The following is a 72,089-nucleotide window of genomic DNA, read 5'->3' as shown; positions in this document are numbered from 1 at the left end:
CATTCAGCAAGTTCGATACTTCTTTGACATAATGATGATGGGTGACCCACCTAGTGATGTACTTGGTCAAATGACACCCAGTTCTATTAGCTTCTACAATTTTTTCTTCACCTCACTTTCTTCGATAGTAGACTACCCATATAACCCAATGTTAGCTAATGGGAAGTATAGTAATAGTTGGATCTAATGCTCCAATTCTTTCTTGGGTGGTATCACTTTATGCTTTTTGAATACATCCCTATGTTCATGTAGCAACTCTTCCAATTGTTGTTTTTGTTTCTTTTAATGACCCTTTAGGGATTCTTTTTCTGTCACTGAGTATTCTACAAAATGATTCTCTTAAAAATAGCAAAACACAAATAGTACTAGAATTAATCAATTCCTTGACTTGGTTTGAACTTACCATTGAAATTTTCAACTTGCCTTTGTGTGCATTGATAGTGAACGATTTTCCATCCATAACTAGATGGTACTGGTTGGTTCTCCGCATGAAGATTTTGTTGATGCACATCAACAATTCAAAGTTTCGCAAGCCATTATGGGTGTATTCCCATCCCCAGCTCCATCTATATGAGTATCTTGTGACTTTTCCATCATCATCCTTCATGAAATCAAAAGAAGCAAGAAAGATGTTCCTTCTTTCCTCCAAAGGAAAAAAAAAAAAAAAAGAAGAAGAAAAAACTCGTCTCTATTTTAAAAGGTGCCATGGTATGTTTATCTTTTATTATGAAAAATGGTGAATACCCATTTTATGATGTTTCTCTTCAAAAAAATATTTTTGGATGTAATAAAAAAATATATTTAAAGCCCCTTTTATCCTTTAAAAGTTGTATAAGTTCTTCTTGTGTCCACTATTTTTTGTCACCAAATAATATAAGAAGAAAAGACAAAATTCCTATTTCAAAGTTATTAAAAGGGGAAAATATGGTACTTATAGTTGATATATATTCAAATCCCTTTTGATTTTGAAGTTCAATTTGAAAATGTATATAAAGTGCATGTTCCCGAGGTAGCACAAGTATGAAATTTCCTCTATGTGCCTCCCTTCTACTATTATAAACATTCAAAGGATGTCCATTAACACGGGGGCTTGTACTTGTTGGGTGTGGAGCATAATTATCTTCTGTATTCAAAGGTATCGCCACATTGGATCCCAGTTCGAAATGGGGGTGGAAACGTCGCCCGTAAAATATTCGCTGCAGGGGGGCAGCTATGACCTTTCGGAGCCCCCCCTGGCAGGGGGTTTCAGGGGCAGTTCCCCCAAAGCTAAAAATAGATGTAAAATTGCCTTGTAAAAGTATAGTAATTTCTAGTCAATTTGGGCCGTTCATTAGGTGGATGATCTGACGATAGAACTTATGTTTAGTTTAGGGTTTTTTGCCCTAGAAGGCAACCCCTCTCTTTGTATGAGGGCATTGTATTGAGTCTATGTAATAGATGTGTATTCTCTGAGCGAGAAACGGAGAGGTGAGACTGTGAGAGAAGACAGAGGATATTACAGCAGATCTGCTGTAGGTTGTGTCTCTTCATTTTGCTGGATAATAGAAAGGAAGGACTGGCTATTCAGGGTGGACGTAGCCCAAACTGGGTGAACCACGTATATCTGTGTCTCTCTTGTTTTATGCATTTTTTTTGTTTATATTTCTGCAATATTTTATGTGTTCCATTGCTCCGTAATATATAATTTTCTTACAACTGGTATCAAAGCCGAAGGTCTATTTGGCTGATAAACTCACAGGAAAGAAGGGTTCCTTGTTCGAGTGGGAGCAATGGCGGAAGATGGTAAGTTTAGGGTCGAGAAATTTAACGGCCAAAACTTCTCGCTATGGAAGATGCAGATGGAATATTATCTGTATTAGAAAGATCTGTACCTACCATTGAGCGGAAAAACAAAGAAGCCGACGGCTATGACAGATGAAGAATGGAACCTTCTCAATAGAAAGGCACTCGGAACCATACGGTTGTGCCTCACTGCATCAGTTTCCTTCAACATTTCGAAGGAAACAACGACAGAGGGTTTGATTCAGGCATTTTCGAAACTATATGAAAAACCCTAAGCCTCAAACAAGGTATTTCTTATGAAACGGTTATTTAATATGAAGATGTCGGAAGGTGGATCTGTTGCAGATCATTTAAATGATTTTAATAAAGTTACAAGTCAGTTAAGTTCTATAGGGGTAAAATTTGAAGATGAAGTTAGAGCTCTGTTATTCTTGTGCTCATTGCTAAAAAGTTGGAATGGTTTAGTAATGGCCATTAGTAACTCTGTCTCTGGATCTAGTACTTTAAAGTTTGATGATGTTGTCGGTGCTAGCCTTAGTGAGGAAATGTGATGGAAAAGCTTCGGTGAGACATTGGGTAATGCTTTTAGTGCAGAGTCTAGGGGAAGAAAAATGGAAAGAGGAAAGAGCTCAAGATATCGCAGTAAATCAAGGAAAGGCAGATCCAAGTCCAGATCGGAGATAGCGTGCTGGAAATGCGGAAAGAAAGGACACCTAAAGAAAGACTGTAGATCTCAGAAGGGAAAAGAAGGAGATGCACAACAAGAAAACAATCATGAAGAAAATGTGACAGGCGAGGTGTTACAAGATGCTTTGATTCTTTCTTTCGAAAATATTACTGATTCCTAGGTGGTAGATTTATGGTCCTCATTCCATGCCACACCTGATAAGAAATACTTTCATGACTATGTTTAAGGAGATTTTGGACAAGTTCGTTTGGGTGATGATAAACCCTATAAAATTGTTGGAATGGGTAAGGTTCTTGTAAAACAGCAAAATGGAAACCAATGGCTACTAAAGGAGGTAAGGCATGTTCCAGATCTAAAGAAAAATTTGATTTCAACAGGGCAGTTAGGCGGTGAAGGTTGTGTGACAACTTTCACATATAAAGCTTGGAAGGTCACCAAAGGAGCCCTGATAATAGAAAAAGGCGAAAAGGTTGGTACATTGTATTTATGCAATGGTATTTCTAACTATGTTAATGCTTTAACTTCCAAAGGAGCAGATGTAGCATTATGGCATCATAGGCTCGGACACATGAGTGAAAAGGGGATGAAGATTCTTCACTCAAGGAATTTGTTGCCGGGTTTGAAGAATGTTGATTTGGACTTCTATGAGAATTGCATTTATGGAAAACAAAAGAGAGTCAGATTTCTCAGAGTTGTGAAAGAAAAGAAGAGCAAAAAATTAGAGCTTGTGCATACAGATGTATGGGGACCTGCTCAGGTATCATCTCTCAGTGGCTCTCGTTATTATGTTACTTTCATTGATGATGCAACTAGAAAAACTTGGATTTATTGTATTAAGAATAAATCTGATGTATTTGATACTTTTAAGAAATGGAAAGCTTTGGTTGAGATTGACACAGGAAAGAAATTGAAGTGTCTCAGATTAGACAATGGAGGTGAATATTGCGGAAAAGAGTTTGATAGGTACTGTTTAGAGCATGGAATTCGCAGAGAGAAGACAGTTCCAAGAACACCACAAGAAAATGGTGTGTCAGAAAGGATGAAAAGAACAATCATGGAGCGTGCAAAGTGCATGAGATTGCATGTCGGATTGCCTTTACAGTTTTGGGAAGATGTTGTAGATACTATTGTTTATCTAATAAACAAAGGGCCTTCAAGTTCCTTGGATGGTGGTGTTCTAGAGGAAGCATGGACAAGTAAAAAGGTAAACTACTCCTTTTTAAAGCCTTTTGGTTGTGAGGCCTTTGTCCATATTGATAAAGAAAATAGAACAAAGCTTGAGGCAAATTCAAAGAAATGTACCTTTATTGGATATGGTGTTAATGATTTTGGTTATCGCTTATATGATTACGAAAATCACAAAATCATTAGGAGTAGAGATGTAATATTCAATGAAAAGGTCTTGTATAAGAATCAATTGCAGGAAAAGAAACAGGAAAAAGAAAACAAGGAATACGCAATTCTTGATGAAATCACTGAAAAAGTAAAGGTGCCTGAAAATAATAATAATCAACAACCACAACAACATCAACCACCACAACAACAACAGGCACCCCAAACACCTGAAAATGGTGTTAGAAGATCTACTAGGATAATTAGACCCCCTGAACAATACTCTCCTTCATTATATTATTCATTGTTGACTGATTATGGTGAATCTGAATGTTATGAAGAAGCAATTCAGGTTGAAAGCAGGAAGAAGTGGGAGCTAGCCATGGAAGAAGAGATGGACTCCTTAATGCATAACCAGACTTGGGACTTAGTCAGGTTGCCTATAGGTAAAACTAGATTGCATAATAAATGGGTTTACAGGCTGAAGGAAGAAGATTGAGGAAGACAAAGGTACAAAGCTATACTTGTGGTGAAGAGGTTTGCACAGAAGAAAGGTATTGATTTTGATGAAATATTTTCTCCTGTTGTTAAAATGACTTCAATCAGAACTATTCTAAGTCTAGTAGTAGTTGAAGATTTGCATCTTGAGTAGTTAGATGTAAAGACAACCTTTCTCTATGGGGGTTTGGAGGAAGAGATATATATGTAGCAACCACAAGGATATGAGGTAAAAGGGAAGGAGAAACTAGTGTGCAGGTTGAAGAAGAGCTTGTATGGCTTAAAACAGGCTCCAAGGCAGTGGTATCTAAAATTTGACAAGTTTATGTTTGAACAAGGTTATACTAGATGTCACTCTGATCATTGTGTTTATCTGAAAACGCAAAATGATGGTAGCTATATTATATTGTTATTGTATGTATATGACATGATTGTTGCAGGGTCTAACATGCAAGAAATAAATGTGCTCAAAAGGAAATTGGCAAATTCATTTGCAATGAAGGATTTGGGAGCTGCAAAACAAATCCTTGGTATGAGAATAACTAGAGACAGGAAAAATCGCAAATTAACATTGTCTCAGAATGAGTACATACAAAAGGTGTTGAAAAGATTTAATATGCACAATGCAAAACCAGTTAGTACACCTTTTGCTAGCCATTTCAAACTTAATAAGGAAATGTGCCCAAAGACCTAAGAAGACATGGATTATATGTCTAAAGTTCCATATGCATCAACAGTTGGAAGCTTAATGTATGCAATGGTGTGCACAAGGCCTGATATTGCACATGTAGTGGGAGTTGTAAGAAGGTACATGAACAATCCAGGAAAGGAACATTGGATGGCAGTGAAATGGATTCTCGGATATTTGAAAGGTACCACAAATCAAGCATTATGCTTTGGTGGTTCAAACATTTCTCTATAGGGATATGTTGATGCAGATATGGCAAGTGACAGAGATAACAGGAGCAGCACTACAGGATATGTATTTACTGTAGTTGGAATAACTGTCAGTTGGGTTTCAAAAATACAAAGTGTTGTTGCACTTTCAACAACAGAAGCAGAGTATGTTGCTGCTACAGAGGCTAGTAGAGAAATGATTTGGTTACAAAGGTTTATGGGTGAATTGGGTAAGAAGCATGATATGGGCACGTTATATAGTGATAGCCAAAGTTCCATTCATCTTGCAAAGAACTCAACATTTCATTCCAGGACTAAACACATACAACTCAAGTACCATTTCATACAATCAGTGTTGGAAGATGGAGAGTTGAAGCTGGAAAAGATACACACTAGCCAGAATCTTGCAGATATGCTAACAAAAGTTGTAACCAGGGAGAAACTGAGAATATGCTCAGTTTCAATTGGTCTTCAAGTATGATGAAGAAGATGAGAAACAGCCAGGTCCAAAGAGGAGTCATTTTCCAGCAAATGAAGTAGCGATGGAGTTGCTATAATCAGTCTCCAAGTGGGAGATTGTTGGGTGTGGAGCCTGATTATCTTCTGTATTCAAAGGTATCGCCACATTGGACCCCAGTTCGAAATGGGGGCGGCAATGCCGCCCGTAAAATATTCACTGCAGGGGCGGTCCAGGGGGGTGGCTACAACCTTTGGGAGCCCCCTCTTAGCGGGGGGTTTTCGGGGGCAGTACCCCCGAAGCTAAAAACAGATGTAAAATTGCCTTGTAAAAGTATAGTAATTTCTAGTCAATCTGGGCCGTTCATTAGGCGGATGATCTGATGGTATAACTCATGTTTAGTTTAGGGTTTTTTCCCTAGAAGGCAACCCCTCTCTTTGTATGAGGGCATTGTATTAAGTCTGTGTAATAGATGTGTATTCTCTGAGCGAGAAATAGAGAGGTGAGACTATGAGAGAAAACAAAGGATATTACAGTGGATCTACTGTAGGTTGTGTCTCTTCATTTTGCTGGATAATAGAAAGGAAGGATTCGTTGTTCGTGGTGGACATAGCCCAAACTGAGTGAACAATGTATATCTATGTCTCTCTTGTTTTATGTGTTTTCTGTGTTTATATTTCTGCAATATTTTATGTGTTCTATTGCTCCGTAATATATAATTTTCTAACAGTACTTATGCAACACTCATTACAAGTCCCACCACTATTCAAGGTATTTATATTCAAACTATATGGACACTATATTATTGAGACACATGAGCATTATGTGGGTCTTTATATGATATGCTCTAGCTACCCATGATCCATATGGGATAATCACCTTTAAATGTTTTTTTTAAAAAGAGGATAGAAACATACATAATTTCAGGGTCATGTGAAAACATCCAAGTCAAAGTATGAAGCCACTGAAAGGGGTGCTTGTCGTCGAATGAAATGAGAGACAACACTGTATATGAAGAGAATATTATTTATAATCGCCATACATATGGGATCTGTAAACTAATATGGGACATTGCAGGAATCTATCATTCCAAACCCACTCTATTAGAGGTAGAAAAGATGGAAATGAGTCCAATGTATTTCCTAACTAGAGAGATAACTACCTGAAAGCCTAAAAAGTAATAGACAAATATCTCTATGTTCCACCTGCTCCAAAACCCAATCAATGAAAAGAAGATAATGTGGTTTGAATAATGAAAAAACATGAGTGGTTGATGACAAGAAGCTTCACAAGTGTGCTAGCATTGAGACTATAAGGTAAAATTACACTATTCCACGACCCTTTTTCAATGGCTACTGACAAAAGGTTTCCTTAGGAGTGCATCATTTTGGTGGTGAAATAGTTGATGTTTGAATTTGAGAAATGAACTATGAATGATATGATAACTCCATGGGCCTAATATTTTGAGTGATTGCATGTATGAAAGCATGGCACACGTGCATGCATGATGTCTCCCACGAATATTTTGGTCTCGTTCATATCCAGACAATGGTAATACCAGCTACCCAAATAAGATAGAGGTAGAAATAGTGGTTTCCCTTTTGAGATGAAAGATGGTCAAGGGTGAAGGACCTATATAGCATAAATATCATTGGAATGTATCAAGGATAGGTGGAATTGTTGAAAAAGAAACTAGAAACATGTTAGGGTGTTGAAACATTCAAGTTCATGCAATTTACTAATTTCATGGTTTTAAAAATAACTATTATGATTTCCTTATTATGATCCAATGAGGACAAATACATTGGATTTATTACCAAATGAAATCGTGCATGTCAATTTCAAGAGAAAGATCGCACTCTATTTTTTTGGGAATTGCATGAAACAAAATCAGAGTGGGTACATGTGTAGGCTTTTCCCCATGCAATATCTCATGAATATTTTACAAAGAAGGCTAACATAACTTTTGCATTGGGTATCATGGTACCCCACTCTATTTGACTAACCCTAATATGACATTAGAATTGATATAGCCTTAAGGATGATACTTTATTCTTTCAGTACCTCGGATTGAGGATCTAGATAATTGAATGTTACTATTAGTAGATGTGATGGATGTATTTATTTCTAGTCGATGTTATGGTGATGATAGTTGTGGTGGATGTGTATGTTTTCTAGTTGATGTTATGATGATAATAGCAATGATGGATGTGTTTATGAGTATGTCTAATCTTGCAATGGATTCATTATGTTGCCTATTTACATTAGTTCTAGTTCACATTGAACAACGATGTTGATGACTATGTCATGTTTATTATTTAACATATGCTATTATGTCAATGAGTAACATTTTGAAACATTAGTACTAATGATTATCAAGTATGGCAGGAGGCCACTAGATGAACTCGCATGTGATGACTCAACGACATCTCATTGATGGAATTGAATAATTTATCTTTGAAATTTTAAAGTTCAGTTTGAATTTTTGATGTAAATTCTAATGACATGTTAGTGGTTGTAAGCACAGGTTAGTTTCTTGATTGAATGACTCACACATGGGTGATGGGGCTATATAGATAGATGGAACTTCATGGGAGGGGTGGGACAATGCCCTTGATTCCACCCACTAACACTCCCATAGTGACCTAGGCTGGAAGGTGTTGGGATACCTTTTCTTTGAAAATCAAGATGTTGTTGGGGTAGACCTCGGATTGGGCCACTTAGACGGATTTTACTGGGAGGCACACATCAAGGCAGATTCCCTACTCCCCAACATCATTAGTCTCACCATAGAAGGTGACATAGGAGAGGATATTGGTCTTTAGAGTCATACATAGTTTTTCCCCTTGTAGTCACTGAATGCTTGAAGGGCAAGTGGTGTGGCATCCTTAGAAATTATAGGGAAGTTCTTGAAGGGCACAACTGACTTGGAACCCTTGGCATCAAGAATAAATTGATTGGAGTAGCACCCTTCAAACTTCAAAGAGAAGTTCTAGAAGGGTATGACTAACTTGGCATACTGGAAACCATGAAGAAACTACTGATATATAGTTAAGATATGATAATCATACTAATTCACATAATGTGGTAAACAAAGTTTTAAAACCAAGTTATCTAATCAAGAATAAAACTTGGGATAAATGGAGAATAGGAAGAAAAAAATACAATGGACCACTTGAAAATTCTACCCTCCCCTTAATTGGAAAATTTTAGGTAGATAATGTGCATAAGTGTTTTAATAGGAAAAAGTGGGGAAGAGGGACATAGAGTTAATTAGAAAAATTAATCCTAAAATAGTTTAACCTCATTAAGGAAAGAGGGTGATACGAACTTAAACAGGATCACAAAATATTAGAGATATAACCATAAATACATAAATGCAGCATAAATAACTCTTCATTTCATTAATATTAGAATACTGAAATATGCTTACAAACAGAATGGAAATAAACTTGCTTGGGCGATGGTAGCTTATCTCTGAGAAGAGTGGCGGCTACATGTCTATGAATTGTGTTACGATGAGGCTCCAATGCCTATTTATTATTGAAAAACAATGGAAAACCCTAAACATCCAGAAACCTAACCCTAGGAGATGAAGGGCCAAAACTATGGAATACCTTGTTTTGAAGATCTTGAAGAATAAGATAAAATCGAAAAGGAAAACTTGTTTCTGGCTTTTTTGGTCTCTCAATTTTCCCTAGAAATGTAACTTAGGGCTTCAAAATGACTCCGGAAGTTTAAGACCTGAAAAAATGCCAAAAATAGTAAATTGTGCTACAATTACGGAAACTGAAAAACTGAAAGAGACATTGTTGGGGGTCCAAGTGGAATAGGAGGGTGACTACCAATATCCACCTAGACCAGAGGGGGTGAATAAAAATAAATATTAATAAATTAAATTAGAGAAAATTCAAAGAACCTCCATGTGGCAAGAGCCAACACAAGAATCTCCATCTGAGAGGAAATTTGAGTTAAATTAGGAGGTGGTTGATCCAAGTGGATATTGGTGGCCATCGATCTATTCCACTTGGACCCCCAACACTATCTCTTTCAATTTTTTAGTTTCCTTAACTGTAGCACAACTTACTATTTTTGGCAGTTTTTTTGGGTCGTGAACTTCTGGAGCCGTTTTGAGGCCCTAAACAACATTTTTAAGGAAAATTGAGAGACTAAAAAGATCCCGAATTAGCTTGCCAATTCGTTTTCAGCCTCCTCTTTGAGATATTCGAAATGAGGTATTATGATAACCCAACAAAGATAGTTTTCCAAAGTTACGACCCCGGGAAGTTGATGTACCAATTTACCCAAACGGGGCCCACAGTTTTGGTGCTTTATCTCGTAGGGTTAGTTTTTTGGATGTTTAGGGTTTTCCATTGTTTCTCATTAATAAATAGGCCTTTGAGTCTCATTGTAGCACAATTCAGAGGCATATAGCCGCCACATCTCTTCTCAGAGGTAAGCTACCATCGCTCGAGCTAGTTTATTTCCATTCTATTTGTAAGCATATTTAAGTATTCGTGGTGGTGTATTTAGATGACATCTTGATCTTCAACCAAATTTTGGAAGAGCACCTCCACCATATTCGACAAGTCCTTCAAACCCTACGACAACAAAAGTTGTGTGCCAATTTGGAGAAATACACTTTTGGCATGACCTAGGTTCAATATCTAGGGTACATCATCGATAAGAAAGGTGTGCATGTGGACCTAGCCAAGATACAAGTAATTCAGGATTGGCTAGCCCCAACCACTCTAACAGAGCTCTGCAGCTTTCTTGGTCTTGCCAATTTCTACCAGAGGTTCATGTTGGGGTCTCTCATATCACTTGGTCTTCAAGTCAAGTCACCAAGGGCAGAGTGAAAGAAAAGTTTTTTTGATCCGAAACCCAACAAAATGAATTTTCTGAGTTGAAGCATTGCCTCTGCTCTGCACCAGTGGTCACATTACCAGACCTACAGCAACCATTTGATATTGAGACAAATTCCTCTGACTATGCTATTGGTGCAGTTTTTACTCAACAGGGGCATCCGGTGGCTTACCACAGTGAGACACCTTCAGAGACACTCTGAAGGTATCCCACTTATGACAAGGAAATGTATTCCAATGTGTAGGCATGTTGTCAATGGAAGAATTACATTATGGGGAAGGAAGCAATCATCCACACATACCACCCACCGATGTAGTTCATACAAACACAAGGGAAGTTGTAAAACGATCGCCATCAGAAATGGTCCACATACCTGCAACAATTCCATTTGAACATTAAGTATGTTGTAGATCTTTTATTTTTGATAAGTTAGCCATTAGTTGAAAAAATCAAAATGCCATAGAAAAATGATAAGTTAGGATATGGACCAAAAACAAAATTGAAAATAAAAATGTTAGGATTTATTATTATTTCAGATCCATATCATAAAAAATTATAGGGTAGTTTCTCTAAAAAGGGAAGGCAAATGATAAAATGTTAGATAAGTAATAAAATAAAATATTTCTTTAGAAAATAAAAATTAAGGCTACTAGTTCAAACGCGCCTTTGAAATTCGTTGTTTAGTTTAAAAATAGTGCTTAAATTCCTTAATCAGGGTTTAATTATTGTTTAAAACTTGATCGCTTTGCAAATAGTCATAACATATGATTTTTTCATATGGGCACAAGCAAAAAAATGTCAAATCAACACCAAATAACCATTGAGCACTTTTCAATGGATACAATTCACCCCACCCAGATCAACGATGGAGGAAGCTTTTCAGCCCCCCTTCGGTCGCTTCCCGTTAACACGGGGTGGGGGGGTCCGAAAAGTAGTTTTCATGGATGCCCTCTTTTGATACATGGCACTCCCGTAGAATTTTGGCCCCCCAAAGTGCAAAACTGTAAACCACCTCAACCCCCCCCACCCCCCCCAAGTGGTTTCCTCTTTTCCAACCATTGACCTCATTCTTGCTCCATATCATCCACCCGTTATCTCTCACCCATTCACAACCCACCACATCATTAATCCGTTATCTCTCACCCATTCATAAATCGCTACGTCACAAAGCTATTACGCCATACACTCCTATATTGTTGCCAACCTTAATTAACCGTTCACCCTCCCATTAGACATTAATCTTGCTCCTCTACAATAAATTGTCTATGGTTAAATTTAAACGGAAAATTAAGCCCAATTTATCTTATAAATATCCCATGGCTATAATCTTTATCGCCTTTCTGCTTCCATCCAATCACCAAAATTTTTATTTTCTCTGTGTATATATTCCCTGTCATCCGTCTTTTAGCTAAAACAGTTTCTGAATTCCTCCCCTTGCAGCAATATGGCTCCCAAAGTTAAAACACAAAAAACTGTTGAACAAGGGAATCCATCTATAGCCTTGCTTGACTTGGATCACCTCCCCTTTATGGACTCCCTGTTCAAAGTCATTGACTGTGAATGAAAATTCGATTTCCACGAATTACATTTATGGTTAAAATAGAAATATGTAGATAAAGAAGATTCCATTCGTTTCTAGGAAACAATTTTTCCCTTGTACTCCTTTCCCAAGACTCATCACTTCCCTGATTTGATCACTTGGTGTCAAGCCAAGTATGATCTTGTGCAAAGAACAGAGATGACTCAGGATGGAAAAATCTTGATCGTCATTACTGCTCAGAGTATAAACAAAATTCTAATGATACCTTCATCTGAATCCCTCAGCCATTTCTCACTAGCAGCTCTCATAGACCTTTATAATAAACTCACCTTCCCACAAAGAGCCCTTATTTTTGAACTTTTTCTGCGAGAAGATGTTGAATTACCTAAGAAAAACCCACCTTATTTATCTTTTATGTTCCCTGAAGCCATTAGACATATCATCTCCCTACTATCATATCTCCTGGGCTATGAAAATGATCAACTTATTGATGAATCCATCCTTGGATTCTTTTCCATTTTCAATAAAGAATATCAACCTGCTTTCATCTATAATTATAGCCAATATTTTGTTGATAATATACATGAACAATTTATGAATTTCACCACACAAGGTGTGTTCAGATATAGCTCTGTCATAATACATTTGATTTTGTTTGAATAGGGAGATTCAATTCCCATTCAGCTTAACAGGCAAGATGAGCAAGGAGTGAATCAATCAATGATTCACTGGACAGAGTTAGTGAAAGAAGCATCATCAAAGTTTACATTCTCTTAGTTCATAGATTCTTTTGTACATCCAGTTCTTCAATTACTCAATAGCTAGGCAAAGCCCAAAATTGGAGAAGAGATTAAGAAGACATTACACTTATCAGAACAGACCAAGATTGGTGACTAGTATCTATACTAGAACTACACTGAAATTAGAATATATGGCAGTGAGGTAGCTCCATACAAATTGCCTAAGTATGTGACAATGAGGATATTCTCACCAGAATACATTAGGCAGATGATAAATATGGATGAAGTCCATTTTGTCTGAGGTAAGAAAAAGTCACAGTTCAAACTCAAGGCCAAGGTAGGAACATTCATCTATAATACTAAGTCTGCAGGTACAGAGGTAGACAGATTATTAAAGAGAATGAATCTCCAACCAAGCTTCACCTAGTTGTATGATATTTTTGGGATCATTTTAGCCCTCACAATTCAGTTGAAGGCAACACCTTAAACCATACTCCCAGGCCAGAATTGGAGACGTTTATGAACCAAGAGCAATGGTCTGAAAGGACTCTCTTAGAAGCAAATGAACAGGTTATAACCACTCCACAGGTAAATACTCCAATCACTCAAAGTACTCAACACAAAAGAGCCAGAGAGGAAACTCAGTCAGCTACAGAATCAGTTAAAGAGTACTATATACTACAAAAGAAATTGAACATCGGATTGTCAATGTCATCAGGGAGCAAGCCACCACAAATAATTGATCTTGGAGATTTAGAAGATGTTTCATCAGTAGGGACCACTGATCCCAAACCTCCTTCTACTTCTTCAACTCCTTCTTCAACTGAACCTATGGAGATTATTCAGTCAACTGAGACCAGCTCAACAGAAGATACTAATATCTTCTCAACATTTTTGGAAATCAAACAAAAAAATGAAAGTCTTAAATCACAAGTATACAATTAGTTTTGGAAACAAACATCCACTTCTTAGCACAGACTTCTCTCTGCCTTTGACAGTGAAAGAGGAAGGATGAAAATGGCATTTTTGCAAGCTCAAATTCCATTTCCCAAATCCACAGCAGATTACAAGAAGACCATATTTTCATTTGATGTAAACCAAATACATCCTATTGATCAAATGGATTTGCATAGGCAATCAAGTGAAATGTTATTTTCAACAATGACTACAACTGCCATGTCTCTTTCCAAGCTCAGAACTGCCTTGTCAAATGTGCAGTCACAGCTTAAGATTGAAAAATTGTCATCTTTAGCTAAATATAACAAATTAAATTCTTTAGAAGATATTATTTTCAAAATTGGATATGATCCCCAAGACTATAAAGAAATTGAATAAATACTCTAGAAGAAGAATATAGAGATAACAACTTTGAAGAAACAGTTGAAACTGCCTTCAACTGAGGATCCACAAACCAAAGAGATGGCAGAAAATGAACAGCACAAGGAGGAGATGTTGAAGCTCATTATTGAGCAAAACATACAGATCAAGAAAACAGAAGAGAAAATAGAATAACTACTCAAGGAAAAAGAGGTAGCATATCTTGCTATGACCTTAGTGATAGCAATTCCCATAGCAAGTATAGAGCCAAGATCATCTCCTATTGACATTGCTTCATCTTTAGCAAAAATTGAAACAAAAATGATATCACATGATTTATAGGCACAAAAACAATAGAATGAAAAGCTACTCCAGAATTTCCAAGCCCTGGAGTCACAGAAGGTAAAGAATGATACTTTGTATGTAGAGGAAATGCAAAAATTGCACAAGTTAGAACTCAAGGTCAAACAATTAGAGAGTAAGACTCTAATGGCAGATACTTTGGCCCGGGCCAAAGTGGACATCTGGTTAGATATTAGCCACTCCATAACAAAAGTATGGCCATCCATACAAATTATTTTTGAGCAGCAAGAATTGATTGCTAGATGCAGGACAAAGATAGATAGTCAGAGGGCAACATTGGGCACAAAACCCAAAGAAGCAGCAAGGATGATCAAAGTACTAAACTCTAAGACTAGGCAACAGTTACAAGAGATAAATATTCCAGATAGGACATCTACTATTTTGGAGATTAAGAAAGTCCTAATGAAGAAGAAGCTATTGACTTAGTTGAAAAGAAAGTGTGAAGCTTTGAACATTGCAGTGAAAAGGTTTAATTCTAAATTCAGTACTTTGAAAAAGTTAGTGACATCAAATGATCAGCTAGTAAAATTGGATGATTACTGTGAAAGATTATATACTATTACAGCAGACATCAGTCAATTTGCAGGGATAGAAAGATAGATTATTGACAAAGAGTTTTTGGAAGCTTTGAGCCCTGATCTCACAATCAAATATGAAGTTGGACATATTTTTCTCACTAAACACAATTTTGAAAGATATACCGAAGTTGATTAGATATTTAGAAGAATGGTAAATTTGGAGATACCAAGTGAGCAAAGGTGGGATCAATTGTGTGAAACAATTGATTAACATTCCATCCCAACAAGAAGACAACACAACAATTTTTGAAGGAATAGTCATGGACAACTTCCTACCTAATAGGGACACATCATTCAATAGTTTTCCTTTCCTATTTTCTTTTAGGCTATTTTTGCAATCAATTTAGGATATTTTTTTCACTATCCAAACTAGTATAAATAACTCTCTTCTACAAGTTATTAAAGGTGGTACCTTTCCATAAGCAATTTGTAAAGCATTGATGTACAAGCTCTTTCTAGATCACTGATAATAAAGCAAAGGATTCTGAATTTGATATCATAAAGTCTCGTTTTCTTATGCAAATATTTCATGTGTTCCAATCATTCTGTTAATTCTACATATGTTTAAGTTTTATAGAGATATTGGGTGAGAATAAATGTGTTACAATTATTCTTAAAATTCCTTCTGAAGTTATTATTATAAAGAGATTGAGATATTGGACTGTTTGTCTGAAAGGCTCCCTCTAAATCATAAAATTGTCAGTATCTTATGTAATTTTAAGCATATTTTGTTTAACTTTTGAACATTGGTCAAAGGTTTTCCCACTTATGATGATTTATCTTTCTATCTGAAATTTAAAGTAATCATATCTCCTTACTATTCCTTCTGCACATCTTATCAACTTAAATCATTGTGTGAATTTAAATAGCAACCCTTTGGTTATTGATTAGAATTATCTAAAAGGGTTAAATATATCATCCTTATAATTTGTTTTATGTATTGGTCCTCCATAAGAAACAAAACCCCAAAACAAATATCTTAGATGCTCTGGCATGATCAATTGACCATTATCATCTCAGAGGTACAACATCAATATGGTGTCGTTGCCAAGGACTCGAATTTGCTTAGTTTTCCTGGGACAATAATATAAATCATATTCCTTTAAAGGTGACTAAAGGACTAGATAGGTAAAAATTCTTCCCCCAGCGACTCCACTATGCCAATCTGGCACCTTTTAAGCACACTAGATCCCATTCTGATTTTGACACGGTTAGTCCTATGTTAGACCTAGAAAAACTTGTGAGAAGGGCCAATTCCAAAAGAAGACTTCAACCATCTTCTTCTTCTTCAGCCCTGCAGTCTGAAGATATATTATCATCAGATCCCTTAGGGAACATTCCATCCAATCCAGATTGGACACAATTATCACCTAGGGTTTCTGAACTTTTAGGTAAGGGAGTTGATTTTAAATCAGCCTTCCTTATTCACTCACTTGAAACATGTCAAGAACCCTCACTACCATTAGAATCACCTAAATTTGAGGTTGAATTGGGTGTTCATTTACTTGAATTCAAACCTACAGACTTCATATCCCCCACTACTTATTCATTCCTTTCTACTTTTGAACAACCTGAAGGGACCTTCTTTATATACTCAAACCTGCTCTTTGAAACAAAAGAGGATATTTAGTCATAGGTCTAGAAGTTAGTTATAAATACTCCCTTAAAGTCATTTGGGATATCTCCTCCTTCTTCATCTCCTCCTTCTTCACCTCCACACAGATATACACCTTCTTTATCACCATCTTCCTCTTTTTCTTCTTCATCATCTACACAAACACCTCATACACCATCTTCTACTATGGCATTCCAACCCATTGTACATGCTAGATATGCAGCTTTAGTTTTGCCTCAAAACCTCGATGCATTCCCTCCTGGATATTTAAAACACCTTCCTAGGTATAATGGAGAAACTAGTTCCTCAGCTGAGGACCATCTTCAATCATTTCTTGATTTTGCAGATAATATGAACATAGAACAAGAAAATGTTTATATGAGGTTGTTTGTCCAATCTCTTGAGGGAAATGTTAGAACCTGGTTTAGGCAGTTACCTACAAATTCCATTAGGTCATGGGAGGAGTTAAAAAATATATTAAAAAACCAATGGGGTGTGAAGAAAGACCCTCTTTACTTTTTAACTGAGTTTGAAGAACTAAAACGAAACTTTGGTGAACCTGTAGCTGATTTTATTAAAAGGTTCAACAAACTTTACCATAAGATGCCCCCTGATTGCAAACCCCCTATAGCAGCAGCAAAATCTAGGTTTTCAAAAGCCTTTGAAGATGATTTTGTTGTAATGTTGAGAGAAAGAACTTCTAGGACTCTTGAAGACATGCAAACTAATGCTATAGAAGTGGAAGCAAATAGGGCTGCCTCAGCCACCTTGAAAGCCAAAGAGGAAAAGGCCCAAAGAAAGCTTAAATCTAGTCAAGAGGCCTCTACTTCTTCAAAAACTAAAACTGAAGATTCCAAAATTGATGATATCACTTCACTTCTTAGAAATATATCCAATAGAATTTCCAATATTGAAACTCAACCCAAAACAGTTCAACAGACAGTCACTCGACCTCAAAATCAGAATCAAGGTCAATACAAAAGAACTCCACAATTGCAGATTCTTCAAAGGCCTAGTAATGATCAACAGGTTCCAACTCCTTTATTGATCGATGATCAACAACTTGATGACAATACCATGACTATCACTGAAGACATTAACAATATGGATACCTCTTCTGGTCAGACCACTATTGTTCCTCTTTCACAGAATAAACAAGTTCAAGAAGATCAAGAATCCTCACAGATTTCCAAGTACCATGCCTTCTCTGAATTTCTAATTGTTGAGCTAAACAAAAGATATGATCTCAGACCTAGACCTGGCCCTGAAAGACCTCTTAAGGAACCTCCAACAATTCAACCTCATACCAAAGCTGTTGAGACTCAGATAACTACTATTTGACCATTAAATCAGTCAACTAATACAGCTCAAATTGATAAAACTGCCTTAACTACATTTAATGTTGAAAAGGAGTTAGAAAGAGTTAAGATCCCTATACCACTTTCAGAACTTTCAAAAAACCCTGGATATAAAAATCAAGTTTCCAAATGGATACAAAACACCTCTATTGATGCTGAAAGTGATGTTATTAGCCTTCAGGATGAAAAACCAGTAGTTATCTTTGGTCCTAGCTCAGATATGATAGATGAAATAGTACCCCTTTCTATGTGACACTAAAGACAAATGATTCCATGTTATACAATTGTATGCTTGATTCTAGAGAATCACATAATCTCATGCCAAAAACCATCATGGATCATTTAAATCTTGACATAACTAGATCCTATCATGATTTATACACCTTTGATTCCAAGAGGGTACCTTGTCTAGGATTGATTAAGGATTTAGTAGTCACTCTTGCCCAAATCCCAGTAAAAAGCATAGTATTAGATATAGTTGTCACTGACATCCCTCCCAAATTTGGAATGCTCCTTTCAAGGTCTTGTTGTGCCAAATTAGGGGGAACTCTTCAGATGGACATGTCTTATGCCACTATTCCAGTTTATGGGGGAGAACAACTTAGGTTGTATAGAGAAGTTAGATTTGTGCACACTGTATGAAAAACAAATCAACCAAAGAACCACCCCATCTATGCAATTGATCAATATTTTAGCTACTTTCAACTCTCTTTAGATCAAATACATGAATCTCAAGTAAAAATTGAAGATGTAGTTGAAAACCCTATATCAAATCAAACTGATGTGTGGAAGCTATTCTTTGATGGTTCTTGTACAAAGGATGGAGTAGGGGCTGGGGTAGTATTAATCTCACCAGAAAAAGAAAACATTACATAATCATGTAAAGTTGATTTTCAAGTTACCAACAATGTAGCAGAATATGAGGCATTCTTTCTAGGACTACAGTTAGCCAAGAGTTTAAAGGTACACAACTTGAGTGTTTTCACTAACTCCGAACACATTGCCAGACAGGTTAGGAATCTTCACCAAACAAAGCATCGTAGGCTTAGGTCTTATCGAAATGAGATTTGGGATTCCATTGAAAATTTATTTAATGCCTTCAACATAACTTATGTCCCTAGAAATGAAAACATACATGCAAATTATTTGGTTGTCTTTGCAAGCTCATTTAAGATTCTTGATCAAACACAAGTGTTATACCAAATCTAGGTCAAATACAGGCCATCCATACCAGATAACCAAAAGCATTGGCAGGTGTTTGAGGATGATGAACAACTAAAATCTTTCCTTCAAGTTGTAGGTGAATTTTCTCTTCTACAAATTGATGAAGACAATCTTGACATGAGTAATCCTCAAGCTAATGATGATCCAAAACTAAACTCCAAGATTGTAGATCATGACATCATACAATTATCAAACAACTTCATTCCTAAAGGGTTAATTCCTTTAGAGAAACTATTTGATTATAATGATGTCCCTCGAATCCCTCCATCCATTTCTCCTAAAGATGACATCGAAGAAATCAATATCAGAACCCAATAACAAGTGCAAAATATTAAATCTCTACATCTTTAGCCCCATAAGTTAAAAATTAATATCTTAGGTTACTTAAAAAATACAAAGATGTTTTTTCTTGGTCTTATGCTAATCTTAAAACCTATGACACATCCCTCATTGAACATAAGATCCCATTAAAAACTAAAGCTAAACCCTACCAGCAAAAACTCAAAAGAATTAGCCCAGTTGTTATACCAACTATTGAGAAAGATATTAGGAAAATGTTAGATGCACAGATTATTCTTCCACTAAGATATTCTATTTGGATTTCCAACCTAGTACCTGTCAGGAAAAAGAATGGTGAAATTAGACTCTATGTTGATTTTATAAACTTAAATAAAGCATCACTAAAGGATAACTATCCCTTACCTAAAATGGATCAGTTACTTCAACATGTTTATGGAGCTAACATACTTTCTATGTTAGATGGTTTTTCTAGTTATAATCAAATTATGGTTGACAAGGCGAATAGGGAAAACACTACCTTCACAACACCCTGGGGTATTTTTATGTATGCTAGGTTGCCTTTTGGTTTGACAAATGCAGGAGATACATTCCGAAGAGCTATGGATATAGATTTTGTAGGCCAGGTAAATAAATTTCTTGTTATTTATCTTGATGACCTTACAGTCTTTTCTAATTCTGATCAAAAGCATTTAAAGCACTTGATGAAGGTTTTTGAAAGATGTAGGAAATTCAAAATATCGTTGAATCCAAAGAAGTCTTTATTTGCTATCACAGAAGGGAAATTGCTTGGCCATATAATTTCTAAAAATGGAGTAGTCATTGATCCAAACAAAGTATCAACCATTCAGACATTATCATTACCAAGAAATAAGAAGGAAGTTCAAGATTTTCTTGGTAAAATCAACTTTTTAAGAAGATTCATACCCAATTATGTTGAAATTGTCAAAGATATAACTGATATGCTTAAGAAGGGTCATGAGGTTAAATGGACTATCTCTTCCAAACATGCATTTGATCAAATTAAGAAAGCTATTTCTGAAGCCCCAACCTTGGCCAGTCCTGATTATACCAAACCATTTAGCATCTTTTCCTTTGCCTCTGAAACAACCCTTGTTGTTGTCTTACTACAAAAGAATGAAGATTCCCATGACCAACCTATAGCCTTTTTCAACAAAGTCATGAGAGATGTTGAGCTCAAATATGACATAATTGAGAAGTAGGCTTATGCCCTAGTCCAGTCTTTGAAATCTTTTAGGATGTATGTTTTACATTCAACCATCATAGCCTATGTCCCCAACAGTGTTGTTAAAACTGTTCTCACTCAACTAGATATTGATGGGAGGAGAGGTAGATGGATCACCCAAATTTTGGAGTATGATCTAACTATCAAAACCACAAAGCTAGTAAAGGGTCAAGGATTAGCTAAGCTTCTAGTTGAGTCCAACTGTAAAGTGTTAGGCATCAACTCTGTTTTGGAAATACCAGGGGAGAATCCACAAGAACCTTCTGTCTATGCAGAAGGGGAGAATCCACAAGAACCTTACCAAAATTTAAATGAGGAGAATCCACAAGAACCTTCCTTGCATCATGAAGAAAATAATCCACAAGAACCTTCAAATCAAACCACTTCTGTACATACTGATGAGAAATTTCTATTATCAAATTGGTATCAAGATATTGTAAATTTCTAGATTCATTTTGAATGTCCCGCATCATTTTGCAAAAGTTGATGTAAAACTCTCAAATTGAAAGCAGTCAAATATTGTATCATAAATGAAAATTTGTACTAGAAAGACCCTCTCAATATCTTGTTATTATGTTCAATAATGGTTTGCTGTAGATTCTCCATTTGTTTTTCCAGCCTTTGTCGATCCTCCTGTATGTTGCCGAATTGGGTTTTGTTCCAACTTTTAAGAACCTGTTTGAGGTTTTTCAATTTTTGTTGAAATTGAAACATTTTGGCCCCTTCTGGAGGTCTATAGGCTTTCCAGGCGTCCTCCACAATCTGCCGGAATTTTGCATTAGTGAGCCAAAAAGCTTCGAAGCGGAAGGGTCGGTTGCATCTTACACCCGGCCTCGACCAGTGAAGCACAATGGGCCAATGATCTGATCCTCCGTGTGGTAATATTGAAGCATTGAAATCTCCGCCCAAGTGGATTGCATTATCTGAAAGGAGGAATCGGTCAAGTCGAGAGGCGATGTGATGACCCCGCTGCGCTTGTTGGTCCAGGTGAAGATCCCATTGGAAGTAGGAATATCCATTAAATGATTGTCCTGAATAAAGTCTCTGAACCCTTTGCTGTCACTTTCCAATCGTGATCTTCCCCCTGTTTTCTCCTCTAGCGATTGAATGATGTTGAAGTCTCCACCGCTTATCCAGAGCGGGAATTGTCTGTTCTCATTCAAACTGGACAGTGTATTTAGCAAATCCAATTTGTGTTGATTATTTTGCGGGAAGTAGACATTGGTCAAATGGCCATGGATCTGAGTTCCTATAAGATGGAAGGAAGCTTGTATGAGAAAGTGCGCAGCATGGAAGTCGTAGAGATTAAGGACTTGTGGATTCCATAATATTGCTAATCCACCCGATGCTCCTGAAGCTCCGACTGACATTAAATTACTGTCGGCCCAGATCTTGTTTCTAACCTTGTCCATAGCTATTGTGCTTTTTTTGGTTTCTTGAAGAAAAACTAGCGAGGGTTTTTCTTGCTGAATCAAGTTCTTGATCATCCTAATTTTTGAGGGACTGTTGAGTCCTCTTACATTCCATGAGACTAGCTTCATCGTAAATGTGATGCAGGTTTGTAGAACTTAGTCAGCTTAGGGAATCTCCCTGATTCCATAAGCATTTCCCCTACTGCAATGGTTCTTTGCAGGTCCGTCTTGCGCCCTCTCTTTTTGTTGTCTTTGAGGATCTTCTTTGCATCCCATGGACTTCCGCCTTGTATACCCAGATGTTTGTTGTGTTGAACTTTGGTTAAGACTCCTTCCAGTCTCTCGATTTGCCATGGAGGAATAGAATTGTATTCTTTTTGCTTGCAAGCTGTTTCAAGTTTTAAGATGTCTATGCCTTCTATGATAATGTTCTCTGGATCCTGATCCATGCTGCTGGGAGCATTCTGTTCCTCCTCCTCGGCCAAGGTATGTAGACTTAGAGCTATTGCTGCATCCATGTCCATGTCAGATTCTAGTTGCTTGGGATCCATGTGAGCTTTCCCCTTTCCGACCAAAGGGGCGCTGGGATTTGAATCCTCCTTAGGGTTATCTTCCGGGAGAGATTGGGAGGAGTGCCCTGAGATGGATTTAGCTGCAGATTTATCGGCATGGGGAACCAGGGAGGAAGAGGGCTGAGAGTTGGAGTGCAGAGGCTCGCTGCTGTGAGGATCCTGGTTTGCAAGAGGCGATAACTTGTTCTTTGCATCAAATCTAAAGGGGATCTCAGGGGTTCCCTGATGCTTTTTGGAATGTCTACGACGGTTGGGTATTGAGATGAAGCCTTCTGAATCTGTTTGAGGTTCTGAAGGATGGGCTTTGGAGAATTGATTTAGAGGGCAATCCCTAAAAAGATGCCCATGGGCATGACACTTACGGCAACGAAAAGGAATATGCTCATAATCAAGAGTTTGTTCCCATTCAAAATCTTCGTGAAGGAGACTTACCGAGTCTGCCAAAGTCTTGGCCAGGTGCATTTTGACGCAGATCCAGGCATATGAGGTAAACTTGCGTTTCTTTGTCTCCTCCGCTACTTTGATGAAGGTTCCTAATCTGTTGCCAATGTCGGCGAGCGTTTCCTCCTTCCAATATTCCACTGGGAGTCCGTACATTCTGATCCAAACCGGAGCCCAGCGGAAGTCTTCTTTGTTCGGGTCAAATCGAGGCTTCCATTCTGTAAGGTAAAGTCCAGAAGAGTTGAAAAAATAAGGGCCGCCTTCGAATACCCTGGTCTTGTCTTCCAGGCAGTTAAATATGGCTGTGAAGAAGCCCTTTGGTCCTAGTTGCAGTGTTACTTGTCCCTTTGGTTTCCATTTGGATTCTATCCAACCATTCGGGGCGCGTTCTGTCGGCCAGAAGCCCAAGAATTTGCCTATCAGAGCGTGGTCCTGCATGTACTGTATTTCTTCATTGATCCGGTGACTGGGCAATTCAATCTTGATGCGCTCTGTCGATTTGGGAATGCAGGTAGCCGAAGTCGCCTTTGGCTGTGACGCAGAGACGTTTGGAGCCTGTTCTGTTTCCGAATCCGTGGCGGCCGACTTGTCTGCAGGGATTTCGTGTTCACTAGTTTTCGAGCTTTCTTTCTCGCGGTTGGTTTCAGGAGGAGACAGCGGCTTACGCTTTGCTATTCCGCTGGAGGTGTCATTCGAAGGAGGGGGGCAAAGCCCTCCCCTCCTGCAGGTGCAGCCATAGAGGTGTCTCAACCGTAGACTGGCAGCTTGTCGTGCATTGACAGGGTTGAACAGGTAGGGTTCAGAGATGGCGGCAGGAGCCTGTGCATCCGTAGGGTTGCAGAGCTCTAGGTCAGGAAAAATCGTAAAGCTCCAGCTTCTAAATCATTTATTGATCAATTCACATTGAAATCAATGCATTAAAAATTGAATAGAAATAGATATTAACAATTAGAATATTAGTGTTATTGTAAGTTTTGAAAATAAAAATGCACTAACTAGAGTAGTAGCACATTTTTGTAAAAATGGTCAGTTAAACACTAACAGTTGGAGTATTAGCGTCAAATGCAAAAATTCAATTTTTTATGTCCAAAGCAAAGTGCTAATGGAGCACATGTCAACAAAGGAGCAATAATCTATCAAATGAGCATTGACTTAGCAGATGTCAGCGAAAAACTCTATTTTACTTTGTTTTTTCCTATAAAAGGAAGTAACTTCGGACACGGTTTCCGAACAACTGGAAACAAATTTTCCAAATCTGAAAGAGGCTTTTGTCGACAACATGCCCATTAACAAAAACCTCTCTCAGTTTTTACACAGGTGTCACAGTTTGAGAGATTCGAATGAATTTTTGAGGCTTATTTTTCAGGATTTTGCAATTCAGTTTTTTCCTATTTTTTCCACTATTTTAAAAATCAGTGTCAGAACAATTGGGGATGAATTTTTGAAAACCCAAAGAGATTTTTGTCGGGAATGCACCCATTAACAAAAACCTCTCTCAGATTTTACACAACTATCACAGTTTAAGAGTTTCAAATGGATCTTTGAAGCCTATTTTTCAAGAATTCGCCAGAATCAATTGGTTCTATTTTTAGAAAAAACACCCAATCAGTTGGAGAGCCACCTCATCAATTTGACTTGAGGTCAGATCTTATTTCCTTGATTATTTGATTTAGTGAGTTATAGATAGATGAAGAAGTTTGAGATCCATTATTTTTTGATCTTGAACAATTTGTAAGTAGTCTATAAAGGCTATCATTTTGTAATGAACAAGGGTTGGGCTTTCTTATCATAAACTTATTGTGCTCTGTGTATATTTCTGAAAAGTTTAATAAAGGAAGACTAATTTTGCAATAGAGATTCTTGTGTTGAGAGATTTTGGATATGTGTTTTCGTGATTTTGTTTTCCTTCTATGTTGTCATATGCATGTTCTTCCATGACTGATAAGAGTAAATAAACAGAAATCATATTTACTACGTTTTGTTTATATGATCAGTGTTTCACAAATTTCTAACTTATGCTTTGTAGAATTCATCCGTGTGGTGCTCTTATAAGTAAACCACTGCCTCCTTATTCTGCATTCCATTTCAACAGTTTTAAGTTTCAAAGTATCTCAGCTACCCTACCTCTGTGAAGGTTTTAGTTTGCTCCCTTGTTAAGCCAATGGAAATCTATCAAACCCTACCACATTTTTTAAACCCTATTACAACAGATCTAGTCATTGTGTTAAGTACATAACCAATCATTTTGATTGAGTTATAGAATGGATCCCTCTTCGAATTGAAAGGACTAGCTTTCAATTCAAGAGATTGGTTAGAGGTTATCTCAATTATTTCATTCCATAGCCAAGGAAATTTCTGAGTGATAACACAACCAATGTCACTAACATCAAGGTACATAGAGGGCTTGGTGCTCTTGATTAAATACAAGTTTCATACCCTAGTACATGACAAAATCCAATGGAAACATTGCAATCCTGTCAATCCTGAAATCCTAAAAAACTGATAAGTGCGCTGGATTTTGAGTGAGATTTAAAATTCTACTTTCTCCATGTGAAATCCAATGAGGTTGAAACCACTCTCAAACGTCCTAAGTCATTTCATGGTAATGTTAAAAATTTAAATAAAATGATGAAAATAAAAGATAAATGAGAATGTCACTTTTACTTTAAAAATTTAACATTACCATGAATTACATATCAATACTTGAGCCATAAGCTTGAAAACTAGGTTGTCCCACTCAAAAACTCTTGTTTCTTTGAAAAAAATATGCATTTGGAACATGTTTGCGAAGAAAGCCAGGGAGTGAATTTTTTTTTGCAGGTGCACTCCCACAAGGAGCGAATTTCAGGAGTGTGCTTCCGGATCACTCCCACTCGGAGTGCCCTTCGGGAGCGGATTCCGGGGGGGGGGGGGCACTCCCCTGCAGCCTTGCTCATGAATATACTACTCCTTCAGGCCTTATTGTGTTAGAATATTTTAAACAGCGCATATTGGGTGTGATTGCACAGAAGTATCAAACTTCAGTTCAGAATGGCACAAACAATCTCTCCCTAAGGTTTACAATCAAACTGTAACATACTTATTGGCAAAAACATTGAAGTGCTCTTGGTTAAAGATCTGGTGTACACAAAAGGATATTTTCGATGCCTTCAGATGTCAGATGTAGTGAACAACATGAAGGAGTGTTGACATTCAACAGGTGTCTCTTGTTGTCAATTAACACAGCCTCAAAATTACCTCCATCATTTAGGTCATATTGGACAATTTGGTAAAGAAACTCGATGGCAGATCTACAACATAACCATGTACAGAAAGGAGAGCATTCCTCCATAACTATTTGTAGAGCAATGATGTTTTTGTTTCCTGAACACGAGGTTTCAGAAATCAATAGTCTTCCCTTGGAGATGAATTATATTGCAGTTTGAAACACCTTCAACCAATACCTGAAAATGAAGAAATTGTGGTAGCCTTTAAGGGAGCTTCATGAACAAATCCAGATTATATTGCATGTAGGGTTTTTAAAACACTGCTTATAGAAATTGTATATACAAGAATACATGAGCTTAGTAGCATGTATGGAGTTTTGGAAGGCAATGTTGTCTGAGCTCGTAATCAATTGAAATCATGATGGGCGCTTAGCATTGATGGCACTTGCCCTGTTGCAGAACATATTGGCTGATAGTTGCTCAGTCATGGCCAAGGGATGTCATCTGCAGAGTATTTTGCAAGAATATATGCCGTTGATGTTGATACAGGCAAAGCCACAGCTACATAGGAAGCAAGGCCAAAGGACTGCTATGATATCAATGTTGTTTTGGAGATAATGTTAGGTCAAGAATTTTGCGAGAAGGTCAATTAATATTCATCAGATGCTAGAGAGAAGGTCTTTGTTTAAAAGGCTATCAGTTCATGTGCAGTTTTTTCAGAGATATATACCAAGCAGTTATGCATTGTAGGTATCCAAACTTATGCAACAAAACATGATGCCTAAAATACTGCAAGATTTGTTGATCACTGTAGTCCATTTCTTCTAGTATTCCTTTCAGATCCACCAACAGTGTTGATGTGACACGGGAGTTGTTTAAGGTTGCAGAGATTCATGATTCAGTTGATGTGGCTGAGGATTATCCCTCTGTTTATGTTGGGGAAAATTTTAAAGATATGTTGGAAGCAGTTGTTTTGTTGATGCAGTTGTTGCCTTTAGTTGATGAACAGAGGAGAAGATTGCTGCAGGTATGATAGATTTATGGTTTGCTCAGCATAGATACAAAGAATTAACCCAGTATTGTGTAAGCATGCTTTAAGAACAGAATTTCCATGCAAATCAATGTGCATTTGTGCAATACAATTTGGAGTATTAGCATCTGTTCTTAATAATGTGCATAGGCATAGATTTTGTTTCCTTTCCATCATAACAAGATTTGAAGAGCTCCGTATACATAGGTAAAACCACAGAGCTTCTGAACTGACGAAGCATGTTATGCATGTGTGTTGTTGATTGGCATTTCCCAAAGCAGAATACTATTCGGTTTGACATTGACAGAGCCAAAGGGCTGCAGTTTGTTTGTCCTTCATAATTGGGGAAACAGAACTAGATATATAGTTTTGGGACTTTGTTCCACCAGAAAACAAGAGACAACTCAAGAATGTATGTGGATAGAACCAAGCAGGTGTATCAATGGCTAAATACCTTCAGGTGGCAACTTGGTTGAGCACAATGCAGCCATGTAGATAAGTATTTATTTATGAATGTAAATTTATTGAGTAATGATTACATTTTAGAGTTGAAAACTCTTGCAAATAACATAAATATTACGTGATAAAGATTATAACAAATCTTATTCTACATGGCTAATTAGGAACAACTGAAGAACAAAGAAATGCAATGAGTCCCTGGAAGAGTTTTGACCTTACTTGGGTATATAATGCAGGACAGCACATAAATAAGGGGGAGGGGAATGTAATACCCCTGGCTTGACCTCCAAATGATCTTGTAAATGTAAATACGATACTTAACCTAGCAAGTTGTTGTATGTTAATTAAGCTGGTGATCAGAATTCTATTGAGGACTGTGTACCTCTATGTGTATAAATGTGTTAGGCCAGTGAGCAAGTGTACTGATGTGTTTTAAGTCTAGGGCACCTGTGTGGTCAAGCCAGAGAGCACATGTGCTAAAAAGCCAGCAAGTATAGCAGATATGATGTAATGCCCTCTTCCAATTAAATTTCCCAAGGGAGGGCAAATTAGCCTATCCAACCCCGTAGGCTATAGTCATTTATAAAGGGGGAAACCAATTATACAATGTTATTGGGTTAAATTTAGGTAAATTAGGGTAATTGGAGGAAAACTTGTGAAAGAATCCAACTTTGGGACAAAATGGAGGGAAACTTGTTAGCCCCTCAAATTAAAATTAAGAGGAGAGGCCCCAAAGGGAATCTATAAAAAGGAGAGGAGAATCATTTCTCATCATGGTTTGTGGATATTTTTTATTTGTGAGCTGAAGCTCTTGGATGGTTTTAAGACCCCTTATCTCTAATTGATTTTGGTGGTCAAAGATTCCACCTCAGCATCATTTATCTGTTTGTGGCAATCAAGGGTTTTTGAGGGAGGAAAATTCTACGGTATCAAGTTTCTGTGGCTATTTGGGAAGCTAAAGGCTACTTTGTGGCAGTGTAATCCTGTTAAGGCATTTGACGAGGGTAGCGAGGGTCTGCAAGTAACAAGACAGCCCTGAAACCCCAATTCTAGGGCATGTGGCTAACCTAAGGGAGATCTCCTGCAGCAATGAGGTTATTTGAGGATATATTTTGGCAGCAGAATCCCCTAAGACCTTGGTCTGAGACAGCAGCCCTATGGCAACGCATTGACCTGAGGCTCTATTGGGCAGCAAACGGCGTTCCCGAGGTAGTGTAGGGTTTCTGAAGGGTCAATTCCTGTGGCAGCAAGGGTGACTGGCACTGTTTGGGCAGAAAGTTATCATCTAAGCCAGCAGCCGTCCTCAAGTGCTTACCTGTGGCAGCGGAAAGGTTTTGAGGCCATTTGTAACAGCAGTTTACTGTCTGCGGCAATTCTGTGGTAAGCCCTAGTTTGTAGCGTGAACTATGGCAACATTGGAGGCAACGGATCCCTACTGGAGATCAACTTGTAATAGTGGACCCTGGCTTCGGGGTTATTGAAGACAGCAGATTCTTTCGGATGGTCTGAGGGCTCTTGCTGAGGTATTTCTGTGGCAACGGCACCCTATTGAGGATCAATTGTTGCCACAGATCTCTACTGAGGTGGTAGATTCTCTTTTGCAATCTGGACTGGACAATGAGATTCATTAGGGCACCCTAAATAGCAGTAAGGTGCAACTGAGCAGTAAATATCTTGCTAGGTGGTTTCCTGAGAAAGCCAGGAATCTGATGGTCTTGTAAGTTGGTTATCGTGTATTATAACAGTACATGTACAGTGTGGGTTGATATCTTATACTACTAATAAAGGTTGTCATTATTTATTGATGAATACTATACCGCAAGATTGGCTGGTGTAACATGCACTAGAAGTACAATTATAGATTGGTAACCTGTTATGTAACTATTGAAGATCAACTACTTGTTTACATTGTTGTGCATTCAATATCACCTCTGTTTAAAAATATTGTGATGCAAGCTTAGATACAATTGTGCCATGTGCTCTTTCCATCCCTAAGGAAAAATATTTACTAAGGGATATTACATATGATATGTAAGCATGCTGAGAATAATAAGATAACACCATGGATGTAAACCAAGGGACGAAAAGAGTATGGGAGGCTAGGACTCCACGAGAGTGAAATGTAAGGAGGCGAAACCAAAGCATGGTTCCTGGGTCAAATAACTTCATGAGATGATATTAAAATATATTATGATTATAATATAATAATATTATATTAATCTATAAATAAAGGTAAAGGGAAGTGAATGAGGATACATTATTATTTAACGTTCATTTCCATCAAAGACTACCAAGCGATCATTGTGGTTCTGGTCTTGGGGAGAACCAGAGGACCTATAGCTATTGTACCTAAGGACCCTAGGTGGGTCAGTGTATAAGTGCACTTATCCTTGGGCTGTCTTGAGGAAGGTTGGACCCTTAGAGAAATAACGGTAGAGACATTTGTCCATGTATGGGCCTGGAGGGTACCTAGAGACCCACAAGGGCAACTAGAACTCCTAAAAGCCACAGGGCTCTGAGACATTCCTGCCTAGCTAGAGATGGAAAACCTGGAAGGGTGGTGGCACAGCCCAATGTACTGCAGGTGCAGAGAAGGGGTTGCACTACATTGAGTTTTGTGAGCTGATGGGGCATATGAGACTATGGTTGGAGAATGCTAGGGTTTGGTAAGTTGGCCTGATTATGTTGATACTAGTTATGTAAGTTGTCATTGTGGAGTCATGGCCCTAACTCGGGAGTATTTGTTGCTAAGAGGGCTGGAGCAACACAATCTATGGATTGGTGGTACATCCAAGGTCTACAGCCAATCTACAAATTTTATCAAATAAGTGGTCAACATTTTTTAGGTTGTTTATGGTTTATAACCCTCACACCTTTTATTATGTTATTTTGGTTATGTTATATACACAGTTTTAAAAATTGGTCGGAATGAATCGAAAACCAATCAAACCAGCCAGTTCATTAGGCAAGTGGGTCGAACCAGGGAAAAAACCCAGTTGAAGGGTTGACTTCGCCGAAAAATCACAAAACCCGGTCAAACCAGCCGGTTTATGATGGAATTGGTCAGTTTATGGTCAAACCAGTTGGTTTCGTCATAAATCGGTTGTTTCATTGCCAAGGCCGCGGCGGACGGTGACGAACCCACACAGATTCTTTTTGGAAGCTTCCTGGGTGTTTTGGAGGGAAAGTAAGGGTTGTTTCCCTCCAAAAGCACCCTCTCCAAGCCTTTAAAAGGAGCTCACACACCTCCTTTGCCTCACACATCTCGTTTGGAGTTTTTGTGAATTTCATTGGGAGCTTGGAGAGTGTTGAATTTTTGTTGGAGTAGTGGAACAACAGAGAGTTTGAGCTAAGTACTAGCCACCATGCCTCCAAAAGCCAAGGACACTGCATGGACTCATTGTGATATGATTGATGGCAAAATGATTGGCAAATATTGCCAAAAATCTATTGAAGGAGGGGGTATTAACAGGTTCAAGCAACATTTGGCTGGGATAGGAGGCTATTTAAAGCCATGTGGAGCACCAAATGAAGTAATAGGGCATATTAGGGTAGAATACCTTCAGAGGTTTGAGACTCAAGTCAGTGAACCAGCAGAGAAGTTTGTGACTCAAGCAATTGCAAAGTTTGGGAGTCAAGACTCAACCAACTAAGTTTGATCATGATGAGAAGTTTCAACTTTCAAAGGTTTAAAGTGATAATGTTGATTACTATTATCATATATGTAGACTTGTAGTAGGCCAGTGACCCCATAGCTTGTAGGCTTTGTTTTTGGACTCTAGAGGCCATTTAGAGCCTCATTGATTATATATTTTGTTGCTGATATGTATTGCACTTGGTGCCATTTTCATATTTTCAACTTTACATGGTATATATATGAGCAAACTTTGCATATTTTGTGTCTATTGGTTTGGGATCATGGTTTTAAATCTTAAAAACAGTTTTTTTCATTAAAAACTAATTATTTCATGTGTTTTTTTGAAACCGGTTCATTGAGATCTAACCAGTCCCGGTTTGACCAGTTCCGGTTTGTAACCCGTTTTATTAGGTGGACAGGTCCAGTCACCGGTTCCGGTTTTTAAAACAATGGTTTTATATACATGTCGTGATGCTTTTATGGTATCAGTTTGGTTGTGAGTGGCATCGCCCCAGCTGAGTGGCTGGGAGATGTTACAAGCTGAAAGGGGGAATTTGCTGATTATCCTGTGGATACCCAGGCTTCACATTGTAAGTCCCCAGGGGGAAGTGAAGCACACTTGCATTTAAGGACATACTGAAGTTGTGTTGGAGTTCTGAGGTAGCCAGCAAGAAGACTTATTTCAGGGAGAATGTCCACGGCTTTAACAAGAAAATGATAGAGAGAAGGTACTGATAAGTGAAAAGTTAAGAACTCAAAAACACTGCAGACCTGTAGCATTACAACAGCATCTGCACTCATGGGTTGACCTAAAAATTACCTTAAACCAGCATTTTCTGAAAGGAGGTGACGTGGACAGCCGATTCTGTTTTTTCAAGAGAAAAATCCAGCCTAAGGAAGGAGCCCTAAACAGCATATTTATGGAGAGCCACTGCTGTAAGCTGCCCGCCCTTGTCACCTGAAATTTGTACGTTGAAAAGTCTGCTGGAAAAATATTGTATCATCATTCTCTGAAGGAGTCTGCAGTATTCACAATTCTGAGGTGCCTTTAGTAATGGACATCATTAAACCCCGTGCAAACTTGGCCTTAACAGCAAATAGGAGAAGAATTAGGGCACTGGTGGAATGTTACATTAGAGCAGGTGTAAAGAGAAGTTATCCCAGAACTGTCTAGTCTGTGGTCTGCACCTGTGGAGTACCTCATGCCTGAAATCAAAGCAGAAGAGCCCTGGCCCAGTGATGTTCGCAGCATTTTTCACCTCTCTGTGGCAGCCTGCACCCCTAAAATTAGGGTAGACCATGTTTCCTTAGAAAATTTGGCCTAAACAGCAGGCCAGAGTTACACAACAGTCTGATCACTCAGAGGGCCGAAATTAACAAGTCAAAATGTGTGACAAGTGGGTGTATATATAAGATGCCTAGCACTGGCCTAAACTCATAATCAGAGCCAACCTGTTGTTCTTTAGAAAGGGTAATTTGCAAAAGAATGGTATGCAGGGCCGACCTTTGAATTTGAAGGCATGAGGTTTCTTTTGTACATACGGAGATCCAATTTAAAGTTAATTTGGGGGCTGAGAATCAGGGTGATTACTGCTTGTTAATTGGAAGAACTTTGGGGCTGAAGCATGCATATTGTTTCTTGTGCGCCCATGCTTCAGGGCTGCATTTGAAACTTTGATGTACAGTCCACCATATGAAGGAAGAGGTTGTGGTTTCTTCTTGCACAAGTTGAGGTTTGGACTTGCATAGATTGCACCCTTTTGGAGAACCTTTGAAAGCCATTGGTGTATCTGCAAATTTAAGTATTTCTTGAATATAAGAAACTTATCATGTTTGGGGGGCTTCTCCATTTGATTACTGTGTAGGTGGCTTGAATAGCCCACATATGGAGGAAGACTAGTAGGGTCTTGCTTTTGGAATCAGAATACCTTTGTAGGAAGATTTGGGGTTGTACACCTGCCTTAGCAGCAGGCGGTGGATGAACAGATTTGAAGACTTTCTTTTGAAGGGGTTGCCTGATTGACAGACCTTTTGAAGGTTTCTTGCTGCCTTTGTCAAAGAAAGGGACCACTGCTGGGTGCCTTATTTGCACAATTAGGAAGCAGATATACCCCTTGGTAGTAACTTGAAGCTAAAGTGTGAGCTGGGAAGCCTTTGTACCCACCTTGGAGACCACTTGGCAGCTTGTGTGCCGACATTGGAGCTTGCTTAGGAGCTGAATCAGAACTCCCACTAGCATTATCATATGCTATACAACCTACAGGCTACAGGTGATTAATAATTTACCTATGCAACTATACAGCCTACCGATTAATAAGTAATCTAACTAAAAGCCTGAATAGAATTTTCACTGCTTAGGGTTTCAGACAGACAGCCAACATGTTATTTTCTTGGGATGCGATGTGTGGGGGCTAGCTGGCTGGCATAGGATCCATTTCAGCAACATTGTATCTGCTTCCAGGCATGAAGGATTTGTTTACATGGCAGATCTGTATGTGTACAAAACATGGATCTGTGGATCCAGCCTCAAGCCCCTGCTGATTCAGTAACACAGGCTGCAACCTTTATGCTGACTCCACACTATATCCTTTAGCCAGAAAACTGGAGCAACATTTGCAAAAGCTCAAACCAATATCCAAAAATTTAATTAAGAGCCCAATCTGCAACTACTTGAGCAAACCAAGATCAAAATAAGCAGAAAACTTAGATCATGGAAACTTATACTGGCACATCTCAAAGCCAATCTCCTCATGAAGTGATTATTACCTATGGCATTAATTGAGGGCCAGCAGATGAACACTAGAATGAAAAGGAATCAAGCAACAAACTTTATTTCATCAAAATCAGGTATTGTAACATCCAGCCTCATCATGGATTTGTACTCATCAGGCACAGTTGCTCCTCCCTGAACACACAGTTCCACTACAGCAGGTGCCATGCCATAATATTTTCTCAATTTGTTCTCTAGAGGAGGTCCATTAGGATCACGGATGTGCCATACATATTTTGGTGGAATCAAATCATCAAATGTGGCTTCCTGCCAGCCATGTTGTCCATCACGCAATTGATGCTTGTGAGCTTGACATATCCTGGCTCTGTGCCCCTTTGGACCCACTTGAACTTCTGGGCAATATGCACATGTTTTTACTGCATATTTTTCCATAAGTTTCCTGGCCCCTGACTTCATGTCCTCCCATGCTTGAAGAGCTTGTTGGGCCATTCTTTGGATTTCCTCTGCAGTTGATAATGGCCTCTCATCTCTCTTTTGTTGTTTCTTTGAATCCCAGAAATCGCAAGACTCAAAATCCTCATCAACGTCCAAAGAATTTGAATCTTTTGGAGGAGAGCATTTTTCAAAATCCACAATTTTGCCTGCTACCATGTATACAGGATAGGCCCTTCTCTTTGTTGGGTAATCTGGAAGATCTAGGCCTGCTTGGATGCAAAGCTCTACGATGGCTGGTAACCTATCAACCATAAGCCTTTCCTTATGAGTCACAGCTCTTCCTATTCTGTCATAGAGATGGAAACTTTCGACTGTGACAAGGATATCATCAACAGTTCCCTTTCTCCACACATGCTTCTTACTAGAGCAACTCATGGGGCCTTCACATGTCTTCAGTTGATGCCCCTGAGAGCCAATGTGCACTTCCGAGCAGTTCCTACAGAAAAATCGGAATAAATTTATTTCAAGACATATTACAGTATACAACAAGGTAATTAACAAACACTGCAAAATCTGGAAATAAATTTATGCAGCAGTTTTATGGTATCTTTAAGGACAACACAAGAAAATAGATGAAGCATCAACATATCTGCTGTACTGAGAAAATGGCATTGAGGTGTTAGCAAAGTTACCAGGATTTACACGGAAACTTAATGAGGCCAAAGAGTAAGAATTGACTCAAACCTGGAAATAATTCAGTAGTTGACTCCAAAAATTAGAAGAATACACTAAATATTAGAAAAAGAACTAGAAGATATTTTCCCTTAGTATCAAAGTTTACAATTTCCATATAATGCAAATTGTCAATAATAACTCGTTTCAAAATACATAGACGATACTACAAACTATAAAACGCCACAGCTTCTGAACTGTTGAGTGGTGGTTGCCTGTTATGAAATTGGGCCAGAAACACAAACGAATGAGTTTTAACTTTTGTCTTATTTTCCTGTCTTTTATAAGAGCCAACGAAGTCTGGCTCGTGAATCTAACTTGCTTTTGACTTGAAATTTTGAATCCTACTAGTGAGTCAAAATTGTAAGTGCGACTCTGGGCAGATGAAGATTTAGAAGAGCTGACTCGAAAATCCTCAAAGAGCAAGCCAAACTCAAGAGATGACTGAGACTCAGAACTTAGAAGTGTCTGGTAACTATTGATGTGATACATTACATTTTTCCTTATGCACATTCGTGCATAGGCCAGCAAGGTTAAGCTCAGTGTTTTAAGACTGGCCTAACTGGAACTGGATCTGGAACCAGCCAGTTAGGCAGCTTGACCCTCATTACCAATGGACTGACCCCTTGAACTGGCCAGTTAAGTACAGAACCAGTTAGACCAGCTGATTCAACTGGTTTCGATCTGAACTGGCCTGGACCCACCCGCAAGTTAAAAATGGAAAAATGAACAACAAAATAGCTAAAACAACCTAAAACCCTGACACCAGCCCACATGCCCAAACACTAAAACAACCTTATATATGGACCCCCCCACACTCTATTTCCCTCACACCTATCTCATTAAACATTTGTGAGTAATTGTAAGAATCTGGTGTTTGCAGGGCCGTGGTTATTCATAGTGAGATTGGTGCTGATTTGGCATTGTTTGTGGGCTGTTTGCAGTGGATTTGCCATTTTCTAAATTCACATGATACATACATGAGCAAACGTTGCATATATTGTGTCTAAAGGTTTGGATTTACACTGACATACATGAATATGTATTTATTTTTCTTAAATTTTTCATATTTATCTATTATTTTTTAGTAAACACCAGCACGTTTGGACCAGATACCAACTCTAGGCCGACTAGAAACTCGACCAGTGATGGTTTTTAAAACATCGATTAAGCTGAGATCAACCGTTTGGTGAAGCTCTTCGAACAATGGGGTTGAGCTCCCTGTACCATAACCAGAGACCAAGGAACAGCAGATGTCGGGAGGAGGGGGATTCCTGAAGCAGGCACCCTAATAACAGAGGTCTCCTACATGGTGATACACTGGGGGAACGGGCAGAAGGAACACTGAACCAAGTGGTCAATCTGTGGCACGGAGACAGGAAGTACAAAATCTTGATGACTGACCCACCTCCCAAGCTTGGGAAGAAAATCCAGCAGACCAGTGGGCTGTGAACATGGGCATAGATCTAGGGCTATTTCACCAGAAACAGGAAACGGAAATAGAAACTGTACTGAAAGATTTTGGAGGGTAAGAAACGTTAACCCCCATTCCCTGGTATATAATACATGCAAAATTTAATATTTATTAGTAATGCCCTACTGTGGTGTCAAGATGAAATGGGAAGAGGTCTCCTGGTCAAGTTTCTGATAACATTGATCTGGAACAGAGATGTTGTGGCAGGGTGGCGTGTTGATCTACCCAACCAACATAGAAAAATTATGTCCAGTGCAAATGATAGGTCATAATTTACAGTACAGCTACTGGTTAAAATTATTTAATGATCTTGGACTTCAGTAACATTTTTGTTTTTCTTGTTTTTTGAATTTCTCTATGGTTTCTTCAAAGGCCAGTTCTGTTTATGTACGTTAGACCCTGCCCATCAGTAGTTTAGAATTGGGTATGAAGATTTACAACTATAATATGTTAACATTTCGAAAATCTACTAGAAACAAAAAATGGCGTAGAAGTCTACCTGCATGCTTGCACAGGGATGGCATCTACAAGCTTGGCAACACCTTCATAAAGAGCATTTCTTGCTTGATAAACCTCGTGGGCAACTGGCACCAATCTCCGAACAAGCAACCCATTTTCAGGTCGCTGTAGAACTCTTTCGGTGACATCCCGGTTCATTTCCCTCACCTTCCTTGCCCTGCCAATGAGGTCCTTGATTGGTGTTACAAGTGGCTTCCTCTTCCTTTTGGGTAATGGCTTGGGAATATCAACATATGGAGTTGAATCCACCATAGATTTGGATTGAGTTTCAGATATCAGTGACCGCACATTTGCATTGAAACTGTCCGATTGAGACGAGATCCTTCTGTTAAAACTTTGGGAAAACACAGTAGGACTTGACTCCCTGAGAGTAGCTTCTGAATCTAGTTTGACAAGAGCTTGAACAATCAGAAAACTCGGACTGCCACAGAAGACACCTGCAAGACTACTTCTTGCTAGCATGCTGGGATTTTGAGAGACATTTCTCGGACTGCCATGGAAGACACCTGCAAGACTACTTCTTGCTAACATACTGGGATTTTGAGAGAGATTCCTCGGACTGCAATGGAAGACACCTGCAAGACTTCTTCTTGCTAGCATGCTGGAATTTTGAGAGATATTTTATCAGTGTGTTGCAATATGCTTCTGTAATACAGCCCCAACACACTCGAACTTGTGATTATTTATAAGCACGGCAAGGGAACAATCGTTAAAGTTACATTTAACATTTCGATTATGACATTTTTTTTTCAATTGTTTAATGCATGTGGACATAATGGGACAAGGGTCCATTTCTCTACTCCGCTCAGTAATGTATCTATTTTATCCTTCTTTGTAAAACTGCTCATATTTTTGAACTGCACAGAAGATTTTCAAGCTTAAGGTGCGAACCCTTTTGGGCAGAGCTTTGAAAAGAATAGTGGATACTGTACTTTTAAATTAAAAATAATGTAGAGTAATAATAATTTATTTATTTTCAAGCTTAAGGTGTGAACCCTTTTGGGCAGAGCTTTGAAAAGAATAGTGGATACTGTCCTATTAAATTAAAAATAATGTAGAGTAATAATAATTTATTTTTTTCATTTAAATATAATTTGATTTTATTAAGGTGAAATGGTGAGATTATATTTTGTATATATACTCAAAAGTATATTTTTAGAAAATATTTGTTTTGTGAGCAAAAACATTACATTTAGAGAGAACTAAAGTAGTCCCTAATTAAAAAAGATAAATAGATACATCTCTTGAATCTAAAGGAGAGAATTAGAAAACAAAATTTTAGAGATCATGAGAGAAAAGGGGGAACATCACTCTCTCATATTTACATATATACTCCAAGAAAATAAAAAGGATCTCAAAAATCATCTGATTTATCATAAGGATATGAAACAGCTATAAATATTGCATCAAATAGAAATAACAAAAAGATCTAGTTGTGATAGTTGTGTAAAATCTGATATTGAAACTCTTAAACTGTGATAGTTGTGTAAAATCTGAGAGAGGTTTTTGTTAATGGGTGCATTCCCGACAAAAATCTCTTTGGGTTTTCAAAAATTCATCCCCAATTGTTCTAACACTGATTTTTAAAATAGTGGAAAAAATAGGAAAAAACTGAATTGCAAAATCCTGAAAAATAAGCCTCAAAAATTCATTCGAATCTCTCAAACTGTGACACCTGTGTAAAAACTGAGAGAGGCTTTTGTTAATGGGCATGTTGTCGACAAAAGCCTCTTTCAGATTTGGAAAATTTGTTTCCAGTTGTTCGGAAACCGTGTCCGAAGTTACTTCCTTTTATAGGAAAAAACAAAGTAAAATAGAGTTTTTTGCTGACATCTGCTAAGTCAATGCTCATTTGATAGATTATTGCTCCTTTGTTGACATGTGCTCCATTAGCACTTTGCTTTGGACATAAAAAATTGAATTTTTGCATTTGACGCTAATACTCCAACTGTTAGTGTTTAACTGACCATTTTTACAAAAATGTGCTACTACTCTAGTTAGTGCATTTTTATTTTCAAAACTTACAATAACACTAATATTCTAATTGTTAATATCTATTTCTATTCAATTTTTAATGCATTGATTTCAATGTGAATTGATCAATAAATGATTTAGAAGCTGGAGCTTTACGATTTTTCCTGACCTAGAGCTCTGCAACCCTACGGATGCACAGGCTCCTGCCGCCATCTCTGAACCCTACCTGTTCAACCCTGTCAATGCACGACAAGCTGCCAGTCTACGGTTGAGACACCTCTATGGCTGCACCTGCAGGAGGGGAGGGCTTTGCCCCCCTCCTTCGAATGACACCTCCAGCGGAATAGCAAAGCGTAAGCCGCCGCCTCCTCCTGAAACCAACCGCGAGAAAGAAAGCTCGAAAACTAGTGAACACGAAATCCCTGCAGACAAGTCGGCCGCCACGGATTCGGAAACAGAACAGGCTCCAAACGTCTCTGCGTCACAGCCAAAGGCGACTTCGGCTACCTGCATTCCCAAATCGACAGAGCGCATCAAGATTGAATTGCCCAGTCACCGGATCAATGAAGAAATACAGTACATGCAGGACCACGCTCTGATAGGCAAATTCTTGGGCTTCTGGCCGACAGAACGCGCCCTGAATGGTTGGATAGAATCCAAATGGAAACCAAAGGGACAAGTAACACTGCAACTAGGACCAAAGGGCTTCTTCACAGCCATATTTAACTGCCTGGAAGACAAGACCAGGGTATTCGAAGGCGGCCCTTATTTTTTCAACTCTTCTGGACTTTACCTTACAGAATGGAAGCCTCGATTTGACCCGAACAAAGAAGACTTCAGCTGGGCTCCGGTTTGGATCAGAATGTACGGACTCCCAGTGGAATATTGGAAGGAGGAAACGCTCGCCGACATTGGCAACAGATTAGGAACCTTCATCAAAGTAGCGGAGGAGACAAAGAAACGCAAGTTTACCTCATATGCCCAGATCTGCGTCAAAATGCACCTGGCCAAGACTTTGGCAGACTCGGTAAGTCTCCTTCACGAAGATTTTGAATGGGAACAAACTCTTGATTATGAGCATATTCCTTTTCGTTGCCGTAAGTGTCATGCCCATGGGCATCTTTTTAGGGATTGCCCTCTAAATCAATTCTCCAAAGCCCATCCTTCAGAACCTCAAACAGATTCAGAAGGCTTCATCTCAATACCCAACCGCCGTAGACATTCCAAAAAGCATCAGGGAACCCCTGAGATCCCCTTCAGATTTGATGCAAAGAACAAGTTCTCGCCTCTTGCCAACCAGGATCCTCACAGCAGCGAGCCTCTGCACTCCAACTCTCAGCCCTCTTCCTCCCTGGCTCCCCATGCAGATAAATCTGCGGCTAAATCCATCTCAGGGCACTCCTCCCAATCTCTCCCGGAAGATAACCCTAAGGAGGATTCAAATCCCAGCGCCCCTTTGGTCGGAAAGGGGAAAGCTCACATGGATCCCAAGCAACTAGAATCTGACATGGACATGGATGCAGCAATAGCTCTAAGTCTACATACCTTGGCCGAGGAGGAGGAACAGAATGCTCCCAGCAGCATGGATCAGGATCCGGAGAACATTATCATAGAAGGCATAGACATCTTAAAACTTGAAACAGCTTGCAAGCAAAAAGAATACAATTCTATTCCTCCATGGCAAATCGAGAGACTGGAAGGAGTCTTAACCAAAGTTCAACACAACAAACATCTGGGTATACAAGGCGGAAGTCCATGGGATGCAAAGAAGATCCTCAAAGACAACAAAAAGAGAGGGCGCAAGACGGACCTGCAAAGAACCATTGCAGTAGGGGAAATGCTTATGGAATCAGGGAGATTCCCTAAGCTGACTAAGTTCTACAAACCTGCATCACATTTACCATGAAGCTAGTCTCATGGAATGTAAGAGGACTCAACAGTCCCTCAAAAATTAGGATGATCAAGAACTTGATTCAGCAAGAAAAACCCTCGCTAGTTTTTCTTCAAGAAACCAAAAAAAGCACAATAGCTATGGACAAGGTTAGAAACAAGATCTGGGCCGGCAGTAATTTAATGTCAGTCGGAGCTTCAGGAGCATCGGGTGGATTAGCAATATTATGGAATCCACAAGTCCTTAATCTCTACGACTTCCATGCTGCGCACTTTCTCATACAAGCTTCCTTCCATCTTATAGGAACTCAGATCCATGGCCATTTGACCAATGTCTACTTCCCGCAAAATAATCAACACAAATTGGATTTGTTAAATACACTGTCCAGTTTGAATGAGAATAGACAATTCCCGCTCTGGATAAGCGGTGGAGACTTCAACATCATTCAATCGCTAGAGGAGAAAACAGGGGGAAGATCACGATTGGAAAGTGACAGCAAAGGGTTCAGAGACTTTATTCAGGACAATCATTTAATGGATATTCCTACTTCCAATGGGATCTTCACCTGGACCAACAAGCGCAGCGGGGTCAATCACATCGCCTCTCGACTTGACCGATTCCTCCTTTCAGATAATGCAATCCACTTGGGCGGAGATTTCAATGCTTCAATATTACCACACGGAGGATCAGATCATTGGCCCATTGTGCTTCACTGGTCGAGGCCGGGTGTAAGATGCAACCGACCCTTCCGCTTCGAAGCTTTTTGGCTCACTAATGCAAAATTCCGGCAGATTGTGGAGGACGCCTGGAAAGCCTATAGACCTCCAGAAGGGGCCAAAATGTTTCAATTTCAACAAAAATTGAAAAACCTCAAACAGGTTCTTAAAAGTTGGAACAAAACCCAATTCGGCAACATACAGGAGGATCGACAAAGGCTGGAAAAACAAATGGAGAATCTACAGCAAACCATTATTGAAGAAGGCCGTACAGAGGAGCAGTCACAGCAAGAGCAGATCCTTTGGCATAAATTAGAAGAACGAAGAAAGCAAGAAGAAATTCTATGGCAACAGAAATCTCGAATCAATTGGCTAAAAGAAGGTGAAAAAAACACAAAATTTTTTCATAGAACAGCTGTTCAGAGGCGCATGCATAATAACATCACCTTCATCAACAATCCGCAGGGCGAAAGGGTAGAAAGCCATGAAGACATGGAAAAAGAATTAACACATTACTTTCAAGATATTCTCAAAGAGCCAGAAGGAAACAAAGATGCAGAAATTAAAGCCATCACTCAGCACATTCCTCGAATCATAACTGAGGAGCATAACAACAAATTACTCCAGCATACATCCCTGAAAGAAATTGAGGAAGCAATGAACCAGCTCAAGGATGGCAAAGCACCGGGGCCGGACGGCTTCACGGCAAACTTCTACCACGCATTCTGGGATTTAATTAAAGTAGAAGTTTGGGAGCTGGTGGAAGAATCGCGAAGCATGCACTGGATCCTTCCAGCTCTCAATACTACCTTCATAGCGCTAGTTCCAAAATGTGCAGAACCAAGCAAGCCTGAAAGCTTTAGACCTATTGCATTATGTAACGTCATATATAAGCTTATATCTAAAGTCATTGCAAACCGGCTTAAACCTCTGTTGCCCTTGCTCATCTCTCCGGAACAAACAGGTTACGTCGAGGGAAGGCAAATTATGGACGGGATCATCCTATCAAATGAAGTGATTCACTCCCTCAAGATTCTCAAAAAGCCAGGTATGCTTCTCAAGTTAGATTTATCAAAAGCTTTTGACAAGCTTAGTTGGAACTATATTCAAAAAATGCTCATCGCTTTTGGCTTCAGTCATACTTGGACAAGATGGGTCTTTAATTTAATTTCCTCCCCAAGCTTCTCTGTACTGTTAAATGGTTCTCCTTCACAACCCTTTCGGCCTTCAAGGGGCATTAGGCAAGGGGACCCATTGTCGCCTTTTCTCTTTGTTCTCATGGCGGAGGGGCTTGGCAGATTGTTGAAGGCGGCCATCTCCACTCAAATGCTAAAAGGAATCTCGGTTCATGGCTCTCCTCCTCACTCCCATCAACAATTTGTTGACGACACTTTGCTATTTGGCCACCCATCCTCAAAGGAAGCCTCGGTTTTTAAATCCCTGCTTTCCATCTTCTCAAAAGCTTCTGGAACCTCCATCAACTCTTCGAAATCCCATCTATATTTCTTTAACACCCCCCTCTCCACTCAAAGAAATATCGCTAGAATTATGCAGTTTACCATCTCTAAACTCCCGTCAACTTATCTAGGGGCCCCCCTTGCTGCGGCTGCAATCAATCATTCCTCCTGGCAGTCACTTCTTGACAAATTTGAATCCAAACTCTCACTCTGGACATTTCGAGCTCTTAACACAGCCAGTAGGCTTGTCCTGATCAAGTCGGTTCTCCAAGCCTTGCCTTTATACCTCTTTTCCCTGTTAGCTGCACCTAAATGGGTCCTTAAATCAATCCGCAACCTACAGCGAAATTTTCTCTGGGGTTCGTCGGGCCTCAACAGAAAGTGGGCACTGGTAAAATGGTCTGATGTATGCAAGCCCAAATCTGAGGGGGGACTGGGACTTAGAGACCCGTTGCATAGCAATGACATTATGGGGGCCCGCATGTGGTGGAACTGGATCACTAAGCCAAATGCCCTATGGGCCAAATTGTGGCAGGCCAAGTACGCCCCAGGCAGCCAATGGAATGATCTAATTAGAATCAATTCTACTATTCAAGGTTCTCCCATATGGAACGCCGCCAAACCCCACAGTAAATTCATTCAAGAACATTGCTTTTGGGAGGTGCACTCTGGAAACTCAGCCAGATTTTGGGAGGACTCGTGGCAGCAGCTCCCCCCACTGACTACAGTTTTTCATAAGCCTCTCTGGCAAGAGCAGATGCAACAAGCAGGACTCACACAAGTCAATCAGTTTTGGCAGCACTCTGATAACACTGACTTCAGAACCTGGAAGAAGGCCAGTCTTTGGCAAGATAATTGGCAAAGCGAAACTTATGAGGAAATAGAGGAAGAACTCTCATACAGGAAAATCAGGTACTCCACTCAACAGGACCGACTCAGATGGGGACATAAACACAAAGGCACATTCACTACTCAAGAAGCCCATCAGCTCAGATATAATGGAAACCAACCAATCAAGGACCCGATTTGGGAAAAGATCTGGAGACCAGAAATATGGCCCAAAATATCCACCTTCCTATGGCTGCTTAGTAAACGAAGAATATTAACCTGGGACAACCTGATAAAGCGAGGTTTTGTGGGGCCATCAAGATGTCCGAACTGCAATATTGCCTCAGAAACGATAGGACATCTCATGGAGTCCTGCTCGTTAGCTAAGCTAATATGGGGGAAAGTAGAGAGCTGCCACATGAGAACAGATGCCAGGACAGAAGATATAGCTGAAAACTTAAGGAAATGGAATCCCTCTCCCTACAAAAGTCAGCTTCTCAATCACTTGTGGAGACTCCTACCAGGTTTCATATATTGGATTCTCTGGAAAGAACGAAACCACAGAATCTTCAATAACTCTTCCCGGCCCATGGAAGCCTTATGGTTCATTCTCACCAATCAGTTGCAAGAAACTTTGGCCCTTAAATCATGGTCAGACACGGATTTGCCAGATACTCCATTAGAAGGCAAGATCCTGAAGGCTTGGAACATAAATCTCTCAACGCTCCAGAAAGAAGGTATCAGACCCACTATCAGCAGCTCCTCTCCCTCTAGCTGGTCCCCCCCTGAGTTTGCGTCCTACAAGATGAATTTCGATGGGGCAGCCAAAGGAAATCCCGGGCTGGCAGGTTATGGAGGACTCTTCCGAAATCACACAGGGGAAATAATCCAAATATTCTATGGTTCTTTAGGTAAAGATACCAATAATGTGGCCGAACTAGAAGCTTTATGGAGAGGACTATGCATTGCAGAACAGCACAACTACTTCCCTTTGGAAATAGAAGGGGATTCATTAATCCTAATCAACGCCGCCCAAAGACTCCAAGCCGGTACGCCGGCGGCCAAGGTTGCCGCGAGTTGGAGATTATTAAGCAGATTAGAATCAATGGAGGAGAAGCTTCACACCACACAGAGTATAGAGTTCAAACATGTAAGAAGAACAGCGAACAAGGTGGCAGACAGATTAGCCAACAAAGGAGCCTCTCAAGCCATTTCCTATTTTGCTGGCTCACTGGACAATTCCGAAGATGACAAGCTCAATTATGACTGTATCTCTCTGGCGAAGAAGGATCTCATCGCCCCGGATGCGGGTGATTAAGAGCAGCGAGAATGACACGGGCCATCACGTGGCCGGGTGTCACGACCACAATCAAGGGTGGTACCACGCGTTAAGGCAGTTTAATGGAGTTAAGAGCGGAGACGAGACGGCATTAATGCCTGTCCTCTCGGCTCGAGGGAGGCAGATGGGCAGTAGGGTGATGGAGAAGTTTAAGCGGGGGAGGATGGCTGGTTCGAGGGAGTATGGTGAGTCTGGTAGGGAGACCCTCCTCTGCGCAAGCCGCAAGGTGAATGCAGAGCCGAGGGGGGAAACGGAAGATTGTCAGCACGTCGTCTGTGAGACTGCTCCCCATCGTTGGAGGGTGAACTGGAGTTATATGCTGAATGTCCTGTTGCTAATTCTTGTTGTTCGAGAGGTGAATTTGCTCTGTCATTGGGCTCGAGGGGCGGATTCAGGAAATTGGGGTGGGTTCTGGAAGTGGGCTCTGGAAGCCTGCTCTTGGAGCTGGTCCTCAAGTCTGGTTCTTGGCGCTAATTCTTGGAGCTCAGGCGCGTTAAGGCAGTGGACTCCTGAGGCCAGAGACAGAGCGTGGTGGTGGAATTCGCTCTTGCTACTGGGAGTTGCGTTAGTCCTGGTGAATGCTCACAGTATTGACATTGAAAGGCAATTAAGTATGCCGAGGGATAGGCCACGAATGGGTAGCCGGAGGGGAGGAATTCAAGGTCGAGCTCCGCCGAGAGAAGACCATCACTCCCCTTCTTCTTCAATAGAAGTCACCTCGCAGCCCTGTTGGTTTCAGGATAGTAATGACGAAGTTGGAGGGCAGAAGGAAAGCAGCCCTATTGATGGAGATAGCCAGAGAGAGCTTCCCATGCTCAGGTATCGTCTCCCCTGTCCGCATGTCAACTCCTCTCTGATTGTGACAATTGCTGTGGAACCTGGCATTGAGCCTCAGTTGAATAGGCAGCATTCCAGTGGGGACGACTCCCCTGTCGCTTGCCTTCCCGTGGGTGAAGAAATTGGATGGGCTCAGCCCGAGCGCGTTCCAGGGATGGGTTGGTCGGTTCCGTGTCACGCGGGTGGGCTGAGATTGGAACGCCCTGGCCCCAATCTGGACCCAGAAGCTGGCCCCTCGGTTCGTGCGGTTACTCCTCTGCCTGGTCCGAGTAAGGGTAAGCAGAGAATGGAAGGCTCTGACCCCAATTTGGATCCTGGAGCTGGTCCCTTGGTGCGTGCAGCTAATCCTCTGCCCGGTCCGAGTAAACTTGCCCGAAATGACAGTCCTCATAAGATCATTCAGCTCTCGGATTCGGAGAATACGCTCCACTTCGGATGCAGAATTGCAGAGGAGCTCCAGTCTACTGATGAAGAATGAATTTGTCATGGTAATTTCTGTTTTGTATGGGATTTTCAGGGGCAATTCGGTCATATTGTCCATATGTCGGCTTTATAGTCCAAATGTCGCTTGTAAATGTCCAAGTGTCAAGTGTTTCTGTCCAGTTGTTTGTGTCTTTGTCTGTGTCAAATGTGTTTATGTGCATCAAATGTTCAGTCCAGCTATGGACAGTCTTTCAATGTTATGTAATAGAGTCAGCAGGGGTACAGCGAGTCACCCAATTTTGAATACATTCAAGTTGGGTGCTGCAATATGGGCAAGGCCAGGGAGCATGAGAAAATCCACTTAAACCTTGCCCTATGTAATCTTTTTTGTATATTTGTTTTGTAAAGATAATAGAAGTAGTCATATTCAGAAAAAAAAAAAAATATCTTGTTATTATGTTTAATAGAATCAGAGACTAAAGGGATCATTGATCAGTTTCATGCAGAATTTTGTAGAGGACATTATGCTTGGAGAGAAACAACATATAAGATATTAATGGCAGGATTTTATTGGCCAACATTGTTCTTACAAGAAGGAGAAAAGGTCAGAAGTTGTGTCGCTTGTGAGAGGTTTGCTGGTAAGAAAAGACTAGCAGCTCTTCCATTAATCCCAACATTGGTCTCAGCACATTTTCTCCAATGGGGATTAGATTTTATTGGAGAGATTCATCCTACTTCAAGAAATCAGCATAGATGGATCCTCACTGCAACAAACTACTTTACTAAATGGGTGGAAGCAGGATTACTCCAAAGAGATCTACTGGAAAGTCTCCTTTTCAGTTAGTTTATGGGAAAGATGCAATTTTCCCTACCAACTTGGCTTTCCCTGTTTTAAAGTTTCTGCAGGAATCAACTGATGAACCTAATGATTTTTCAAGGAGGATAAATCAAATCATTGAACTAAACGAGAATAGGGATGAAGTCTAATACAAATTGAAAAAATATTAGAATAAAATGAAGAGCTTGTTTGATAGAAGAGCCAAGGAAAGGGACTTCAAGGAGGGAGATTTAGTTCTAAGATGGGATTCCAGAAGAGAAGACAAAGGAAAACATGGAAATTTTGACAACCTATGGTTCATACCTATAGCTATTGCTGAAGCAAAAGGGAACAACACTTTTGTGTTAAAAAATCTAAAGGGACAATATTCCAAATGTCCTACTAATGGAAGATTTCTGAAGCATTATATTTAGTATTGAGAAGTTTGAAATAGATTTTACTACCATCATTATAATAAGTTTGGTTTTATTTTATCTTTTCCAACTGTCAGTATGATTTTTATAGCAAAGACTCCAGAGCCCGAGGAGAAGGCACATGGATCTGCAAGTTCTTTGTATGATATAGGAGAAAGCAATCCCCAGTTGGAGCCGATTTTGTAGCTCTTTTATTTTTTATAAGTTAGCCATTAGTTGAAAAAATAAAAAATGCCATAGAAAAATGATAAGTTAGGATATGGACCAAAAGCAAAATTGAAAAAAAAAATGTTAGGATTTATTATTATTTCAGATCCATATCATAAAAAATGATAGGGTAGTTGCTCTAAAAAAGGAAGGCAAATTATAAAATGTTAGATAAGCAATAAAAGAAAATATTTTCTTTAGAAAAAAAAAAAATTAAGGCTGCTAGTTCAAACATGCCTTTGAAATTTGTTGTTTAGTTTAAAAACAGTGCTTAAATTCCTTAATCAGGGTTTAATTATTGTTTAAAACTTGATCTCTTTGCAAATAGTCATAACATATGATTTTTCCGTATGGACACAAGTTATAAAACTTCAAATCAACACCAAATAACTGCCAGAAACTTTTCAACGGATACGATTCACCTCTCCTGGATCAATGGTGGAGGAAGCTTTTCGGCCCCCCTTCGGTCACTTCCCATTAACGCGAGGGGGGGGGTCTGAAAAGTAGTTTTAATGGCTGCCCTCTTTTGCTACATGGCACTCCTGTCGTGTTTCGGGCCCCCAAAGCACAAAATTGTAAACCACCTCACCCCCGAAATCCCACCAACGGTTTCCTCTTTTCCAACCATTGACCTTGTTCTCGCTCCATATCATCCACCCGTTATCTCTCACCCATTCACAACCCGCCATGTCATTAATCTGTTATCTCTCACCCATTCACAAATCGCCACGTCACAAATACATTGCATCAGATGCTCCTATACCATTTCCAACCTTAATTAACCGTTCACCCTCCCGTTAGACATTAATCCCACTCCTCTGCAATAAATTGCCTACGGTTAGATTTAAATGGAAAATTAAGCCCAATTTCGCTTATAAATATCCCATGGCTATACTCTTTACCACCTTTTCTGCTTCCATCTAATCACCAAAAGTTTTATTTGCTCTGTGTATATCTTCCCCTGTCATCCATCTTTCAGCTAAAATAGTTTCTGAATTCCCCCCCTTGCAACAAGATGGCTCCCAAAGTTAAATCACAAAAAACTATCAAAGAAGGGAATCCATCTACAACCTTGCTTGACTTGGATCACCTCCCCCTTGTGGACTCCCTGTTCAAAGTCACTGACTATGAATGCAAATTCAATTTCCACGAATTTCATTTATGGTTAAAACAAAAATATGCAGATAAAGAAGATCCCATTTGTTTCTGGGAAACACTTTTTCCCTTGTACTCCTTTCCCAAGACTCATCACTTCCCTGATTTGATCACTTGGTGTCAAGCCAGGTATGATCCTGTGCAAAGAACAATGATGACTCAGGATGGAAAAATCTTGATCACCATTACTGCTCAGAGTATAAACCAAATGCTAATGATACCTTCATCTGACTCCCTCAGCCATTTCTCACCAGCAACTCTCATGGACCTTTATAATAAACTCACCTTCCCACAGAGAGCCCTTATTTTTGAACTTTTTCTGCCAGAAGATGCTGAATTACCCAAGAAAAACCCACCTTATTCATCTTCTATGTTCCCTGAAGCCACTAGACATATCATCTCCCTATTATCATATCTCCTAGGCTATGAAAATGATCAACTTGTTGATGAATCCATCCTTGGATTCTTTTCCATTTTCAGTAAAGAATATCAACCTGCTTTCATGTATAATTATAGCCAATATTTGGCTGATAATATACATGAACAATTTATGAATTTCACCACACAAGGAGTGTTCAAATATAGCTCAGTCATAATACATTTGATTTTGTTTCAGTAGGGAGATTCATTGCACATTTAGCTTAACAGGCAAGATGAGCAGGGAGTGAATCAATCAATGATTCACTGGATAGAGTTAGTGAAAGTAGCATCATCAAAGTTTACATTCTCTCAGTTCATAGATTCTTTTGTACATCCAGTTCTTCAATTACTCAATAGCCAGGCAGAGCCTAGAATTGGAGAAGAGATTAAGAAGACATTTCACTTATCAGAACAAACCAAGACTGGTGACTGGTATCTATACCAGAACTACACTGAAATTAGAATATATGGCAGTGAGTTAGCTCCATACAAACTGCCTAAGTATGTGCCAATGAGGATATTCTCACTGGAATACATCAGGCAGATGATAAATATGGATGAATTCCATTTTGTCTGAGGTAAGAAAAAGTCACAGTTCAAACTCAAGGCCAAGGTAGGAACATTCATCTGTAATACTAGGTCTGCAGGTACAGAGGCAGACAGATTATTAAAGAGCATGAATCTCCAGCCAAGCTTCACCTGGTCCTATGATCCTTTTGGGATCATTTCAGCCCTTAGAGTTCAGTTGAAGGAAACACCTTACAACCATACTCCCAGGCCAGAATTGGAGAAGTTTATGAGCCAGGAGCAGTGGTCTGAAGGGATTCTCTTAGAATTAGATGAACATGTTAGAACCACTCAACACGTAAATACTACAGTCACTCAAAGTACTCAACACAAAAGAGCGAGAGAGGAGACTCAGTCAACTACAAAATCAATTAAAGAGTACTATATACTACAAAATAAATTGAACACCAAATTGTTAATGTCATCAGGGAGCAAGCCACCACAAATAAAAAATCTTGGAGATTTAGAAGATGTTTCATCAACAGGGACCACTGATCCCAAACCTCCTTCTAATTCTTCAACTCCTTCTTCAATTGAACCTATGGAGATTATTCATTCAACTGAGACTAGCTCAACAGAAGATACTAATATCTTCTCAACATTTTTGGAAATCAAACAAAAAAATGAAAGTCTTAAATCACAAGTATATAGTCAGTTTTGGAAATAGACATCCACTTCTCAGCACAGACTTCTCTCTGCCTTTGACAGTGAAAGAGGAAGGATGCAAATGGAATTTTTGCAAGGTCAAATTCCATTTCCCAAATCGATAGCCGATTACAAGAAGACCAGATACATCCTATTGATCAAATGGATTTGCATAGGCAATAAGGTGAAATGTTATTTTCAACAATGACTACAACTACCATGTCTCTTTCCAAACTTAGAACTGCCTTGTCAAATGTGCAATCATAGCTTAAGATTGAAAAATTGTCATCTTTAGCTAAAGATAACAAATTAAAGTCTTTAGAAGATATTATTTTCAAAATTGGATATGATCCCCAAGACTGTAAAGCAATTGAAGAAATGCTCCAGAAGAAGAAAATAGAGATAACAAATTTGAAGAAAAAGTTGAAATTGCCTTCAACTGAGGATCCATAAACCAAAGAGATGGCAGAAAATGAACAGCACATGGAGGAGATGTTGAAGCTCATTATTGAGAAAAACATACAGATCAAGAAAATGGAAGTGAAAATAGAAATATTGCTCAAGGAAAAAGAGGCAACACAGGTTGTTGTGACCTTAGTGACAGCAATTCCCATAGCAAGTACAGAGCCAAGCTCATCTCTTACTGACATTGCTTCATCTTCAGCAATAGTTGAAACAACAAGGATATCATAGGAGTTACAGGCACAAAAACAACAGAATGAAGAGTTACTCTAGAATTTCCAATCCCTAGAGTCACAGAAGGTAAATAATGATACCTTGTATGTAGAGGAAATGCAAAAATCAAATAGGTTAGAACTCAAGGCCACTCCATAACACAAGTATGGCCATCCATACAAATTATTTTTGAGCAACAAGAATCGGTTGCTAGATGCAGCACAAAGATAGATAGTCAGAGGGTAGCATTGGGCACAAAACCCAAAGAAGCAGTAGGGATGATCAAAGTACTAAAATCTAAGACTAGGCAATAGTTACAAGAGATAAATATTCCAGATAGGACAACTACTATTTTGGAGATTAAGAAAGTCCTAATGAAGAAGAATCTACTGACTCAACTGAAAACAAAGTGTGAAGCTTTGAACATTGTAGTCAAAAGGTTTCATTCTAAATTCAGTATTTTGAAAAAGAAAGGTTTACCAGAGTTAGTGACATCAAATGATTAGCTAGTAAAATTGGATGATTACTGTGAAAGATTATATACTATTGCAGCAGACAACAGTCAATTTGCAGGGATAAAAAGATAGATTACTGGAAAAGAGTTTTTGGAAGCTTTGAGCCCTAACCTCACAATCAAATATGAATTTGGACATCTTTTTCTCACTAAACCCAATTTTGAAAAATCTATCGAAGTTGATTAGATATTTAGAAGAATGGTAAATCTGGAGATACCAAGTGAGCAGAGGTGGGATCAATTGTGTGAAACAATTAATTAACTTTCCATCCCAACAAGAAGACAACACAATAGTTTTTGAAGGAACAATCATCAACAACTTCCTACCTAATAGGGACACATCATTCAGCAGTTTTCTTTTCCTATTTTCTTTCAGGCTATTTTTGTAATCAGTTTAGGATATTTTGTTCACTATCCAAAGTAGTATAAATAACTCTCGTCTATGATTTATTAAAGGTGGTACCTTTCCATAAGCAATTTTGTAAAGCATTGATGTAAAAGCTCTTTCTAGCTCACTACTAATAAAGAAAAGGATTCTAAATTTGACATCATACAGTCTCGTTTTCTTTTGTAAGTCTTTCATGTGTTCTAATCATTCTATTAATTCTACATATGCTTAAGTTTTACAGATATATCAGGTGAGAATAAATGTGTTACAGTTATTCTTAAAATTCCTTCTGAATTTATTATTATAAAGAGATTAAGATATTGGACTATTGTTCTGAAAGGCTCCCTCTAAATCATAAAACTATCAGTATCTTATGTAATTTTAAGCATATTTTGTTTAACTTTTGAACATTGGTCAAAGGTTTTCCTTACTATTCGTTCTGCACATCTTATCAACTTAAATCACTGTGTGAAGTTAAATAACAGCCCTTTGGTTATTTATTAGTACTATCTAAAAGGGTTAAATGCATCATCCTTATAGTTTGTTTTATGTATTGGTCCTCCATAAAAACCAAAACCCCAAAAAAAATATCTTGATGCTCTGGCATGATCAATTGACTGTTATCATCTCATAGGTACAACAAATTACAAGTAGGACAACACCAATAATGTTGCAAACTACCTCAGCCAACCACTAGTCATGGCGCTGATCATTGTGCTCAACTCCTGTGGGCACGAGACCTTAGGGTGGCCACACCTTTACGAGAGTGACTCAAAATTTGGAAACACATACCTGACACTCCTGGAAGGTAAGGAAGTTTAAAATTTACACCCCCAGGATGCACCGTTATGAAACCTGGGACACATCTATGTTCCTTCAAGCAAGCATTCCAAGATGATTTAGGAGGCACACTACAGTCGAGTCACTGGACATTTTAGAGTAGAGAAAACAGTGGAAATACTGCAAAAGTATTTTTATTGGCCGAACCTTTGTTAGGATCTTGGGGGGTACATTAAATCTTGCACTACCTACGCCATTGCCAAACCAACCATCAAGAAGCAAGGACTTTATACTCCTATCCATACTCCTAGTCAACCTTGGGAATCCATCTCCATGGATTAAATGTTGGGCATTCCTTCTACTAAGCACGGAAATGACTGTGTTTTCGTGGTTGTCGACAGATTCTCTAAGATGGCCACTATGGCGGTCTACAAGAAGAGTAGCACAGTAGAGGCCACTACCAAGCTCTTCTTTGGGCAAGTGTGGGTACACTTTTGGATCCCATAGCCTATTGTCTTTGATCAGGACAAAAAATTCTTAAGTGCGTTTTGGTCAAGTCTCTAGTCGATGCAGGATACCAAACTCACTAAGTCCACAACTTTCCATCCCCAAACTGATGTCCAAACAAATGTCATCAACATGATGATCATACACATTCTGTGCATTTACAACTCAAAGCATCCACACACATGGAATGAAAACCTCCCCTATGTCTAGCACAACTACACCAGAACTCTCCACAACTCAACGAGCCACATCCCCTTTCAGGTAGGGTTGGGATTTCATCCATTATGTCCCATTCATGTGGCCATACCATTTGAAACTACTTAAACAGATTCGACTCATGTCCAGTCCAAAGGCAACAGGGCTAATAGCTTCATTGAGCAGATTCAACACATCTGCTAGCAAGTCCATGATATATTGGACATAGCCAATGCTAAGTACAAGCAGTGCCATGATCAACATTGAGTGTTGCACAAGTTCTAGGTGGGCGACAAATTTTGGCTACATTTGCAGAAGGAGTGCCTCACTGGACCCCACCGCAAGCTTCACCCACTCCAATATGGGCCATACACCATCACCAAGGCTGTAGGGGACAATTCCTTTGAGCTTAGTATTCCACCGTTCCTTGGTCTGCACCCATTTTTCAATGTAGACCGCCTTCGGCCATACTTTCCACCATTGTTGGACACATTCGACGTTTCATAACAACTCACACCAACATACCTAAACCCAGACTGAATGGAATAGGACACAACTGATCAGATCAGGGACACACATATCAAGAACACTTGCCAACAAAATATCCAACTATATCAGGTTTTCAAAGCTATCCAACTCCTTCACCAAGGCAAGTGGCTCACCAGGCACCAAGTTCAGCAGAAGTTCCCCATCTCATGGAGGCACTCAATGCGATGGGGACCATTTCTTCCTAAGCGGGGAGGAATTATCCAAGTGGATATTGGTGGCCACCTGCTTATTCCACTTAAACCCCCAACATTGTCTCTTTCAGTTTTTCAGTTTCCTTAACTGTAGCACAATTTACTTTTTTTGGCAATGTTTTGGGTCCTAAGATTTCGTAGCCATTTGAGGCCCTAAACGACATTTTTAGGGAACACGGAGAGATCGAAAACATCCAAAACTAGCATGTTAGTTTGCTTTTGGCCTCCTCTTTGAGGTCTTCGAAATGAGGTATTATGACCAGTGGTTGAACAAGATAGGGGTGGTGGATCGTTGTTGGTGGTGGCCAACAAAATAGTATATTGGGAGTATTATCTCCGTCCAATGGTGTTTGGACAGTCCAGTGGTGGTTGGGTGAGGCTTGTTGGGAATGGTAGCTTCCATTAGGTGGTGTCGTGCAAAGTCGTGTGAGTAAAGACTTCTTAGTTGCTGGTGGACAACAATAGTGTTCATAAGGATAGTGGATCATAACTAGTGGTAGCTAGCTAAAACATGTAAAATATTTGATTTATAATAATAAGAGAATGAGAAGAAACACAACAACAATGAGTGATTTTTCTCCCCTTAAGGGTTTCCACTAGAAATACTGGTGTCTCCTTGTGCATGTTTGTGTTAATTTTTATCATGGCTCTTATGTGTTTATTTTATGTTGCATTTATCTATTGATGTTATGATGTGTGTGATTTTCCAGTGGTTTGGAAAAATGTGTGAAAATTTTATAAGTACTGTTACTACTGATTCACCCCCCATCCCACCCCACCCCGAGTAATGATCCAAATTTCTAATAGAAGACACATTCCTTAATGAATCTCCCATATATGATGATGACCTTGATCCTAAAGTTTACTTTGACCTTCTATATCCTAGTAGCAATGTTAAAGTATCCTCTTTACATCTTGGAAATTCTCCCTCCTCTCATGATATATATGACAAGGAATTATTTAATCAAGTAGATAAGGAAGCTTTTATTTTTAATTTTGGGGATTGTTCTTTGGTTCAATCTATTGAATGTGAATTTTCAAGTTTGAAACATGTCATGTGTTGATCCTTCCTTTTCTTTATGAGGCAAAGTATGAACATGATCACATTGATAAACCTCTTTATATGAGCCTTGAGATTGTTGTGCATGAACTTTTCTACTTTTCTAGTATGGTTTGTGAATGTAAATGAACACTTGTTGGTTGACACGTCATGCGATGTCACCAAAAATACTTCTGGCTTCTTATTAACCCATTTTCCTTGCCACTTACCCTATTTAGTTTCCATGGCATTCATCTTTGCTTGATTTCCATCCAATAAGCCATTAATCTTGGGTGTAAGATTCAAGACTCCTTCCTCTACACACAATTTTATCATGTATGATAAAAAATAAGTCTTGAATCCTTAATATTGTACATAAATAACTCTCTCCCAAAGTTATATAAAAAAATCATAATACATAAAAAACAATGTTTTTGTACTTTATGTTACTTGTCTTTGTTTTTCTTTCAATATCATTTTGATTTTCATCTCTTATGTATAATTTTGAGCCTTGTTTCTTTTTTTGCATTAGTCTTGCTTTGGTTGCATGTTTGGTTTTACTTGCTTATGTTTACAATTATTGTCACTTTTATTTGCTTTCAATTCATTTTTGCCTCATGTCACTAATCATTGATCAACATTCCCTTCCCTCATCCACAATCCCTATTGTTATGAAGAAAGGTGATATTTGGTTAAATTTGAATAAGTCAATTGTGAAAAAGAAGATATGTTTGTGCATTACTTATGACTAACATACCTATTTTTTTATGAGAACATGGAACATAAAAAATCTTTAAATTCCTCCCATGCTCATCTTTACAAAGCTCACTAGAACTAATTTTGATTCGCTCATGTAAATTCCCTTGGTCGTGTTGAAAATTGTAACTATGTTTGGTCTTCATTATGATGTAATTGTAATCATGAAATTGTATATTCTTTATAATGAAAGATAAATTTTATCTTATTTTGGAGTATGGGTTTCATACTCAATTTTGATTCAAAATCATGTTCTCCATTATTTTATGTCTTCTAGGTCTTTCTAGGCCTTTCTATGCCTTTCAAGGATAAAGAATAATACTGGTCATGTGTCATAGCCCCATTTGGACTCATTGTAATGGAGGAAATTATTTATTTTATCATGTAAAATCCATGGATAAGCCCAAGACCAAGTCGGCTTGAGGCAAGGACAATTACGCCTAAGGGCGGGTTATTCAACCCTTAAGAAAGGTTATAAGTAGAAGGGAGCTTGACCTCATTTGGACACTCATAACAAGCTAGTTCGATCCACAATAGTGAAGGTGAAAGAAGAGTAGCTGGAGGATGAAGAAGAAGAGTTAAAGTCGAATTTTGTCAAGGATTATATTTCTCTTTGTTTCACTAGGGTTTATGAAGTTTCCATCTACAAGAGGTCTAAATTCTGAAGCAGTTTCATGGGTGATGAATTTGCAGGGCCAAAATTTTATTATCGGGGTTGAAGTTGTAGTAGTATTGAAGTGTTGAAAGTTGTCTCAAGGAAGATCTTGTTGGGGACTGACTTAGGGCTTAGAATTTTTGTTGGCTTAGGTCTTTGGGTCTTGGAAGTCTCTTTTGTAAGTAGATTATAAAGAAGAAGAGAAGAATTTTTGTAGGCTTTCCCCTTGCAGGGGTTTTTCCCTGTATTAGAGCCTATATCTTGTGTACTCTGTCTCTTGGTGATCTTCTTGTTTTGGTAATTTCTTGATGACCAGAATTAATGAAGTAATTAGAGAACATATAACATCAAAAGTAATTATCAAGTTAAGGAAGTAAGTTATAATATGCAAGTTTCTAGATTTTCCAACATGGAATTAGAGCTAAGGTTCAAGAAGGAGAATGAATATCACATCGAAATTGGCTCTATGGAAAGGGTTATGAAGAATAGTTTCAATCTCATTGGAAATACCATTATATCTATCAAGAATTATCGACTGAATATCATCTCCAAGCTTGCACAGGAAGTGGAAGATGGAATTTTTTTCTTTGATGTATCTGGCACATTCAAGGATGAGAATGTATGGGTTATTGGCAATGGTGCCTCCGAACATATGACGAGAGAATGCAGTTGAATCCAAACCCTATCTAAGGGTATCTCATCTCATTCAATATAACTTGGAGACAACAAGAGCCATATGGTGAAAGGCATTGGATCTACGTCATTGGAGCTCAAGTCAGGTCAAAATATTATATATTCTAGGTTTGAAGAAAAATTTAATTTCTATTTCTTGTCTATTGGATAAGGTTGATAGAGTTGCTTTTGTTGATGGCAAGGTTTTGGTTTTGGGTAAGAACTCAAGTATTGATGATGCTAGGGTAATTGGGGTTGGTTAGGAGACATTGTATAGACTCTATACACCTATAACTCAAGTCCTAGTTCACTTAGAAGTGAGTCCTTCCAAACTATGGCATAGAAGGTATGGACACCTTCATTTTAATATTTTTCCATCTCTAAGTTAAATGGTCAATGACATCCCCAAAATAAAGGAAGATCATTAAGGGACCTGTAAGAGATGTGCTCTTTGAAATAATGTAAAGAAATCATTGCAAGTACTGATACTAGATCTAAGGAAATTTTAGATCTCATACACTTAGATGTATGTGGACCTATGGAAGTTAAGTCTCTTGGTGGGCATAAATACTATGTAACCTTCATTAATAATTACTAAAATAAGAATTGGTTATATCTCTTCAATAATAAGGATTAGGTATTCAAAAAGTTTTAGGAGTTCAAGAATGAAGTGGAAAACCTAAATTAGACAAAGATCAAAATTATAAGGTTAGATAATGGTGGAGAATACACCTCCAAATAATTAATAGCTTTCTGCAAGGACGAAGGAATCAAGAGGGAGCTCATTATTCCCTATAATCCTGAACATAATGGTGTGGTAGAAAGGAAGAACTATAGTATAGAAGAATGTGTTAGATCCATGTTGCATGATCAAGATATTCCTCCATTCCTCTTGGGTGGTGCATGTATGACAATTGTTTACTTGTAGAATCAAAGTCCTCATATGATACTCAACAAAATGATTCTAGAAGAAGCGTTTATAGGAAAGAAGCCAAGTGTGGCTCACCTTCATATATTTGGGTGTCCAATTTATATTCATGTACCCGAGGATAAAAGAAAGAATTTAGATCCTATGAGTTTAAGGGGCATATTTGTTTGGCATAGTGATTCATCTAAAGAATAAAAAATCTATATCAAGGAGGATCATGGAATTAAGGTAAGAATACATCATCTTTGATGAAAATATAGCTTACAATAAATCGAAGGATGCTCTTGTTGATTCTGATGAAGAAGAAGTTCCTATATTTGAGGATATCTATAGGGAAAATTATGGTCAAGGACTGGGACCTACTCAAGAAGATGTTTAAAGTCCTTATGAGCCTATATAACAAGTAATTGTTGTAGAAAATCAAAAGAGGCATGTTTGGTTGAAAACTACTCTTCAAGATATAGAAGGACATACAAAATCATGTACATCTAGGGAAAGTAAGAACCGAAATAGGTATTCTAGATATTCTACATACATGATAAAGCTTATTGAGGTAGAACCTTCCTCCTATGAGGATGCGACTGAGCATGAAGAATGGAGGAGTGTTTTGCAGGAATAATACCAATCCATAAGGAAGAACAATTTATGGGAAATTGTCCCTAGACCAAGTGACAAATCAATAGTCATCTCAAAATGGATTTATAAGATAAAGCATGCTACAGATGGGAGCATCAATAAATAAAAATAAATATTTGTAGCAAGGGGATTCTCACAGAAAGAAGAAATTTATTATGAATAAACCTTTACTCCCAAAACTAGGTATACTACAATAATATCTCTTATTTTGTTGGTTGCCTCTATGGGATGGAACATCCATCAAATGGATGTTAGGACAAATTTCCTATATGGGACCATTGATGAAGAGATTGACATTAAGAAAACTATCAGGATTTTAAATAAATCAAAGGGAAACTAATGTTTGTAGGTTGAAGAAGGCTCTGTATGGATTGAAGAAATCCTAGAGATCATGGAATGCAAGAATGGATGCATACCTCTTCAAACTTGGTTTTACCAAGAGTAATGCAGATGCAAACCTATACATTAAGGTGGTATAGGAAGAACCAATTATCATACTAATGTATGTGGATGAAATTATCTCCATAGGAGTAGAGCATCATATTTAGGAATGCAAGACAAAATTAGCAGTCAAGTTTGAAATGAAGGATCTTGCGATAATGCATTATTGCTTGGGACTAGAAGTATGGAAGAAGCTAGGAGAGATATATCTTGGTCAAGGTAAATATGTGATAAATATGATTCAGAAATTTGGCATGATGGATTTAATCCCATGATGACTCATATGATTACAAATTTTAAAATCTTGAGGAGTCCAAATTCTAGTCCACTAGATCCAACTTGCTATAGACAATTGACTGGGTCCTTGATGTATCTAGTAAATACCAGGACATGCATGTATTTTACAATAAATTTCCTCATTCAATTTCAAATGGATCCAAAATATGATCATTGGATTGCAACTAACCATATCCTAAGGTACTTGCATGGGAATATACATCATTTCCTTTGGTATACTAGGAATGAAATCCAACTTATGGGATACAGAGATTCAGACTGGGGTGGCAGCGAGACAGATGGGAAAATAACAATAGGGGGATGTTTCGGCCTTAGATCTTCCATGGTTTCATGGATGAGTAGAAAGTAGGACATCGTTGCTTTGAGTAGTGCTGAAGCTAAATATGTTATTGTAAGTGAAGTCTATCAGGAAGCAATTTGGCTCAAGAAGTTGTTATCATACTTGTTTGAAGGACGACTCAATCCTACAAGCATACATTGTGATAATCAGAGTTTCATAAATTTGACTAAATAACCAATGTTTCATGCTAAGACGAAGCATATAAAAACAAGTACCACTACATCAGAGGCTTGGTATGAGCTAAGGTCATGGAGCTCTGTTATCTACCTACATATGAATAGGTAGTTGGCATATTGACTAAAGTGTTACCAAACAAGAAGCTCGATTACCTGAGAGGTAAGATTTGTTTGGTGGATATCTCTTCCATGGTTGAGATGGAGTGACATCGAATAGTTATTGTCTTTATGGGCAATGCACTAGACTAGGACTAATAACCATAAGTTGTTGAAAATTGTAACAAGAAATGTTGAAAATAGCATCAAGAAAGATCCTGATTTAATTTTGTCCTTGAACTAAATTAGGAATAAAGTCATAATTCCACATCACACAACAAATTATATTTGTTAACTAAGTTAATTTGACTTAGTCGTCTCAGTTAATTCGAGTTGAGGGTCTAACTTGAGTCATATAGAGTGTCTCCTACTTTATAAGAGCCTTGTTTGAGTTTATTTTAAGTTGTAATTAATTAATTCAGTTTAACTAAGTTAAAGTTAGTTAAACTAGTTCCAACTGTTGGAGGAACTAGTGGGAGGTCTAGTAGTGTGGTTCTTCCTGTAGTGATCAACCAGTTAACTGATGATTCACTCATAACTTACTCATGCATGTCATATCTAAGAGTTACCCAGTTGAGATTAAAGTTTAGGGACAATGTACTAGTAGTTGTATAATCATATGAATTCTACAGGTGGTGCATGCAGTAAGAGGAAGGCCTATGAGGATGGTGCAATTCCAATTAAGGAATTTACCTAATTAATAGGGGATAATTCCCAAGGAAACAATGCAATGAAATAGGGACTTTGGCAAGTAGAAAATTGGTTAAGTGTTAGCCTATGCTTGTCTAGGAAGCAGTGAGACAGATAGAGATAGTGCAAACGTTGCTAAGGCTTGAGCAAAGCATTGTAATCTTCTCATATTTTCCAACTAATTCAATATACATATAATAGGGGCTTTTAGCTATGGATTTCCCCAGGAAATCATTGTGTAATGTGTTGATTGAATTCTTTCTCTTGTATTCTTCGTGATTTCGTGATTGTTTAATTATTTCCACTAATGAGTAGAGTAGATTCAAGTCTATTGTTTTAGTAAATTACAATTAGCAGTTTGAGTCTACAAGGAATTTCTACATGGTATCAGAGAAGAAATCACTCTATAATAGGAGAATACGAGTTTATCTTTTGCAGGTGAAATTGAATTTGCAGTATCATACTTCAAATCCAACAGGATGTTGTTCTATGGATTGAAACTCGAATATGACCTTGAGGGTAGTTCGAAATGTATTGCTTTGAAGGACAAGATGGAAGAAGTGTTGGAAGACAAAACTCTTAAGGAATTCATTGATAAATATATTCCTAAGTCTCCAGCAATTGATCCTCAAGATCTGGCAGAGTGGAGAAAAAGTGTTGCAAAGGCGAGAAGTATTATCCTAGAAGGAGTTTGATATTATATTTTCTTGAACCTCCATGGTAAGTAGTATCCATATGCAATTTGGAAGGCTTTGACAGACCTATTTCAAAACATCAGTTACCACAAGAAGCTGGCACTGAAGGACAAGCTCAAAAAAATCAATATGGAGAATGGAAACACAATACCAAAGTACTTGACCAAGTTCACCCAATGTCTGGATGAGCTTAGAAGTGTTGGTGTTATAGTTGTTGAAGATTATCTGGTCAGTATAGCACTTCTAGGCCTTCCCAAGGGTTGGCACAACTATCAGGATTTGATAAATGGGAGGGATAATCTACCATAGTGGGAGCATTTATGGTCCGAATTGGTGCAAGAAGAGATTTAGTGAAACACCAAAGATGGGACCTCACCCAAAGAAGTGGAAGAGGATTTTTCATTAGTCAGCAAAGAAAATCAATTCAAGGGAAATAAGTCGGAAGGTGAGGAGGGCAAGAAGAAAGACTTTTCCGACATCAATTTCTTTCACTGTCACGAGTTCACGCACTATGCCATGAAATGTCCATAGAAGAAGGCAAGAAAAAAGGAGCCTATAGTAGCATCAACAGGTGAAGCTCTAGATTCACAATTCAAGCTTGATTTTATTCTCATTGCATGCATGGAAAGTGCAGTAATGGGAAGCATGTGGTATCTCGACAACGGTGCCTCATTCCATATGATGGGGAATAAAGATCTCTTTAGTGATTTGGAGGAGAAATACCTTAAGCAAAGCATTTAATTTTGAGATGAAGGAAGGTATAGCACAATCGGTATCAGTAAAATTACCTTTTAGAGGGAGTCTATCTCCCCTCTTAGGCTCAAAAATATGATTGATGTTCCAGGACTAAAGAGGAATATTGTTTTCATCATGGTATTGGAAAGGAAAGGGTTTCCTTAGACACATTGCTACGAGATAGGTGAAATAGATCAGTGTGTGAATCAAGAACCTGTACGCACTTGAGGTACAAGATGCATGAAAAGCCTTGAGGAGAAAGGAAAAGTTTAGAGACCTGGTGGTTTAGAGGGAGCATGAATTACCTCTCAACATGTAGCCCCAGAAGTAGCCTCAACAAGTTATGGAGAAACCACAATTGGAGAAGAAAAGAGGAGGCTGAGTGGAGACATCCACTCAAGTAGAGACCTCTAGTAGGGGGAGTGTTTGAGCAAAGTGGCCAAAGGGAGCACATGAAACTATACCTCTAGGAGCGAAGTGGAGCGATTTAGACTCTTAGTCCAAGAGTTGTATAAATTTGGGCAGGATCCATTAAGGTGTGTTTTCTCTCGTGGATCATTACCTTGCTATAAGGCCCACAATATTAACTGGCAGGAGGATCAATGTCAGTCAGATACTGAGGAGTGTAGAGCGGTGTTGACAATAGAGAAGGAGGCTAAATAGTAGAGTTAACAAGAACACAATTTTCCTAGTAAACAGTTGCAAGCACAATGGATTCAGTTTATTTTGTTCTCTTTTATGCCTTTCAGTTGCAGGTGTTTCAGTAGCAATAACAACAGTGACAATTGTTGCATGCTGAACATTACAAATGTACTGGATCAAGATATATGTGAATCCCTTTCTTGTTGAGAGGGAGTGTTGAAAATTGCAACAAGAAATGTTGAAAATAACATCAAGAAAGCTCTTGATTTAATTTTTTCCTTGAATTAAATTAGGAATAAAATTGTAATTCCACATCACGTGACATCTTGCATTAGTTAACTAAGTTAATTTGATTTATTTGGCTTAGTTAATTTGAGTTGAGGGTATAACTTGAGTATGTAGAGTGTCTCCTACATTATAGGAGCCCTAGTTGAGTTTATTTTGAGTTGTAATTAATTAATTCAGTTTAACTTAGTTATAAGTTAGTTAAACTAGTTCCAAATATTGGAGCAACTAGTGGGAGGTCTAGTAGTGTGGTGTTGCCTACAGTGATCAATGAGTTAACTGATGATTCACTCATAAAAAAATCATGCATATCTAATCTGAGAGTTACTCAGTTGAGATTGCAATTCAGGGAAATGTACTATCAATTGTATAATCATATGAATTATGCAAGTGTTGCATGTAGTTAGAGGAATACCTATGAGGATTGTGCAATTACAATTGAGGAATTTCCGTAATTAATAGGGGCTAATTCCCAAGGAAAAAATGCAAGGAATAGGGACTTCAGTAAGAAGAAAATTATGACACATGAAATAGTTAAGTATAAGTTGGTCTAGTGTAGAGTTAGGTAAAGTGTGTTTCTTTACTATGTACATTTTTTAACTTACAATCTGATGGTCACGATATGTTCTAGACATGAATTGATTTGACTATTCATTCTCTCCTCAGTATTACTAACGCTTGATCCGTGGCTTAACACTCAATTTGTCCATGATCTATATTTAAAGAGCATGGAGAGTCATTTGTAAGATGACCATTCATGAGAGAAGCTTATGTAAATTTTCTTTCTTTTACATTAATAAATTGCCTGAAGTGGCCGCATTGGCTCAGGCCATGGACTGTTTCCCTCTTTGAGGGTTTTAACCATGTTAAGAATACTGGTGTACTGATATGTGATCTGTTTGTGAGCTGTGTCCCTTGGTGTTCTATCTAAGGAACTTACCCTGTAAATTCCTATACGGTATCAGAGCTATTTGATGGTCGCATCCGTTGGTGATCCAAATCCAAAGCCGGTACAACTGCATCTGATTGTTTTTTCTTATATCTACTATTGTTGACCGCTTTCGGGCCAAGAGGACTAATCTATTGTGTTAGGAGCATTTGTTCCAGTGAGGAACCCCTTTCGTTTCACGCGAAAAGGTTTCAAGTAGCCCTAGCTACGTCATTTTTAAGATCTAGAGGTATACAGTCTTTATTTGCAATTTTAGTTATTTATCTCTCTGTTTATTTTGGTTTATTTATCTCTTTGTTTTTTTATGACCTGATCTATACCTTTCATTTCTGTGTATGATCTTTTCCCGGAGACTCTGTGTGATCTGGAAAAATCAGAAACATAAAGGAAGGATTTTTCTCATGTGTATGTTATTTTCTGTTGTGTCTTAGTGTGATCTCAGAAAATCAGAAACATTGAGGAAAATATTTAGTTTTCGGCGAGAGCTAATGTTAATCCATAAGGTTTGGTTTTTTTTGCATGTCTATGTTGGGTTGTGTGGTTTTTTGTTTTGTAGGCAAAAAAAGTTTTTTCAAGTAAGCACGCACCCCAAAGCTTCAGTTACTAAAAAAAAAAAAACTTTATCTTTTCCAAAAATTACTAACCTTTTAAACTAGCTCACTTGGTCCAAAGTTACTTTATGAGAATAGAGGTCTTGGGTTCAAGTCTTTCTTTTTGTTTAGTTACTTTTTCAAAAAACACATGTAACTTATATGTTAAAGTTACTTTAAGTAAAAGTATTTTCACCCATTATAAAAAGTGAGTCACTTATAATTTTAAAGTCTCTTTATATTTTATTTAAGTTACAATTTAGTGGGTAGCTCATAAAGTACCATTGTAAAAGTGACTTTCACTTATTTATAAAAGTGGGTCACATATTTTTTTTTTTAAGTGAGCTAATTAGATTAAGTTTGGCAAGGGGGGGCAGGGAGGATTTTTTTAAAATATAATATTATCATTCCTTTTCGCACATTCATGTACTTCGTCGGCATCTTCAACAACTTTTCTTCAAAAATCCATAACTTCTTTATTCGGAAGCCACTTTTTTTAATTAGCCTAATTTTTCAAGATATTTCCATTGGAATGCTTAGTTTCAGCATCTACAAATTTAGTTTCTGTTAAAATGGAAAGTCCATGCCAACTTATTCTTGACAAAAACAACTACTTCCAATGGGTGTCCTACATGCTAGGAGGATTTACTTAGAAGTAAAGGTCTTTATAGAATAGTCTCAGGCCAAGAGTCTAAACCTAAAGATGAAGATAAGGTAGTCAAATGGGAAAATAAACAAGATCAAGCACATGGATAGGGATGTCTATTTCTCCGAACCTTGGATTCCATATCACAAAACTTGATACCCATGATGAAACAATGAAACAACTCAATAAAGTTTTTGGAATTAAAAATGAAATTAGAGCCCATCAACTCTAAAATGAGTTTCTTACGTTGGACCCCAATAAATTTTCTTCCATTGAAGATTTTTTGTCCAAGTTCAAGACCCTTAGACTTCTCTTGAAAGATGTTAAGGTTAATAAATAAGATGGTAGCTTTATCTATTCCATTCTTACTAAGTTATTGCCAGCCTACTCTGTGTTTGTTTCCACCTTCCATTCTACTAGAGAAGCCTTTATTTCTCATGGACAAGCCTACAAGTCCCCCTCTTTTGATGCGTTTTGTGATTATTTAATAAGAGAACAAGAAAAACTCTTACATCTTGGTCTTCTTAATCTTGGAAACTCTTTTAAGAAAGCCTTAGCTGACCAACAATAACCAATTTCAAAGAATCCTAAGAAGAAGCATCCTAAAAAGAATGATCCTAAACCAACCAAGGGTCCTAAAAAATTTTAGTCTCAAAATGAAAAATCAATTCAACAAAATGATAAGGCAAATAAAAACAAAGGGAAGAAGACTGATAGACATTGCAGCTTTTGTAATTGAGATGACCACTTAGAATCCAAATGCTTTAAGAAGATGGAAGCCTTGGAAGCAACAAAGAAGAAGCATAACATCCATTTGGAGCACTCTTCAACTTCAACTTCATCTTCAGGAATAACACTTTCTACATGTGGTTGTCAAGCATCTCTATCTGGTTATGCACTAAATGTATCTTCTTCTTCTCATTCTCATGAGTGGCTCATTGATTCTATAGCTTCTTATCACATTACCAAAAACAAAGCCATGTTTCTTCTTTAAATGATTGTAACACCAAAAATATATATGTTGGTGATGATAGATCCCTTAGTGTTGTAGGGACTAGAACTATTCATCTAGACAATGGTAAATTTAATGATGTATTATGTGTTCCAACCTTATCTTGCAACCTTCTATCTGTATATCAGATCACTCATCCAGGTGAAGGTAAAATCGTTGAATTTTCACCTCATGATGTTGTAATTAAGGACCTAAGAGATCCTAGACAGGTTTTAGTTAATGGCATTACTAATGATTCTACAAGGTTGTATAAGTTTAACAACTTTGGGTCAGCAACTCTTCCCTTAGTATTTTTTTCTCATAATGATGAAGTGAGCAAACTTTGGCATGAGTGATTTGGTCACTTAAACTATCGCTACCTTCAAAATCTATGTAAATAAAATATGGTGACAGGTCTTGCTATGGTATCTTCCAGAGATGGTGTTTGTTCTGGATGTGTACTTGGAAAACATCATCAAGATAGTTTTGAAAAATGTGTCTCTTGGCATGCCTCAGCCCCTTTATAGCTTGTGCATAGTGATTTATGTGGTCCACTTCCAGTTGTTTCATTCTCTGGCTACAAGTATTTCTTAAATTTCATTGATGGTTTCTCCAGACACACTTGGGTATACTTCTTAAAACTCAAAAGTGATGTATTTAACATGTTCTTGGCCTTTAAGGGCTTTGTTGAGAAACAATATGGACATCAAATTCTTAAGCTAAGATTTGATAATGGCGGAGAATATGTTAACAAAAAATTCATCAACTTTTGTGTTGAGCATGGAATTTAAATGCAACATATTGTTCCATATACTCCACAACAAAATGGTGTAGCTGAAAGGAAGAATCGCACCTTAAAGGAAACGGCTAATTTTATGCTTCAATATCAAGGACTTAATCTTAATTTTTGGGCAGAAGCAATTAACTGTGCAAATTACATAGTAAATCACACTCCTACTAAAATTTTAAAGAATATCACTCTAGAAGAAGCATGGAGCTCAATTCAACCAGATGTAAGTCACTTTTTTGTTTTTGGAAGTGAAGCATGGGCCCATATTCCCGATGAGAAACATAAAGCCTTAGAGCCTAAGAGTGAAAAATGTTATTTTGTTGGATATTCTAAAGATGTCAAAGGATATAGACTTCTTTCACCTAAATCCAAAAAATTTATCATTAGAATAGATGTAAAGTTCGTTGAAAATATATCAGCCTACAAGCCTAGTTCGGCGGATGTGCCACCTCTCTCTATCCCTTCTACTTCTGAAAATATTTCTTCTTCAGATGATGACAACAAGGATGAAAATCCTCTGTTGAGAATGCAACAAGATGATGGAGCTTAGTGGAAAGGAGTCGCCTTCACTAAGTGGGCCCACAGGAAAATTATGGCGCAAAGTCTATTTTTGGATCACAGCAGGAGTGATCAGAGTCTATTTTTAGACTGCTAGTCAAAAATAGAAAAGTCAAATATTATTGTCTCATAATAATATTTAGACTATAAAATTTATCTTATTCTCTTGGAGCACTTCAGTTTGAGCTACAGATGTGGCACATGCAGCTGTCAGAAGGAAATACACTTTCTTTGTGGGTCAGTTGAGTTGTTGCATGCATGACTTCAGTTAGAACTCAAGCAGTTGAGTTTGGTGGAGTTGATTGTGGAGTTGATGGAGTTGTGTTCAGTTTGAATTGGTTAAACTAGTTGTAATTAGTCTAACTGCAAATAGACTAATGATGAGTTGTTAAACTAATTATTAACTCATAAAGCAACTAAAGAATACATCAGTTAACTTAGTTGCATGTCAGTGCATGTACAGTTCAACAAGGACAGGTGTTAGAGGTTGAGATTGCTATCAATTGTGACTATAGTTGTGCATGAGGATTTGCACAAGCAGAGATTGAGTATGCCAATGAGTATTGCATTGATTTTCCCAGTAGAATAGCCTTTGCTCATGTGATTTCTAGTGTGATTGATTCTCAGGAGGCTTATGCAATAGAGGCAGGCAAAGCAGTGGAGCAGATTTGAACTTGTGACTTGTTTGGGTCTGAGCTAGTTTGTGTGTAACAAGTGGAGCTAGTGCTGGATAGTTGTGAGGAGTATTGACTATATAATGTTACATGTTCTCAATCATTAATATACAGATAGTGTGGGGTTTTCAGTCGTAAGCTTTCCCTGGGATACATACTGTTTTAATGTGTGCATGCTCTTGATGTTTTATTGTTTTTGATGCTGCTAAATTGATGATCAACGTAGAGGAGCTTATGTATTGTGTATGTATTCCGCAATAGTACATGATTAGGATAATCTCTTATGTGTTTATTATTCAAAATTTCTACATGGTATCGAAGTTGTTGATCATCAGATCTACTATTCAGGAAGTGTTTACATTCTATTTCTTCATGCAGAGTCTGTAATCGGGCTAGGTAGCCTCTAGATTCATCCTTCCTTAGGAAGGTGAGATATCCGATGAATGCCCATATAGTCAATCTCTGTACGAGAAATACCTTGTTCTCACAAGTCTTAGATCCGAGGCGGTTGAGTTTGGAGTTGGTGGAATTCGAATTTGCAGCAGTGTTTTCTTAGTGTCAACGAAGCAATGTCTTTCAAAGGATTGCGATTGGAGTATGCTCTTGAGGGTAGCTCAAACTATATTGCATGGAAGGACAGGATGGAGGTAGTATTGGATGATAATGGGCTGAAGGAATTCATAGAGACTGATGTTCCAAAGCCCACTGATGGTACTCAAGCTGATTCTTGGCAAAAGAGACAGCAAAGTGTCGAAGGATTATGTTGGAGGGCGTGAAGGATCACATTGTGTCCAGCCTGCATGGAAATACTTCTCCATACTTGATGTGGAAGGATTTAACAGATCTATTCCAAAGCAAGAGCGATCAGAGGAAGTTGGTGCTCAAATATAAACTCAAAAACATCAAATGCGAGAAGGGTGACAGTATGCCCAAGTATCTCACGAAGTCACTCAGTGTCGAGATGAGATGGGAAGTGTGGGGGTTACTATTGATGATGAGGACTTGGTGAGCTTGGCTCTCCTTGGTATTCTGAAGAGTTGGCATTCCTATCAGGACTCTGTCAATGGTCAGGAGAAATTTCCAGGATGGAAAAGACTGTGGTCAGATCTTGTCCAGTAGGAGATCAGACGGAGTACCAGGGATGGATCTTCATCAAAGGGAACTGATGAATAAAATTGCGCTTTGGCTGCCAAAGCAAAGAAGGGGAAGAGCAAGAAAGCTTCCTAGTCTGGTGCAAAAGGCAAGAAGCAGGATATGTCCAAGGTGAAGTGTTTTCACTGTCACCAGCATGGACACTATGCCACTAATTGTCCACAGAAGAAGAAGAACAAGCAAGCTGCTGGATCTGCAGCAGGAAAGGCTCTAGCCTCGAAATTTGAGCTTGATTTTTCATTGATCGCATGCTTGGTTTCAAGTGTGATGGGATCGGTGTGGTTCTTGGACAGTGGTGCGTCTTTTCACATGACAAAAGATCAAGATTTGTTTTCTGATCTGGAGGACAAAGATCTTGGAGTGCACATTGAGATGGGCGATGATGGTAGATACGGTGCGACCGGTATCGGTACCATTTCCTTTGAGAGGAGTCTGGTAAACCCTCCGTATTGAAGGAAGTCATGCATTTTCCAGGATTGAAGAAGAATCTTATCTTTGTGGCGATGTTAGAAGACAAGGGATATGATGTTTTTTTCAGCAAGGGAAAAGCTTTCCTGCACAGTAAGACAACTGGTGAAACTAGGAAGATAGGGGTTCGAGTGAGGAACATTTATCAGTTGCATGTAGATGGATGCGCAGCAATGGCATGCAAGGCAGAAGGATTGGTGAGCCAGGATGATGGCGAGTTGTGGCACAGGAGCTTGGGTCACCTTCACCATGGAGCCTTGATGGTACTACAGCGAATCACTACAGGGCTTCCTAAAGGACTCTTGCGCAGTCAGATCAATGCAAGGGGTGTACTTTGGGAAAGTTTGTGAAAGCCACCTTTCACGAGAAGGATAGTCATGCCACGACGATCCTTGAGAGAATTCACACAGACGTGTGCGGGCCTTTCTCAGTTGCTTCGACAGTAAAGCACAGGTATTATGTGATTTTTGTTGATGATTTCTCTCGTAAGTGCTCGATCTTCTTCATGCAGAAGAAGAGCGAGACATATTCAAAGTTCTGTGAATTCAAAGAACTGGTCGAGAAGGAGTCGGGGAAGAAGGTGAAGGCTGTTAGGAGCGATAATGGTGATGAATACACCTATGACAAGTTCAAGGATTTCTGCAAGACAGAAGGGATTTGAAGAGATCTCATAGCTCCCCATAACCCACAGCAGAACGGGGTTGCTGAGCGGAAGAACAGAATGATCGTGGGTGTTGCACGGGCGATGTTGCATGATCAGGGCCTACCCCTTCACTTGTGGGTGGAAGCATGCAATACAACAGTTTATGTGTAGAACCGTTGTCCTCACATGATACTTGGCATGAGTACACCTGAGGAGGCTTATTCTGGTAAGAAGCTTGATCTTTCTCATTTGAGGATTTTTGGTGCTAACGTTTACATGCATGTGACGAAGGATGTCAAGAAGAAGTTGGAGCCGACCGCAGAGGTTGGGATATTTGTGGGGTACACTGATACGCCCCACAACTATCGTGTGTATTTGCCAAACAGTGGTAAAACTGTTGTGCGACGGGATATAAAATTTCAAGAGGAGAAAGCCATGAAGTGTTCATTTGAGAGGGAGCTACACTTGCATGCAGATGAAGAGCTATTAGTTCCTAAGGATGAGCTTTAGGACGTGGATCAGCCACAGGACGAGGTTCATGGAGTGGAAGAGACCACTCATGCAGCGCCAACCATCAGAGGGCGAAAGGG

At 38.6% G+C, this 72,089-nt stretch overlaps 2 protein-coding genes across 2 annotated transcripts; one reads left to right on the top strand and one right to left on the bottom strand.

Moving 5' to 3' along the window:
• Positions 1-34,360: 34,360 nt before the first annotated feature.
• On the bottom strand, positions 34,361-38,145 carry LOC149190175 (APO protein 3, mitochondrial-like). The gene is made up of 2 exons (XM_089412058.1): positions 37,427-38,145; positions 34,361-35,217 (listed from the first exon to the last, which is right to left on the bottom strand). Exons 1-2 carry the CDS (start codon positions 38,044-38,046, stop codon positions 34,371-34,373), a joined length of 1,467 nt encoding a protein of 488 aa, XP_089268184.1. The 5' UTR covers positions 38,047-38,145; the 3' UTR covers positions 34,361-34,370.
• Positions 38,146-41,451: 3,306 nt separating this feature from the next.
• LOC149190174 (uncharacterized) lies at positions 41,452-45,630 on the top strand. Its single transcript, XM_089410449.1, has one exon. It carries the CDS (start codon positions 41,452-41,454, stop codon positions 45,628-45,630), a length of 4,179 nt encoding a protein of 1,392 aa, XP_089266575.1.
• Positions 45,631-72,089: the final 26,459 nt, after the last annotated feature.

Source organism: Pinus tabuliformis, chromosome 3_1 (assembly GCF_031772625.1).
Source record: "Pinus tabuliformis cultivar Carrire ecotype Pingquan chromosome 3_1, CPIR1, whole genome shotgun sequence".
NCBI classification, from domain to species: Eukaryota; Viridiplantae; Streptophyta; class Pinopsida; order Pinales; family Pinaceae; genus Pinus; species Pinus tabuliformis.
Note: the sequence above shows the minus strand (reverse complement) of the source record. Positions and strands in the feature narration are given on the sequence as shown.

What these genes read in the sequence shown, in the direction of transcription:
- LOC149190174 (XM_089410449.1), top strand. Translation starts at nt 41,452, where the DNA reads ATGGACAAGGTTAGAAACAAGATCTGGGCCGGCAGTAATTTAATGTCA.
- LOC149190175 (XM_089412058.1), bottom strand. Translation starts at nt 38,046, where the DNA reads ATGCTAGCAAGAAGAAGTCTTGCAGGTGTCTTCCATTGCAGTCCGAGG. An exon ending in ATCCCTGTGCAAGCATGCAG is followed by an intron (nt 35,218 to 37,426) that starts GTAGACTTCTAC and finishes ATTTTTCTGTAG; the next exon opens with GAACTGCTCGGAAGTGCACA.